The sequence below is a fragment of the Primulina huaijiensis genome, chromosome 15, assembly GCF_012295235.1.
Source record: "Primulina huaijiensis isolate GDHJ02 chromosome 15, ASM1229523v2, whole genome shotgun sequence".
NCBI classification, from domain to species: Eukaryota; Viridiplantae; Streptophyta; class Magnoliopsida; order Lamiales; family Gesneriaceae; genus Primulina; species Primulina huaijiensis.
Genome location: NC_133320.1, coordinates 25,075,001 through 25,132,935, shown reverse-complemented (window position 1 = coordinate 25,132,935; position 57,935 = coordinate 25,075,001). Strand labels below are relative to the sequence as shown.

The following is a 57,935-nucleotide window of genomic DNA, read 5'->3' as shown; positions in this document are numbered from 1 at the left end:
ATATTAACATCAGTTACTTGATTTCAAAATCAAAGTGACCTGAATAGAAAGTAATTGTGTAGAAAAGTAGATGAGGGCGGCGTACGTATAACAAGAGACAATGTGTGTATCCCTCCCTATACTATACGCCTTTCATTAAATGCTACAGACTGTGACCACCATTCCCTCTTTTTAATTCATATTAATTTTTTTTTTTTAAAAAAATAGATCAAAGTATACATCAGGGGGCTGTTATCTACCTTATTCAGTTATAGGATTGACGCATAAGTCATCATTCTGGACTTATTTAATCTCTCATTACAATTTTTTATTGTACTTGGAAATTTTACCACGATCAGTTCAACATCTTCGACTTAGTATCAATAAGCTTCAAATCCATACTTCAGTCGATCTGAATTTGAATACTGAATTAAAACAATCTGAACAAATATAAACGTATGGGGAAAAATGGGTCCAAATAAATGCTCAAAACTAACTAGGACAAGTGTAGGCTCACATCTTTAAATGTTCACATGCATCAAAACATGGCATGATATTAGATTTATACAAATATAGAACACCTCGTACGGCGGCCCACACTGGGCCAAAAAAAAATTACTACTATTTATAAATATGGGCCAAAAAATTAATAGTATTTATAAAAATGAGTGGGCCAAGCAGCCCACACTGAGCCAAAAAAATTACTACTATTTATAAATATGGGCCAAAAAAATTAATAGTATTTATAAAAATGAGTGGGCCAATTTTTTTTAAAAGCCCTCTAAACTTATTTGGGTCAAAGCATAAGGAGACTAGATTCTGTGGAACGGTGACAAATCTGTGTAAAATCGTGAGGTGCGAAAGGAGGGTTTTCTCTCTTTTTTTAGCATTAAGCTAACGGGATTGCTGATTGGATTTTCACAGTTGGTATCTTCTGCCTTTAAAAGATGCCGCCAGTTGCCAGTGCCCAGTTGGATTATATTTGCAGATTATCTGTTTTCCTCAAGCCCTAACCTCTTTCAATTCGAATCTCTAGGGGCAAAGACTGAAGAGGGCTTCAATAATTGATTAACTTTAATTACGTGGAGTGAGGTATAAATTCATAACTTTTAATTTTATGCTTTTATTTTCATTTTATTTTCTTGTAATTTCAAAAGTGGTGTTTGTTATTTTAATATTTGTTCGATGTTGTTTTCCCATATTTAGTGTGTTATATTTGTTCCTAATTTGCGCCTGTAATACTTTTATGTAATTTATTGATTGTTATTTAATACCGTGGTGATAGATATTGATTATGATTTATATGTTGATAGCTTTGTAATTGTTTCAACATTGTATTTTCCCATCATCTTGGCACATTTTGTGAAGTATTAAACTAGAAAAACATTACATAAAAAATATAACAACTTTTAAAAAAAATCAATGCGAGTTGTTTTATAAATATATATATAAAGCTAAACATATTTTTTTTTATCAGGAAATCAATATTTACAATGCATAGATTTTTTAAAAGAAAAGATCCAGAACCAGAAGTACAAAGCATTGGAGATGTTAGGGTTGAAGAATTTGATTTCTCACAACTACCGGCAGATCCTGGACTTAGGACTCCAATTTGTGAATATAATGTTAATATTAGGGATCAAGTTCGAAGGGCATATTTGCAAAAAGGTCCATGTCAACCTTCAGGCTATGAATTTCCAAAAAGAAAATTTGGAGTAAGCCAATGTAGACGGTTCAATCCTTCATGGTTTAATGAATTTGGTGATTGGTTGGAGTATAGTGTAGAAAAAGATGCCGCATATTGTTTGTATTGTTATCTCTTCAAGACAGCTAAGGGAAAACAAGCGGGAGGGGAGTCTTTTGTTAATGAAGGATTCACAAATTGGAAGTGTAAAGATAGGTTAAATATTCATGTTGGCCAGCATGACAGCGAACATCATAAAGCTCGAATGAATTGTGAAACTTTGATGAATCAAGATGAGCACATTCAATCAGTTTTGCACAAACAGTCAAAGCAAATGCGGAATGATTATCGTATCCGTCTCAATGCTTCAATTGATTGTATTAGAGTTTTGTTGCGACAAGGACATTCATTTCGAGGTCATGATGAAACTGAAAGTTCTCTTAATCCAGGTAACTTTCTTATCCAATTAGAATTTTTAGGTGCTCATAATAAAGAGATTAATGATGTGATATTGAAAAATGCTCCTAAAAATTGCAAGTTGACATCACCTGATATTCAGAAGGACATAGTGAGTGCTTGTGCCACTGAAACGATTAATGTTATTATCAGAGATGTTGGTGATTCATTGTTCTCTATTTTAGTTGATGAATCTTGTGATGTTTCAACAAAGGAGCAAATGTCAGTTGTTATCCGTTATGTGGATAGTAGTGGACATGTAAATGAACGCTTTATCGGGATTGAACATGTTACCAGTACTACATCACGCTCACTTAAAGCTGCTATTGATAAGATGTTTTCCAGATATAATTTGAGCATGTCTAAGTTGAGAGGACAAGGTTTTGATGGAGCAAGTAATATGCAGGGTAAATTTAATGGTTTAAAAGCACTCATTTTAAAGGAGAACCCATGTGCATTTTACATACATTGTTTTGCCCATCAGCTTCAACTAGCTCTTATAGCTGTGGCCAAGAAAAATCTTCCGATTTCTAATTTCTTTCGTGTTGTTGGTGATGTGTTAAATGTTGTTGGAGCATCTTGCAAACGTTCTGATCTTCTACGAGAGAAACATTCAGATTTTATTGTCGAGGCATTGGAGAGGGGTGAGATTTCAAGTGGCCGGGGACTTAATCAAGAAACTACCCTTCAACGTGCTGGGGATACACGTTGGGGGTCACATTACAATTCTTTGATAAGCTTGATTTCCATGTTCTCTGCTGTCATTGATGTGCTTGAAATAATTTCAGAAGATGATTCCAGTTCTCCTGATCAAAAAACTGAAGCATTTAACTTATTGGAGTCAGTACTTTTATTTGATTTTGCATTCAATCTACACTTGATGAAACATGTCTTAGGAATTTCGAGTGAATTGTCGACAGCCTTGCAAAAAAAAGATCAGGATATTGTGAATGCAATGGATTTGGTACAAATATGCAAACAACGACTCCAAAAAATGAGAGATGATGGTTGGGATTCATTTTTAGAAAAGGTTCACCGGTTTTGTGAGCAACATTACATTGATGTTCTCAAAATGGATGATATGTTCACACGTTGGGCACCACGTGGTCGTCCCCATCGTAATCCACCAGAAGTGACAAATTTGCATCATTATCGTGTGGATTTATTCTATGGTGTTATCGACATGCAACTTCAAGAGTTAAATGATCGTTTCTCAGAGGCAGGTACAAAGTTACTCCTTTGTGTAGCTTGTTTGTGTCCACAAAACTTGTTTTATGCTTTTGACAAGAAAAAATTGATGCAACTAGCTGAATTTTATCCACAAGATTTTTCAAGATTTGATCTCCCCACACTTGATGATCAACTTGAAACTTATATATGTGATATGCGTTCTAACAAAGCATTTCAAGGGTTGAAAGGACTTGGTGATCTTTCAGAGAAGTTAGTTATGTCAAAGAAAAATATGGTGTACCCATTGGTTTATAAGCTTTTGACATTGGCATTAATTCTACCGGTTGCAACGGCGACAGTAGAGAGGGTGTTTTCTGCCATGAGAATTGTGAAAGACAGGTTGCGCAATCGAATGAGTGATGATTGGATGAATGATAGTCTCATTGTCTATGTAGAGAAAGATATATTTCTGACCGTTGATAATGAATCTATTGTACAAAGGTTTCAAAATATGAAGACTCGAAAAGAACAATTGTAAGGTAGTTATTTTGTGATGTTTTATGATTAAAAGATTTTTTTTGTTTTATTACTTATAGCATATCATAGCCTACACTGAATCAAAATTCTAGCTCCGCCCCTGCTCGTACAGTCTCTTTAACGATTAAATTAGATGAAAGAATTGCGATTTTTAATTTAATAAGGTGATAGTACAAATTTTTTTTTTTTTTAAAAAAAATAATAGGATAAACTTTATATTTTACAGGCACTCACATTGAAAAAGACTCGAATGGTGGTGGTAGTTGTAGTTGTAGTTGTAGTACGTGGACTAAAGATGGGGAATCTTTCAATAGATATTTGTGTCATGCAAGAAATGGTAAAAATCAAATCTTGGATAAACCCATAAAAAAAATAATATAACAAAATTAAAATTATGTATACAAGCTCCAAATATTTTATGCAAATAATAATAACCATGAAAATAACCAATTTTTCTTTGTCAGAAGAAACAAACAACCAAAATGCCCAAAAAAACAAATTTAAATAAAAAAAGCCCTCTAAACATTAGCAGAAAAAGAGGAGTGAACCACTTTATTTTGCCGTCCCATAAGCCAAAGCAGAGTCCGCCGAGCAAAAGATGGTGCACTTGTTTCTGAATCCAAACTGTTACAACTTTGTATTTCATCTTCACCTCCATTTGCCCACCTACTTATACCAATTTCCGAAATAGTCCTCCCACATCCACCACCATTCTTGGCCTTAAATTCATTGGCACCCACTGGATTCCGATGCAATGGGAACCGGAACGACACCGCCCGTCTTGACGACTCCATTGCAACTCCATTGGGCCTATCTATCCTATCCCGCAGCCAAATTTTCGAGACCGAAAAACTTTCCCTCTTGCTTCTACCAATGGACTTGTCACCATTGCGATGACTATTACCACTTGCACCCTTCTCACCATCTTGCATTTCAAGAATCCGAAATGCCTCGAATCCATTAAATTCGACCCTGGAATCGAATCCACATTCGGACATAGCTTGCCTATGCCCCGGTGTCAAAGGGATATTAGGTTTCTTGCTACATTGTTTCTTCACGGGAGTGTTTCTTATAGGAACTTGCAAAGACAAATTCTCGTCCATTACATAAGCAAATGACCCCATGGAAAAGCACCGTCTTGCATCAGCATTAGTTTCACCACCACTACTACAACCACCTTCATGACTGATTTCATTATCAACATTCTTAAACTTTCCAAGCTTAACTGAAACAACTTTTTCCCCACCACCCAAAATTACTTTCTTTCCCTCGTGAGTCTCGCAAGAATCCTGCGTTAGATCTGCATGATGCATCTTAAAATCACCCCCACCTTCGCCATCACGTGGAGGACTCAACTGGGAATTCACTCTTGCAACCTCTCTATCAGAAACAATCTCCCTCGAACTTTCACCGCCAGATTCAAGAACAAGAACTATAGGGGAACGGTTTGTGTTACTAGTATTAAAATCAGGAAGCAAACTTGCTCTACAAAGGGGGCAAGTGGAGTGAGACAAAAGCCAAGTATCAATACAATCCATGTGAAAAGCATGGCTGCATTTAGGCAGTAGCCTGAGCTTATCTTCACCCTCAAATTCACACAAACACACCGCACAATCAAAGGGATCCTTCACTCCTATAATGGCTTTGTAGTTGAAAATGGGGAGGGTATCAATAAAAGACTGGTCAACACCAGAATCATGCAAATGAAAAAGCTGCTGCAACTGGCCCTGAAGGGCTGTCACATTTTCCATTTCATCAGGATCCCTGTTTGGAGGTCTTAATAGGAATCTAACAAGAAGGTGAAGTAGCCCGGATATGAAGAAAATAATAGCGATGATTATTATGATTAGAAGCACACTCGGGCTTACCTTATTATTCAGATTGAACCCAGAACCGGAATATTTTGAAGCGGCGATAGGGGGTGGGGGTGATTGGAAGAGAAAATATGGCTGTTGCTCTTTGATTTCAAGAACCGTATTCATATTTTTCTTGGAAAGTTTGAAACAAATACCAAGATTGGATCTTTATTCAAACATCATAAATGAGTAAACGTGGGAAAACATTGGCTAAATGGAGAAATAGTTTCTTCAAGTTTTGGATAAGAATTTGTGGAGGGATGAATATAGAGTTTGTGTTAAGGGCTAAAAGATTTATTTTCAGAATGAATTTTTAGCTCAAAGAAGAAACCTGCAAGGTCAAAATCACAGAGGAGGAGAGAGCTGGCTGGAGGGGGAAGTAAATGTGATGCACAGATGGTGAGATTTGAATTTGCAGCAATAAATTCATCAGCACAGCCACAGCAGCATCATTAATGGATCCAAGTAAATTACCTCCAATAATTACAATTAAATCTATATATATCTAATACATGCCTGTAAAATACTACTAGTAAAAAAAGTTTTCCCAGTGTGCATCTCATTAAATGCATGCCAAGATTGTATTTTTATGAATCTTCCCAATATTTTGCAAGTTTAAACGCATGATATTTAAAATCCTAGCATAATATATTACATTATTTAATGTAATAACATGAATTATACTGCCTAAAACTCGGTTAATATGGAATTATTTTGCGAGACATTTAAAAATCAGTTGACTTGGAAGAACCCCATTTCATTTTCATCAACCCCAATGAACATTAAAGTCTCGATTATCTTTTTTATAATATTATTCGAAGAAAAAGGTAAATCTTGAGCAGTTAATAATTGAATTTTCCTCGTGAATCCGAACGGCCTACTTTCCGCTGTATATTAATAATAATGTACATGGGGTTTGTGAATTAATAATATGTTTTTGCATCTGATCTCATTCTTATTTCAGTGCTTCTATTCTATTCCCTTTTTTTTCTTTAAAATATTTAATTCCCGTGCAATTCTTTTTGTGGGAAAAGAAAACAAATCATATAAACTGGAAGTCAAAGGTATAGGTAAGGGTGAAGTTTTTGGAGATGCAAAATGCATTACTTCAGTAGACCCCTTTTTCCTTATGAGTCATGGCCTTTCTACTTCAGTTTTTGGACCGTTCGAAGCATTTCTTCAATTATTTTATGATTTTTAGTCAATCTTATTTTTTGTATTTTTCCAAAAATATATATTATTTGCACACGCTTGGATTAAATTGAAGAAATGCAAAGGAGAAAATAGAATGATGGATCTAAAATTTGATAATGAAGCATTTGGAAGGGTAGCTGAGGTGTAGCATTTTGTCCCTACCAGTCTAGTAAGCCCCGTCCCCAATTCATGTGAAAAATGGAGACCCAAAGAAAACATCACGACATCACATTTTGTTTGTCAAAACTAAAATACAAAACGAGACATATACAACAAAAGCACACTGCTCAAGTGACACCCATGCAAATTGACCCACTTTTCTTTGTAAAATAATACTTGCTCGGCTAACCATACACGTACAATATTATGAACATAATAATTTAAATATTTCTTACTGCGATCAAGATCTTATATTCCGCTTCATGATGCAAATGTAGAATATGATTTGAATTTAAAGTCTAAAATCTGCTTCACCGTGATGGATTATATCCATCCATCAATCAAGAAATAATTGTCAAACTTAATTAATAAATCCCCCCCTAACCTCTTATTATATAATATTTAATTATAGGAGCGAATAGCGATTAAGAAGGTGACCTCTTCCATGTGCATGCGTTTAATTTCGGAGCCCCCATGTATCAAACAACAAGTCCACATTTTTTCGAACCAACTCTTGAAATCTTGACAACTCCGTCAACAACTATTTAAATAATTATAACATGTATCATATACATAATCCACACATTATAAATTTATTCGAGCCTCATAAATATATGTATGATTTAATTGTATCCAATTCGAAGAACCCATGCTGATACAGTGTTTCCAGAAAATCAAATAAATCTATCCACCAAAGATCACGAGGAATTAATTAGTATCTCATGACAAGGGGTTTCCCAAGAAGTCCTAGAATAGAAGTGAATGAAAAAAGAAAAATAGTGTAATGCATAATTTAAGGAACAAGTGTTTCGTAAAAAATGGTGAAAAATTGGAAATCAGATCAGATGACCTGTTCATTTATAACAGATGCGAAGTTAGTAGCCTTGGAGCGCATAAACAACAACCGATGACTGTAATTCTCGATCCACCTTGAAGTGAGCATGAAAGAATCGCCTTACCTGTCCGTCGAAAAACAATCCGAATCAGTTGCCATCTACCACAGGTCCACGATATATACATGTCATAGAGTGGTTATAAAACTAATCAAATATATATACCTCGCAGAAACCACGTGACAAAAAGAACTCCTTTACTAGCTTTTCTTGTGCATCAAACAGTACAATGTGGCTAGGTAAAGACCAGTTTCTGACCAACTCGGTCGCAAAACCAAGTGGATGCAGTAAAAATTGATCAGACTCATCCAACATTCCTTTGTCTTCGCTGATTGAACAACCAGTTGAAACAAAAACGAAGTCATATCCAGGAAAGATCTGAAATCTTCAAAAAACTGTATCAGGAAATTTGGTATTTTCACCTTGGTGTGCAATCCAAGAAACGCATAGGATGATCATGATGCAATGTTGAGTAGTATGGTGTGGCGTGGCATGGTGTCAAGAAGAGTATATTTTTCACTTTGTTCTCGCTAGCCTCCTTCGAGAGATAGTTCATTACATCCTCACTTCCTCTCTGTAAAGTAGCAGTCCAGTCAAATCAGATGGGTGAATTAGTAAAAAAGAACGAAACAGACACATGGTAACCACGTGTATCAGAAAACTCTTGGTCTTCTAATAAAAATAGAACATACTTCGATTGACATATTGATTAATTGAAGAATTGAAATCATGTACCTGGTGAACCATACTCATATATAATGCCATTGGGATATTGGTAAGGAGCAAGAAGAAGACCACCATTCGCAGCTTGGAAAGGCGCTTAACATACGAGCTTGAACTCTCTTTCAGTTTTGTCTTTGACAATTCAGATAAGCCTAACTTCGCTAACGAGTACCCAGAGAACATCAGTGCTAAAGGAAGTACAGGAAGAACAAACCTGATATTTGGATTCCGACAATAATGAGAAGCACTAATGTTTGAAAAATTAATTTAGTGCGCTAAGTAAAAGTATTGGGGAACAACAATTTCTTCGACTGTCTAAAGCACCTATGGTACTTGAACTATTGTACAGGTTTAAAAAGATCTAAACTGCACCGTTAGCAGTTCAGTATGGCTGTAGGCACTCAATCTTACAAATAGAACTGCAAATTACACAGTACCTGAATTCTTTGTGACCAAGGAGACTATATGTTCCTAAAACCCATGCAACCAGTCCACAAAGCTTCCACTGTTTAGACATGATAAAACCAGCGAAGGAAAATGGTAGATATGTAAATACCATGACAGTAAATCCTTGAGAAAAGTACCAGTGCCATGGATGAGTTCCATAATAGTCTCCACCAGAAGAAAGGAAATTGAATTTTACAAAGTTCAGAGGTACGATCACCCATGAACCATACATTAAACGATCCAATAATGTAGTGAGACCAAGCACCAGTGCCCTGGGAAAATTTGGAACACAAAGCAAGCATCTTTGTTAGTTAGTTCATACATAAATTATGAAGTAGAACATAATCAGGTATTTTCCACTGTAAATGTTGTGAATCCAAAATATATTATTAGTTAGTTCATATCAGAGTAAGGCAAGTGACAGGTGCTATACAATAGAGCTAACACAAAATATCCATAATGACTAAGATAAGAAAAATAAACATTGAAACAAAAGGAAGCATAAACAGGTATTTTGCATGGTCACGGACCGGGATAAAAAATTTAAAAATATAGGGGCATGTTAGCGGTGCCATGGGCAGAACAAACTTTATTGAACCAGAGGTAACTGGAATTGGAGATGCTCTAATACGAGGCCAATATCACAAATTTACAAGCGTGAGAACCAACTCTAAACATTTAGACAAAGTACAAATTAGTGAGCTCATATTGGAATAAGGACAAGGAGAGTTATTCTTCAATAGAGTTCACCCAACAAATGTCCACCGTGACTAAGGTAAGAAAAATAAAATAGAGACAGATGGAAGTAAACCAAAACTAAGAACTTGAACTACTCACCCAATTGGAAGGGCATCGAAAAGGACAAACTTTAGCTTATCACGAGTCAACAACAACTCCGAAGTACCAACATAAATCCATATGACAGCACTTGTCGGCCGAATGGCACATGCTAGTGCTGCCATGGCCAACGCAAACTTTCTTGAACTAGAGGAAACTGCATTGGGAGATACTCTAATGCAAGGCCAGTAGTACAAACTCACGAGTGTGAGAACCGACTCTAAACAATTAGATAACGTACGAGTGATACAGAAAAACATGAACCAGTTGGTCAGTTGTGCGAAGAGCTGTGGCATATGTTAAGTACTTCATCACCATCCATTAAGCAACATGTATTATCACCAAACCAAAGGAAGCAACATGAAAGAGTTTGAAAGCCATCAGTATGTAAATCACAAGAGTTGCAATAAAGTAGGAAAACAAAAAACAAGAGGAAAAAGGAAAGCATTCATCCCACGTGAGGATACTGCCCAATTTGCAGCACGGTCCCCAAACAAGATCTTGGATAATTTGTACAAGTATAGATCACCCAAAGCTGCGAATACAGACTGCAGCAATCGAGGGGTCCTTGTCTGCAAAAGGTTTCCAAACATCAACTTTGAGAAAAATGGGTATAGTACTGTGCTAACGGACTGAAGAAGATCACAGAGAGCTTTCAATGATAACCTTTGCAACGTGGTATTTCTTGTCGATTAAGATACGACGACAATACAACAAGATCAAATATAAAAATAAAGACAAGAAACCGAGTCTATGAGCAATAACAAGAAAAATTAAGCAGAAGTTACCATGAACCAAGGTGAATCAAGCCGGAGAAAGGCAAGGATTTTATAAAGAGCAGCAAAGAGAAGAGGATGCAAGTAACTCCTTAAACCTTTTCTCCATTCCCACGTCAAATGTCCATACCTGAATAGAAATTCGAAAACACATTACGCGATAAAAATGGGTTCATCAATCAACAACGTAGAAATTTGGCAGACCCAAAAGCGATTCTATGAGCAACTTCAAGAGATTGCCAGTGTTCATCTGCATTGAAATATGTCTGCACAAGCAATGAGTTAATTATTCGCAGAACCAAACAAAGCGTAAATATCTTGTTCACTGGCGAACAATATCTACTGAGCGTGGGTTTCTTGTTGATATCTTCATCCACGGGTGCTTGAATTGCTTGATCTTTTCTTCTCCTCATATTTTTTCTCTCGCACTATCGGAGCCGCCGTGAGTTGCCGGAGATTGGGGCTGCTGGTGGAGTGACAAATTTCCAGTTCCAAGTTGGAGGGGTTGTTTTAATTAAATACGAAAAATCAACTAAATTTTAATTAGGAGCCGAGATGTAAAGTGTATATAAAAAAGAATACTATTATTAAAAAATTTATAATTAACAATTTAAGTGAAAAATAAAAAAAAATAAAAACGAATTAAAATCGATTTATATCTGGGGAAAAAAATTTAGAATAGAAATTTTTTTATTTCTTATAAATGACAACTTAATATTTTTAATATAAACAATGATAATTTAAATTGAATAAGACATCCATCTCAAAAAAAATTGATCCGTAATTTATTTAATGCTGTATAACATAGATGATTGATAATAATTTGAAGTTCCAAATCAAATTCAGTTTTGAATAATAGAATGGGGAAATATTTAAATCACTGTAATAACAAAAACTTTGATTCTTATTCTCTCAATTGAAGGCATACAAGATTTGGTTTTAAAAGACACAGATTAAAACATTCAACACCTAGAATTTAATTTACTCCTAATAACTACTACATTGTTTATTTACATAATTTGGTGACAGTGACAGAAGAATATACACCTTAGGCTTCATTCCAACTATTTCATGAGGCACCCTGACGCACTGATTCAGATCTAGAGTTCCTACAACAACTCGATCTTCTTCGGGAGCTTGAATAGCTTGTTTATCATTGTTGGCCATGTAAAATGTACATGATTTAGATTTTCACGTTGGCTTCAAGATAGTATCAGTAGGCCACATTTCCACACAGGCCATGCGTAACTTCAGTTCCAAATTATGGATGAATCTAAATTGTTGGGTAACATGAGCTACAGCCTACAAATAGAAATGGAAAAACATAACATTCGAAGGAATCCAATTTTAAATACCTAAAATGATCAATTAATCTCCATTTCTATAATCAAACATATCAGCAATAAATCATGCTTAACAAGAACATTAATATCTCTGTATATAAGAAGCAACAAACAGAAGAGGATATGATTTTGTCAAAAAGCAACTTAAAGATATTGCCATGAACTTGATTTCGCTTGAACATAGCACTACAAAAAAAAAAAAAAGGGTTTGGCCGTCGCTAAAAGGTTTAAGCGACGGTTCTAGCGACGGTTTGAAAAACCGTAACAGGAGGCCTCGTCGCTATTTTGCAGCGACGGTTTTTGGAGCGACGGTTTTTCTTAACAAGACCATCGCTAATATAGCGACGGGGTAAATTTAACCGTCGCTAATATAGCGACGGTTTAAATTATACCGTCGCTATATTAAGCGACGGTTTTAAATAATCGTCGCTGAATGAAAGCGACGGTTTCTAAAACACCGTCGCTACACTAAGCGACGGTGTTTGAAAACTCGTCGCTGAATGAAAGCGACGGTTTCTAAAACACTGTCGCTACACTAAGCGACGGTGTTTGAAAACTCGTCGCTATATTAAGCGACGGTGTTTGAAAACCCGTCGCTATATTAAGCGACGGTTTATCGAAATACCGTCGCTATATAAAGTGAAGGTTTTTTAAAGAACCATAGCTTAATTAAGCTAGGTTTTCCGTTAAAAAAATTAAAAATCATCAAAAAAATACTAAGCAAAATTTCATAAATACATACACCACAAATATTAAATTTTCGATAAAAAAAAACTTTAAAAATCTTACTTGCGCGAAGATATGCAGATCCACGTAACGCTGAAAGATTACACCGACGAGCAAATCTATGAAATTAATACAAAAAAATGTTAATACAAGTAAAAAAACCAGAAAATACGAAAAAATTGATAGAGTCTCGTTGAAAGAAAAAAATCCGAATAGGCGAAATCGCTGTAAGGTGCTCGCGAACTTCGGTATATAAAAGAATTATAGCGACGGTAGTCGAAAAACTCGTCGATCGGCGACGGTTACGTAAACATGTCGCCATTGGCGACGGTTTAGAAATTCCGTCGCGTATGGCGACGGATTATATAAATCGTCGCAAAATAATTCCCAACTGACGTGAATTACATTATCTTAAAAACAATAACCATCCTGATTCCCCCAATCATATTAATCAGCATCATGCCCATAAAATGATGAAGAACATGCTAGCTGGGACTGCTTGCATTGCTAAAAGTGCACAAATGTACCAATTAACATCATGCACATAAAATGATGAGGATCATGGGCATGGCAGTGTGGAGAGCTTACTTTGCATAAAGTGCACAAATCATGGGAAATGCTAGAAACTAGAGATCTCGGCACTGTAGCATTGACACAAGAAACTTTTCTAATGCCCGTCTTTTTTCCTGCAACACGTTCTTTTAATGCTTCGAATTCAAGTTCAGCCAAGTACTTTTATGATCCTAATAGCACTCACTTCGATTCCGAAGGTCTGTTCATTGAATTCATAGAAAGTGCGTACGTGCAGATTAGCGGCGGCCCAGAGTTCCGCCTCGGAGCAGCTTTCCGCCACATTCAACAACGACTTGTCAGTTCTTCCAGTCCTCGACCCCGGCTGCAAAGGTGAGAGCGGTGGTGTTTGGTGGTCGGAAAGTTGACAATAACGAAGACACGAGCGAGAGACATTGTGATGGTGACCGGAGGAGGAAAGAAAACAACGGCGGCGGCGGCGGTTCGTGGGTGGGTGTAGGAGGTGTGCTGTAATGGTAATAGGATAGCCATATTCCTGCGTCCACTCGGTTGACCTCGGAACGATGGATTAACTAGAAACAAAGAATCTTCTTACATCGATTCTCTAATCTATCGACAAAGGCAATGGGCTAACGTGAGAGAGATCCAAGCGTTCAAACCAGAATCGATGGAGCTTGTGCAGGATAAAAAAAAAATGGATCTTGAATAATGGTTTAATTAGGAAAATGATATTGTTATACTTAATTATTTTAATTAAAACTTGAAAAATATATTAATTAGATCATATGTTCTTCAAACTTTTTTATGACTTTATTAATTATTATGAACTTAAAGTACGAAGATGTAGATATTATTACTAGTTTTTTTTTTTTTTTAATCAAAATTCAATTAAGTAAATATCAATTCTAATTTTTTATAATATAAATCAAACTTTTTTTTTAAAAAAAATAAAAAATTATATAAACACATAATACATGCAACAAACACTGATTTTTTTCGACAGATACTCTGATATTGGACATGAAATAGCCGTGAGACGATGTCATTGTCAATGCGAGAGGGAGAATAAATATGGGAGAAACATCCAACTCATATTTATTATTTTTGTAGGAGCAAAATTGTTATCTAGCTACTTTTCAACCAAAGGCTAGACGATATCAACCGACCACTGCATTGTTAATCACATCCATTTTTTTTTTAACGTTCGAATAATCATATATAATGCAGTTTCTTGAAATCTCCTACTTGATTGAATTGATTGGAGATGGCAATCAAATCTTACTTTTGCTTCACTACTGTTAGATTGCAGTATAAATGAATATATTGTCTGCTCATTATAATTATAATTATAAATGGATAAATATATATCTTGTACTTCAACAATATTTCATCTGGTGCTCGACACTGGCTTCAACCCATGCTTCAATGCTGCTTTCCATACTACCTCTATCCTGTCAACGTCCAATGCCCCGACTTCGTGATGAGTCCATCCTTCCAGTGAATGCACGACTCCCCCGGCATGGCAGGCGTGGACGACCCCTCGTTCCATTGTATACTGCAGCCAAAATGACCATAAAAAACGAGAATCTTGAGACTCAGTGCATGCTAGAATTGAATTGGTGACACATTTGGACACCGTTCATCATGGGATGAACTATGGACTTTGAGTAGGGGTGGTTTATGCATTGAAAATCGACAACTTGTGGCTTACCTCGCAAGATCCTAGTCCTTCAACGTCTTTGGGTAATTTCATAGCAGCCAGATCACCATAACTGCAGTCTCTTCTGAACTGAAGCACGGGTGGTACCACGAATTGATGGAAATGAGTTCCAGATGGGGCAAACCTTTGCTCTCTTGCTGTGATCCACTTTCCAACTATCCATGTCTGTCATAAACCAAGAAAATCACAAACACTCAGTCGAGCTTACAACATGTTCTTGTATCTCTGTTCTGAAGGTGTGGAAAAACTAATACCTTGCAATGTTGTGCTGCTTGGTACTTCGTCACTTGAACTAGATACTTCTGATAATCAGCTGGTGCTTCTTTCTGAATTTTTCGAAATCTTTCGGTTGATTGAGTCAGCATCTGCACAATCATACATCATTATAACATCTAAAAAAAATACAATCGAAATTTCACAGAGTATTCATATCTACTCACAAGAACTCGAACTCCTTTTCTGCAAAGATAAAGGGCAATAGCCCTTCCTAGCTTTGAAGTTGCTCCAGTCAAAAACACCTCAGTGACATCCTCAGGGATCTCATTTAGTATCACTGCAGCTGTTAAAGTATTACCGTGGACGACTCGAACCTTAAGATCTGGATGCTTGTCAACGAATAGTGTTCCACCTCCATTGAGAGCCTCATTCTGCATAGAGATTTTAAATACAGAAAATGTAAAAAACACGACAGATAATTTAATGAAATCCCAGTTTTTTTCCACATGCACACCTTATTTAAAGCAGCAAGACTAATAACTTTAACTCCCAATCTATTAGCCCTTAGTATTGCCTCTTCAATCTGCTGATTGATGCCTTTTGCAGCAAATGGCAAGAAATACTGCAAAATAAAAATTATATATAAAAAAACAGGGATTCTTCAATATTTCCTACCTTTTCAAGATCGATACTAAAATAAATTTCATTTACAAACCTGAAAACCAAATCTGGGAACAACCCATGATTGGTGCAACCGACCCCTAAGCTCGTAGAATGAGTACAAAAACGTCTTGGACTTAGCCCACATGATCAGCATAGCCAAAAAGGATAATGGCAAGAAGGGTATCAAGTAGAGTCTGGTGTAGTAAGGCAGAGCTGCAATATTTCGGTTGCAAAAGTGGGGGTGCATAGCCGATGACATGTCTACTACATGGGCTAGAAACACGAAATCAGGAATTCTCACATTTTTTCCTGCATTTTAAAAAACAAGGAGTTGAGTTTCTCGCTTGTCATGTTTCCTGACCAATATATTTCATCATGTCAATTAAATGTTCTTTTGTTCGACTTTTTTCTACGTTACTAATTACACAAAAAGCACAACTTAGGAATTAGGATTACAATATCCTACAATTAACAAATTAATAGCGATTTGTTAGTCATATATATTGAATCAGCCGACCTGACTCTACACGGTTTCTCTTGTGTGTCTCCCATGATTTTTTGTTCAAAGTATTTCCTAATGCATCAAAAAGAGGCATGAAAAGGCAAAAATTGGTGTGCATCTCTGCGTGATGCAGGCTGTGGTACCTGTGGTGAGAAAGAAAACATATCAGAATTACAACTGCAAATGAACCTTAAATTCATGTTGAAATATAGCATATATGATTTACCACAGTTAATCAAATTATTTAACGCTTACGTAGGCGTATAGACGACGTATTTGAGACAAGGGATAGCCTCAAAAATTTGATGAGGAATGATTTCCACATTTGAGTGACCCAAGCACCTCAGCAAATCGAAGATCAAGACATAGCCATAGATAGAGCTTAAAGATCCACAGCCCATCAAGAATGAACCGATTATCGGTATCCCGATCAAGATAGTCAATAGAAGATGTTCCAAAAAAGTGGCATGTGCAGCTGCAAGAAACACCAAACGTGAAACGAGACACTAAACTAAACATTAGTCCATCAAGTAACAAAGTTTGAGATATAAAGCTGCGTAATTTAAATGGTCTAACCTGTATAAGCTTGAGGCACAGGAGATGAATGATGGAGAGAATGGTAATTATTAAAAAGATAATCTCCATGGAAGCATTTGTGCATGGTATAATAAAGGGGCTCTGAAATGGCTATGTGAAGTGCTATGGCTGAAGTGATGCCTCTCTTGTTCCATAGAGGCATTTTTTCAAAGATTGGAAACATGTAAATAACCAAAGTAGCCACCATAGCTTGAAGTAAGATAAAATTATCCCTGATTCAACCAAGAAAATTTTTGTAAAATCAAACACAATATTGTTGGAACCAATATATATTCTTAGAAGTTTTGTGATCATAGTGATTGTCCTAGAAATATACGAATTTTCATACCAACAAGATATTTTTAAAAATATTACTCTAGGTTTCTTCCTGCTACACTTTATTATGTTCAGAAATACAAGCTCCAGTTCCTCTCTAAATATACAAAATAATCATCTATTAAAAAAAGATAAAAATTTTTACATATATGATATTCAAAATTCAACTCTGAAAACCAGAACAATTTTAAGGTTTGGATTCAGCCATGAAAGACGATTTCTTTTATCTTCTATATTTTTTTGAAAAAAAAAAAGAGAGTTGCTGCATGCAGAAATTTTTGGTAGCTTCTTCATCCTCTTTTAGAGAGCCGCTTGGGAGATGTACTCTATTGCTCGTGAAGAATAAAAAGAGAATGTTAAGAATCGAAAGAAGAGATTACCAATGCCATTCTTTATCAATCTGCTTAAAATCGACCCCTTTCTTCACAATCAAACGATTCCGAGTAAGAAAGAGCATATTGCTGTAAGATGTCCAACATTGGTACATTATAACTCTAAGCATACATAAAACGAAAATATGAAGGGACCAACAATCTTTCAAGGACTCCTCCTGATATCTTGAATACATGACTTTCCCAGCAAACAGCCCATACAACACATACTGTCAAAAACAAATATACAAAACACCAGAAAATAAATCCCCGAACATGTTTTAATTAGACAATAGGAAATTTCACATGGGTTTAGTCTAAAAATCCCAAAAAAAAAAAAAAAAAAAAAAAAAAAAAAATAAAAAAAAAAAAAAAAAAAAAAAAAAAAAAAAAAAAAGGATCGCAAATGGTTTCCTTTTGTTGCTAACATACCTTATATTTACCCAAGATTTCCCATGGCCAAGAAGAAAGGGGTGCAGCCATGTTTGATCAGTAGCTGCAGAAACCTTCCCCTCCGTTCAAACTGAAGAACTATTTTTCAATCGAAATTATGGGAAACTGAACTCCTTAAGAGGAAGAGGAGCAACAATATATTGTGGGAGGAGAAAGTATAAGCTTTATGATTTTTCTTCTTCCTCCAGTGCTATTTAATTTGGGAGACTGATTGAAACATTTATTTCCACACCAGTGCTGTTATTTATATACATTGATGGTTAAGATTCGAGCTCTTTAATCATTCTCCAAATGAACATAAAACAAGGTTTGGGTTTAAGTTAAAATTAGTTAAATACCATGTTCCATCCATTATTTCTGTCCCTTTCAACGTACATGCATTTTTGCACTGTTTGAAATTTAAATTTCATTAGAGTCAGACCGACTTGATGAGTTTTCTTTGAACAAAAGGTTTTGTGATATGGTACCACCGTTTTCATTAATTTTGGAAGCCAATATATTAAGACGCGTCTCTAAATAATTAATGTGCATCTCTTTGCCAACAGATTGACGGTCACCAATGTTTTCTGATAATCACAAAATAATAATATAATAATATTATTATTATTATGCTTTTTGCAATATTTCCTGAAACTATGCGTGTCCACATGCATGGATTTAATGTGTGGCCATATTGTATGTAATATGGGCTGGCGGCAGATGAAGAAATTAAAGGGCCTTCTCAGTATATATATAAAATAATGATATATAATAATACATTTTCAATTGACGATGCTCCATGCTAATTTTTATTACACTCGTAAATTTCATAACTGATGATTCTATATTATCCCAAACTACTCAACTCTTAGCCTATACATTTATGATCCAAAGTTCAATACGAGAGTTAATGAATATTGAATAAAAAGATTTTTTAGTTTCCCCACCATCGTTTTCACGATCTCCTATTCCAGCTGCTATTGTTTCTCAAAGNGGAAAACCCATTTGAAAAATGTAATATTTAAATATACAGTAATTAACTTGAGCACACAGTATATGTATATGTAACACGTTTAGTTTCATGCTGTTACGAATTTTTGAATTCCCTGGACTTACTGATCCTGTAAAAAGTTAAAATAATGTAAATTAAATATTTTAAAATTAAAATCTAATAAAATATTAATTTATAATCAAGTAACCACCACAAAAAAAAAGTTAAAACAGTCGATAATTCGACGGTTTTGAATTATATCCTTATATCAATAGTTGTTTAGCGACGTTAAATTAACACTTGCAAAACATTTAATGATAACTACAATACTAATATATTGCATATTGATATGAAAAAAATATATATTACTGAATTTATGATTTTTCTAATGAACTAATTAACTCGAAAAATACATGCATATAGCATTGGATGAATTTGAGGACATTGTATTAAGAATAAGAAATCATATGACAGATTAAGCGTCTTGTATATATATTATGATATGATTTATACAATACGAAGATGATCATTCATCCATAGGACAACTCCAGGTTCAACGTTAATAGCTGTCCGCATTTATGAGTATTTTTTTAAGCCAACAGAGTGATCAACTTCAAAATTCGATTATTCGATCATGTGAATAAGAAAAGTGAGACCATATATGTTTTCTTAAGCAAGCTAGTCTAATTAAGTAGGACGGAGCAAGTAGTATTCACATGCTCTCTCTCTTTTTAAAAAAAAAAGTATGCATAAATTATTCTCGATAGTTTTTTTTTTTTTTTCTAAATGACAAAAGATTTTTAAAATTTTTATTTTTTTGAATTATGGAAAATGTAAAGTGGATGATGATTCATTGAATTTAGTGATTGAGAGTTGCAAGAGCAGATTCACAGGTTTCTTGTTTACCCATAACTTAGCCACTTTCACCTCCTTATGATGTCATATATATGTATATCATCTGATTTAATTTTATACGTATTTTTTAGGAAATATATCTTCTTTTTATTATATATTTTTTTCCTCGACGGGGTACGTGCCCGTGCACATATTTAATGGGATTCACAACTTGAATATAACAATTTGTTCAACCTTCATTCAAGTTAATTTATGATAAAAAATATATATAATTTAAATGAATAAAATCTTTTAAACAAATGTATTTTATTTAAGTACGAAAGATCGTAATATTGTTCTGATCATTAATTAAGTAAATTATGTTTATGATGTTTTCCCGGATATGTAATGTATGTATCTCATTTTAATTAATTAAAGTTATTACCTCAGTAGGATAAAATTTTGGCATTTTCAAAATTGATATTTAATTATTTGGGTCAACTTGTGGAATTTGGATCATCTTAGTGCAGAGTATGGTGTGTTGTACATTGCATAACCGTTGGATCATGTGAACATCAAAACTCGACTGGTTTCCACTCACGGTGCTCAAGGGTCATGGTTTTAAGTCTAATTTTAATGAATATTAGTATTGCGACCCTGAAACACACAAAACAACAAAACTAGATTGTTTCCTATATGAATTTGAATACAATCGTAACTATAAAACATTTGGAACTGACTCTAAAATAATCCATTATTAATATCTCTTGAGGTCGTCTGTCGGAACACTTGAGCTAAGATGTAGAGATGACGAGTAGAAGATAAAATAGAAAAACCCACAAAACATCATTACGATTTACACATGAGCCGAGGAATGAATAGCCTCCTCTGGAGGAGAATGTGGAAAATGACTATGGAACATTTGAGAAAACTTATTACTAAGATAATGGGCGAGACGAGGAGGTTGAACAATGAGGCCATGCTAGCCAAACAAATTTTGTACGACATGCTTGTGAGTTGATAGATAGAATGAATTTTTTTATCATTTGTATAAACCATTNAAATTTAATGATTTTTTTAAAATAATAAATTTATGTGAAATTGATAGATAATTATAATTTTTTCACATATTTCTAGAGATGTTCATCGGTCGGTTCGGTTTGATTTTTTGGTTTTTTATTTCGGTTTTTTCGGTCATCGGTTTTACAAATATATAATCCGATATTCGAACCATTTTTTTCGGTTCGGTTTTCTACTGAAATGATTCGGTTATTTCGGTTTTTATACAATTATTTAAATTATTAAGATAAATATATTGTAAAATAAAATATGTTATCTTTTTACATGATTTCTTAATAAAACATTTAAATAAAAAGTCTAAATGAATTACAATAATTCATCATTCACTGATATCATCTCAAAAAATATATAATAAAAATAAAGCAAAAACTTGTGTGAGACGGTCTCACGGGTCGTATTTTGTGAGACAGATATCTTATTTGGGTCATCCATGAAAAAATATTAGTTTTATGTTAAGAGCATTACTTTTTATTATGAATATCGGTAGGATTGACCCGTCTCACAAATAAAAATTCTCACATATAAAAATTCGTGAGACGGTCTCACAAAAAACCTACTCTAAAAATAAAATTATTAATTTAATGAAATTTCGGTTTTTTCGGTCGTTTCAGTTTTGATATATATAATCCGAAATCGAACCAAATAAATTTCGGTTTTAATATTTATATACGAATTATAAAATTCAGTTTTCGGTTCAATTCAGTGTTCGGTTTTTTGGTTTTTTTTACCACTTTATTACATGGATGTTAGATATCTTTTGTTATATAATTTAATATTATAACTACCTATATAAAATATGTATTAAAATAATAAAATAATTTCCAAAATTCCAATTGATGAAATTTTCAAAAATATTTAAATATATTTCTTTTTGCTTTTGATTTCAAATTGTAAAAGTTAATCAACAATTTTGAAAATATTTCTACCTAAATCTGTTAAAAGCAGAAAAAAATTGAAGAGTAATAGAAAAATTTGTATGTAAGCAATGTGATTTGAAAGAGATAAAACAGAGATGTGCATGTATAATATTTGAATGGAAAAGAGAGAGAAGAAGAAATGAAAAGAAATAATTATTAGGAATTCATACAAACATTTGGTTTCAATGAAAACAAATTTTTACATCTTATTAATGTACTTTATACCTTGTACTTTAATTGCTTTCACAAAATTATTAAAAGCTTACCTATAATTTGAAATCTTTAGATTTTTATCGAGTTTTTAAAAGTCAATATTAAAGAATTTTTAAAACTTCAAAAAAGTTTATTGTCTATAAAAATCTTTCATAGTAAATCCACCATAATCTATGAAAGTCTGTTAAAACTACATATAATTAATAAAAATCAATAAAAATCTGTCAACTCTATATAAATCTATTTTTTATTTTTAAAAGTAGATAAATATATGCAATGAATACACTCCGTATATCACTAGATTTCTAGATTGTTTACCTGTTAAATTTTAAACTCTACAAAAGTCTTGGAAAGAAATTATTTTTCCCACTTTGATACACCCAATTAATATTGCTGTCGGCTCGAATCAAAACATTGAATTTCCCCGATTGAGATTGTCCAGCATCCAACGGCCAACAAGGAAATTGACTTTTTCTTTCAGTTATTGAAATTTAACGTTACATTATTGCTTTCTTTTGCATACGTGTTCATTGATTTATTATTTACATTAATTATTAATTAATATCAAAATTTAAAGTTGTACTTGTTTTTTGCCATATTCCTGGTAGAAATTATATAGACCCACGAATAATAATTTGTAAAACAAGTCAGATATTATTCTAAAAAAAAAAAACAAAAGAAGTAGACCAGCTGACTAAATTCTTTACCAGAAGATGTTGCATTCTTTGAACTCTGTCTTGTCTTGCTTTCATACCTCGGAGACGTGACCAGAATATATTCTTTTTTAAAAATAAAATAAAATAAAAACCAAAAGCAATCAATATTTGGAAAATATACCCACTAAGAATATTTTTCAGAAATCATAAAAATAGATTATCACAAAAGTATAATATAATATAATACTACACTTTAATNATGGTTCAAAATGTGATAAATTCAGCTTATTATAAGACGGAAGACGACGACCCCCGATATTAATTATCCAACAGATTATTTAAGTGCTTTATCAATAATAATATTTATTATTTGTCAATAATTCTATCACAACATTATCCAGCTATTCCAAGTTTTCAAATAAATATATAGAAATAAAAGCATTCATTCATAATTAGTAACACACAAGATAGATATGCATGCATGCAGGTTAAGGCATGTATCTGTATATGATAAATTTATCACAAAAATTATTGTGAGGATAAATCAATTTTGTACTGATACATATATTCTTTTTAAGTCATTTGTATTATATTTATAGGATCGAACATGATCTTTATGATTGGGTTAAGAGTCTAGCTATAAACTACATCGAGCGAGCTAGGCAAGACATTCAAAAAGAATAGAACGGAGTTCAATAATATCCAAACTAATTTCTCAACTGCCTAGCTAGCTGTTCTATATATGCATGGTCTACCTAACAACTGGTATGTATTATGTATTTTTATAGTGAAGCAAGTCACATGTCGTGTTTGGCAATTAAAGGATCATTGTGAGATATATGGCTTTTAGCTCTATTCCACCTACATTACCAAAATGTAGGTCTTTATAATTTCCCTAATTAATATCGAATTGTGTTATTAATTATTATCTTGACTTGAGTGCGTTGAATGTTGGACCGATCGTGACCTATTAAATTGACCATTAGCTTTACACATGACTTAATTAAACTAGAATCTAACTCGAGGAAGTATGAGCAACTAATGGTATGCTCATATACATACCTATAAACAATACAATGCTATGTATATATGGTAGTTGGCATGCCCATATACATACCTATAAATACTAGCCCAAGATCCACAATCAGAAAACAATACAATTTTTCTATTATGAATTTAATCATTAGTACAAACACTTTACTGTCTTAATAACAGTCCACATTCTATTTGGTAGGTATATACAGTATACTCAACCTGTTTGTGCAACTTTATTGGTATCTCTAAGATTTAGAAGCAATGATAACTTGGAACTGAGGCCAACACTGGACAATGAGGCCCAACAGTGGTGACTCGAATTGAAGCCCAATGATTGTATCAAATTGAAAAAATCTTAAATTTCTTTCCAATATGAGTCCCGTAGCATATCGACAGTTGGAAAATATGTCTGAACTCTGTATATTGAGAATAATGTAGAACGATCAAATCTTTTTATTTATTTATTTTTATCAAAAGAACAACGTTCTACAATTGTATTTGAAAACCCAATAGATAACAACATAAACAGAAACGGATAAAGCTCCACAAGTGGTCACTGACTCCGCCTTTAACCCTACCTCGAGCTTCTTGTTCGTCCAATCTAAGATTTGTCTCATCGATTGGGGTGTTCAAGATAATACAAAATACGTTAGTAACTAACACACAGTACGTAAAGTATGAGTATACAAATCGATATGTGCATGCAAATGAAGTGATTGTTAATATTAGGTCAACTAGAACAATATTGCTAAGACTAGGCGCCATGAGTTAGTAGTATCATATTGGGTCATATCTGTTGGGTAGCTCACACACCCGACTAGATCATAGTAGCATCGATCTCTATCATCACGGTGGCTCCCGATGTCATATCATATATCGAAAAGCATAGGGTTGAGCGACCCTACTAGCATTGATAAAGGCATGTAGATATCCATTCGTACAGATGCGTGATCATGGGATGAGTCATTGATCGACCCTTCATTGGACTTTCCGAGTGATTATTATTTATCGAGTGGAAAAGTCTGTTGCTATAGTTGTACATCATTAGTCCTTAGATCATGGACAACATGGATGTGTTACGTACTAGCACTGCATTTTGACTTGTTTACCAACTCCATGAGAGTCATCAAATGGCGCTATTGGGTGTAGCTCCGAAATACGTAGGAATCAATGCTTCGTAGTCGTGATTCACCACTTATCTACGAGTGAAGATGTCCTATGTGATCTGCTGCGTTACTAGTGCAAGGAGTCTCAGATCAGAACAAGATATGTACTTTAGGAAAATGTGTTTTCCTAGTTTCAAATACCGTATTAATATTATTACTCAAGGATAAATCACATCGTTATTGAATTCATATGCAACATTTGATATACTAATAGTTGTAGAATTGATCGTGATATATGAGTAGAAGATACTCTATTATATGCTAATCATAACATATTGGTTCTTGCAGGCACTATCAGTCATATCTAGGAGATTATGAGGTGATGCTACTAGACACTCTTACCATTCGACGGTGCAATCACACTTGAGTTCATATGTTCTTGATCAAGGTTTGATGAAAGAATGAGGTTAATTAGGGTAAGCTCGAATAAGGACAAATGTTGTCACGAATCACATGAAGTTGTGAACTCACTGCAAGATATATCTCTGAACCATTAAGGGTCAAACAAATATTAGATTATGTGTTCCCATTGAGATAGTCAAGTCCAAGAAGTTAAATTTGGCGACAGTAGTTTTATGGAGATCGAACATATTGCTTATTAAATGGTTTATAAGTAGTTTTCATATTTGAAAGTTGTTGTGGAAGTTAGCATGACTGTTAATTAAGTGATGAGAGTGTAATTGCCTAATTTAGAAGGAAAGTTTCAAAATAGGCAGATGTCAAAAATGAATCAGTGGAAAATTTTGTTCTTCAAAATTTTTGTTTTTCATTATATGAACGAGATTTGTACTATCGTCACATCGACTCTATCTGATCGTCAATCGGGATTATAATGAAGACGCAATTAAATAATTAGTGAATTTATAATTTATTAATTAAATATTGAATAATAATATTTAACTACTATGTAAAAATTGTCAAAGAGCATTCTAAATAGTCTAAGATACTTGAATTGATAATTAATTAATTATCACATCATGTAGTATTTTATTCAAAAGTTGAAAATATATACATATAAGTATTGACAGGATAAAATACATGATAAAAGAAAGAGTCCTGATATCATGATGATTCATTAACTGAGAAATAAATAATATGAGTTACATATAGTTGATAAAACAACACAAAAAATCAATGCAATCCAATTTGATTTTTATCTCTCCCTCGCCAAATTAGAAAATAGCCCCTCTTGTTCTTGGAGAAACAATTCACGACAGAGACTACCACCTCCTGCCGTCATGCGCTACTGCTGCCGTCCTCCACTGAATCCCACCGGAAGTTGAGAATTTCCGGCGACCACTCTCAACGTGCAATTTTCATATAGATTTTTAGTATGGTCTATACGAGTGACCCGTAGGCTGGATTAGATGATTGCAGAAAGAAGATTGAATTAGATGATTAAAGAAATAAAATTTTTAGTTGATTGTTCGTAAGAAAATACAAGAAGAACTATATCTGCTTACAATCTGAAATGGTTTGATGTACAATGTTTAGAACACAAAGATAAATATTCTAAACATATTATGATTGCGATTTGAACCACACGACGTCCAAAAATTTTTTATTGTCAAATTAAAATTTATTTAAAATTTTAAATATTTCATTAAGTCTTGGTTACGAGAAAACGATACGCCTATATTGTGGATGGGAATAGTCGGTTGTTTGTCCATGTGAAGGAGGTGCCTTAAAATCCGAGATCTAATAAACCACGTTGATTTATAGCATCATTGAAGTTGGACATAGATAGGGAGCATGCATGCGATTACCCAGGGAGTGAAGACATAGAATTGAGTCTCCTAAGCAATTCCCAAGATAGATGTCGTTGATGACGAACTGGATGGCCATAAAAACCATTGCTATCTCGGTTGAATCGTTCGGATTCTTCTCTTGTGGAAGTCCTCATTTTTTACCACCATATCCAGAGGCAAGCTCGAAGATGCACCTAGTGGTGGCCGGGTTCTGCAGATGGTGAGAAAGGGAAGTACTGTTAAATATTCCTTCCACAGGAGTTAATATCACTTTATCATCTTCTGCCCTCAGCCAAGAGCCATCGGATGTTTCAATTCATTCGTTTCTATGTCGTCGACTGATTTTGAACATTCTTTGATTTGGTGTCCGAAAAGACTACAGACATAGCAGAATACAGGTAATCGTTCGTATCGAAGAAGGATTCCCACCGAAGGTCCAGAGTGAGGTTGAGAATTCGTCGTAGAGGTTTAGATATATCGAATTTAACTCGAATTCTCATACAGAGTCCCACGCAGCAGCCCTTTTCATAATTTCCCCCCACTATTTTCTCAACTATCTCAATTATTCTATATACAACAAATCTTAACTTAATTATTTATAAAAATATATACGACCTATATACATATAATATTCATATATCTAAATTCATCACGTGCATAGCGACCCTAGTACTATTATATCAAAGTGTGTGCAACTTTGTTGGTAAGTATAAGATTTAGAACCAATGATAACTTGGAAACATGATCTTACTGAGGCCGACACTGGTCAACGAGGCTCAACAGTGGTGACTCGAATTGAAGCCCAAGACGGTTTGAAAAAAAAAATTGAACTTCTTTCCAAGTGAATCGTCATAGAAAATTGACAGTTTGAAAAGGAGTAATTATTCATGTTAATATGAATTCCAACGGGTTATTTCCACTAAAAAGAGAGAACATACAATCATGTTTGAAGGCTGATGTAAATAACTCAACATGGCTTTGGCATTTGCTATGTGCTCATTTGAATTCAAATGTTTACAGATTCTTTCTCAAAAGAAAATGGCGATAGACCTTCCTCAACTTATTCCTCCCTCCAAAATATATGAAGTGTGTTGTCGAAAGACAGCATCGTGAGCCATTTCCAAAGGGCATGGCATGGAGAGCACAAAAGCCATCGGAGTTGATCCATTTGAGACATATGCTGTCCACTAAATTGAATCCTTGAACATAGAGGGCTGCTCATATGCACCGCCTGATTGGCTGAGCGCAGCGCATGCAATGGTGAATACTACACCGAGTGCTGCGAGCATAGTTGATGGATGGACTTAAATCAATTAACGCTGGAGGCTTCTGCGGATACTGGCGAGAGGAGGCGAAATATACCATATATATACACTGGAAATGAACTTGATCCCCGTCAGAGCATCCGTTTCTATAATCCCTTGCAACCACCAACGAGTGATTTTGAGTAGCTACCAAAATGCCCTCTAGAACAACCACTAGTTCCGCAAAATGAGGCGAAAAAATACCCGCTATTCTTTAAGATAAAGCGAATTACACAACACCTGATTCTCCCAGATTACCACTCCAATACCAAAATGCTTGAAACAGGTTTTAACTGCCGCATGCATCCGCATTAATCTTCACCAAGCATGCTGGAGGAACGGCCGGTCCATAGAAACTCGACAGGCTTTGATGATTATAAAATAAGAGAAAGAAATCAACTAAAAAGAGATGGAAACTCTGCAAGAAATTCTGCTGATGAGCCAAAATGTGCACGAGTCAAACACAGGAATTAGTGGAATAAATATTTAACAAACATTAAATTCCAAACAAAATATTATTACAGCATAAATCTAACAAAAAAAAGTCTCTAAATCAAGGCCAAAACAAAAAATAAAAACAATTACTGCACATTATACATCCAAGAATCCAACTGAACACTCAGGCAGTGTTCAAGGGTATCATCACTTCCACGAGTTATCCTCCATGTTGTTTCGGAATGCACAGCACCCAACCGAGTACACGATGATGAGGAAAACGAGGAATATGATGTTTAAAACAGCCACCTTTTTCCATTCATTCTTGATGTTATCCAAGAGCCCAGCCTTGCACGATTGGCAACCGTAGCACAACTTACTCGAGTCGTTGCTCCAGGTAGCACAGTCAGGGTTGCCAGATGATGTGGAGTTGTTGTTGTTCCAGTTCGTTGGGCTAACATATTGGAAGTTACAATCGTTTGATGGCTTGTAGCAACCGGACTGTCAAAATGCAATATTACCATTTTGGCACACATGTATTTCCCAGAAGTAAAAATATTAAAATTTACATCAAATTTTCTAAAAAATGCAAATTTGGCTCCCTGGGTTCCGCTTCAATATAAGTCAACTTGATATCATATGCACAAAGAAGACAAAATCCATGGTATTAACACTAGTAGAAATAATGGTAACCATCCATTGAAAAGGTGGTGAGTTTGGTAGAAAAATGTAAAGACGGACGAAAGGTGAGTAAAGAAAGAAAGCTGATTCAAAAAAAATATATCTCTAATACATTGACATCAAATTTCTTGCATTCGAGATCCAATTATAATAATCGTCTCTCCAAACTAAAAAAAAGTATTTATATCCCTTTTAAAGTGTACGAATGTAGTTCTTTTAAAAAACGTGGCACAATTTTTTATTATTATTTTTGACTAAGGGATGGGGTTTGTGGGTTTAGAACCCTTGACCTCTCCCACACTTGGGAAAGGTAGTGCCATTATACTTATTTCGTCGGAGTCAAACTGGCTAATAGTGGGACCACAATCACCAATAATTGATATTTAAATCAAATAGTCACTCGCCAATTTCCCCATTTGATTTTTTTTATCCACCACCAGAAATACATCATATCTAAACCTATCATTTCAAAATTTACAGAACACCAGCTTATGTTAACCGAAATAATCGATGCCAGTTCACAAAAACAACCCAATATTCAATTTCGGAACAGAATGAATATCAAGATCTAAGCATATTACGCTCCTAGAATCAGTAAAAAAAGATCCCACACACCACAGAAAACAGCAAGATCCACCGAAAACAACCAAAATTAATCTTGGAACAATTATTTAAACATAATAAGCATTAAACAAAGGGAAAATAAATACCAAGATCTGAACTATGAAGTCAAAAACCCTCCCGTCCTCAAGAACAGATCCAAAATAGAAAGAAAGAGCAAACCCGGGTATAGAAATAAACTAGCAAACATGCACAACGTATATATCGGTTCTAGCAGGGTCTCGTGTAAAAAAAGTTTCCAGCTTTATTAAAAAAAATGATAATAATAGTTTCGGAGTGAAATCTTGAATACCTGAAGAGCAGAGAGGTGCTTTCTGTAAAAATCATCCACTGGAGTGGACACATCCTCAATAAGACTCTGGCAAATCTTACTATCAGCCAAGCAGCTGCTAATCTTTCCCCAATTCTTGTTAACCCTTTTCTGCAACCAATTTGAATAATCCCCAAGTCGATATTCTTTATACCCTTTCCCAGAAATAGCCTCTCCTGCGCCTTTATTCGTCACCACGAACGCGAAAATAGTGAAGCAAAACAAGAGAACAATCAGCAAGAACATGACCAATAGATAAACCCACATCAGCCAAGAGATTCGGCAGCAAGAGCCCACGATTCCCGCAATCGATACCAGGAGAATGAACACTCCTAATGCGATCACGGGCTTGTCAAGAAAGCGCTCGCACTCTGTGCTCCCTTGCTTCGAGAGCCATATTCCACCGGCTATGATTGGGATCGATAGAAAGAAGGTGACTATGTTTAATATTCCCACCAGATTGTTGCTGCAGCGCACCATTTTTCAAGAGAAACTTCAAAGCTTCGCTTCTTTCTAATTCAGTTGGGTTTGAAAAAGAAGTCCTTTTGTGTTTAGAAGAGAACAGTGAATGTATTGTGTATATAGGCGAGACGGATTGGTGGGTTAGATATTCTTGGTGAAATTTCAACGAAGCGATCGACCAGATTCGGACGAAGCAACATGAGATGGTCTGGTGTAGCGCGTGGCAGCGTAAGCGTGCTTGACAGCGAGAGGAAGAGAGCTGAGTACTTGTTGTTTGATTGGATAAGTTTTCCCGTTTTAGGGGAAATTAATAAAATGTTTTTTTTAAAAGCAAAAATCATATTATCTCAAAAAACAATAATTTATTTACAAGAAAACTATGTTTTTAGTTTTATAATTTTGTAATTTCGATTTATTATATTATCAAATTTGAATTTTATTTCTCAACATGAATGCTCTCTTATTNAAGAAATCAAGGGTCATTATTTACAGCCGAATCAATTACGCGTCTAGTATTTTCAACTGATATCCTATATAAATATGGTACGTAATAATAATACTAATATTTGAAAGGGAGATAAATAAAATATAAGACAAAAATCAAGCAATATATTTCTCAAGATCTCCAAATCAAAGACACTCTTGTGCCGAAGTCTGGATATTTGATTGCGTAATTTCCTTATTAATTTTATACTCTCCACCACCTCCACTAACATGCAGCTGCTCGAGAGTGGGGGGCCTTATGATGGGTATAAGACTAATTATTTGTTGGGTTAATAAATCAATTGGGTTTAGAATTATTGAAATCGAAAATATGGATTATGCTTGCAGAAGCCCAAGCCCAAGCCCATTAGATGCTCTTAAAAATCTATAAATAGAGGAGTTTCCGGATAAGTCAAGGTATGCTCTCATTTTTATAAAAGTTCTTTAGTTCTCTGAGTTTTCTTGGAACTGCTTACTGACTTGATCGTCGGAGTGTCTACGTCGGGAACCCTCCCGACGCCCACTTAACGAGTGTTCGTGACGCAGGTGACGCCCCGCAAGTTAACTGTGTCTTATCTACGTGGCCCCGTTTACCAGCCAGGTGAGCTCATTTACGGGCCAAGTGGTCCAGTTTTCTAACCAGTCAGATCTCGCGTCCGCAGTCTACGCGACCCATTTATTTTAGCTGCATCAGTTATATTTATGGAAGCGAACTCTGACTGAATATGAAGCTCATAGATACAAGTTATGTCTTATAATTTTTTTAATTTTTGATAATATTAATCTTTTTCATTATGAATATTGAATTGACCCTATATATCAGTACTACATCAATGTTACATTGGTTTCATGTAATGAAAACAATATTTTATTTAGTTTTTTTAAAAAATAAAAGATAGAGAAGAAGCAAAAATGCAAAAATCATTTTTTATGGCTCCTAATAATTTATAGCGTTCTTATATACACCATGAGTATGTTTGGTGTGAGTGATAAAAGGATGATTGATGGGTAATCACTACTCATCAAATGTTTGGTATAAGTATTGGTACTCCCAATTATTTTGTGGGCTATCACATGGCCCGTGTATGACCCGCACTATACATATTACATGGGAGATTAACTATCACATCTTGTCCAAGTGATTCTTTATACAACCCAAGGACAATAATATATAATTCTTGTTTTACCCTTTAATAACAAGTATGAACTAAATTTATACATATGATTTAATAATATTTATGATAAGAATTCGAGATAAATATTAAAATATAAAAGTTTATGCTATAAAATATAATTGTACAATCTTACAAATCGTCTTAATCCCAGCTTATGGATTTACTACTCATTATTTAATTTTTAATTATTTTTCAAATTATATAATTCAAATTAACAATAATAATAATAAATAAATAAATAATAAGATGTAAAATAATAATAATAATAAATGAGAAGATACAAATTAATATCAATAATAAAAAATTAAATAGTGATGAAAAAATTAATTAAATTAATAAGAAATTATTGAATAATANAAATCAACAAAATCATTATAAGTAATAAAAAATAATTATATAATAAATATTAACATGAAAAAAAGATAATAATGAATGATATTTAATGAATATGTAATAAAATAATAGTAAAAATAATAAGAATTAATCAAATATTTTTCAAAATTATTTATTTATTTATTTATTAATTATTATTATTATTAGTATTAGTATTATTATTTTATTTTCTATTATTTATTTATTTTTTGTTTATGTTTATTATATACACATACTGAGGATATTTTGGTCATTTTAAGATAATACATAAAATTAATCCATAATTTTAAAATCATACCAAACATCATATATTTTATCTCACTATATTATTTATCATCATCTCTAATTTTTTAATCATTCTAATTACTAATATTTTAATTATTATATCCTAGGCAACAAACATAACCCATATGATTTGAGATAAGCATTAAATTACAAACACAAGGTCTCTTTAGCTACTTATTTTGTCGTATTTATTTAATGTGTAGAAAATCAAACCGACACCATATCGTCATGTGTGAACATATGTTATTACACTTCTTAATTATTTATCGTTCTTCNCATTGCCCAAATAATATATATTATGTAAGTCCTGAAATTAGGTATTTACCTTTTGAACAGTGTCACGAGATTTGGTCATCCCGCGTACCATTTTTTTTCTTAGTTTTGACTTTAAAATATATATTTTAATATTTTTATGTGTGCGTTAAATTAGTATCATTAATTTGAAAAAGAAGTTGTGTACTCTGAGGCTTAATTAAAAGTAGATTAGCTTTATGTTTTCAGTTTATCTTATCCGGAAGTTTCAATTAACGTCGTCGACAATTAGGCATATTGCCACTTCTTGATTTGGCCAAATCCAACTGCTACGAAATGCTTTCGGAAAAGTATATATATCGTCTAATTAATCCCTAAAAATAAGGGCCATGGTAGGCCGGAGAAACAAGTTGAATTAAATAAATTTTTCATCAGATATAAAAAAAATATTGTACTTACAAGTATAAAAATTGCAACTTGTAAGGTCAATAATTAATTTAGCATATCATCGAGTCTCATAGACAATTAAGTCACGTTAGAGAAATTATCTTTAGTCCAATACTATGTGCTTCTATATATAAATATATAACCGGATAATTGAGAGATTCACTAAAAAAAAAGGCAATATATTTAGTACAAAAATTGATAAGACAAAATATAAAAGTATTGTGATCCGTCTTAGTATTTAATTTTATAAGACGAATATCTTACTAAATCATGAAAAAATATTACTTTTTATTTTATATATGAATCAGTTCTAATCGTTTCATATGTAAATATAATAGGATGAGACATACCCAAAATCAAAAGAGTTACTTAATTTATTGCAACAGATTATGTAAGAAATAGAATAAAAAGAACAAATCAATCTTTTTTTCTTGAAAGAGTCATTGCATTAATCAACAAGTCAAACAGATCGATTCACAAAGTCAAATGATAAATTAAATACGAATTGAAGACAAGCAAGGGTACGTAGTAGCCAATTGATAAGGAAAACGGATGTGTGTTTTCATAATGAAACTCAACAACATGACCATAGGGTATTGGCTCTCCACCATTAACCATGCAATCATCGTACTCTACTCGTTTGACAACTTAGGGTTTACTAAACGTGCCGACGAAAACCAACCGCAATGAAGATGAAGATCCGCGATCATGCAATGTGTACTGTTGTACATGTTTGTGATCATCACGGTATATTTTGGTATCCCGCTTGTTGATCTTAACCACTGGATCACTTGAATATCCGCCACGCCACACTGGGAACCCCGAGTCGCTATATTTTTCTCCGAGATATCAGTCTTGGAGGTTTTGTTGATTTGTGGTATGGAATCATGAATTTGATCATAACTATATATGCTGGAGGATTCTGGATTTGACCATCGACAACAAACATAAGACGAGAGTTAGAAACTTCATATATTTTGAGGTTAGGAGAAATGGTAATGGCCATTCTTGAATACATCAGGCATTCAGAGTTCAGACTAGGGTCGAAGATAAATGCTTAAGAAGACTATGGTGTCCATGTTAATAAGGTTAATTCCTTAAATAGTAGATTCTCTGTCGCCAGCCGGAACACAGTGTCGGATTTATTTGTTACCAATTTTCCATACATGCCGAGAATATTGATTTATTATTTTTTTAAAAAAATAAATCTTGATTTCTTGAAATGGCAAGAAAGTGATGAAATGTGTCGTTTGGAGATTTCGGCTTTCCATGAGTATCGACTTATTCTACAATTTTGTCACAACGAGAAAAAAATATTCCCACCTCATTAATCAGCCAAATTGATCGGATCGCGACTTTTAAAAGTAATATTTCTAGTCAAAATATTCTTACAATATGATGTATATTTGGTGTGCTATCGTTGAGCCACCAAACTTAAATTCCTACTCTCTAAGTAAAATTAGTGTAATGGTGAGCAGGGTCGAATCCACAGGGAACGAGAGATTATTTCTTTCGAGTAAAAATGCAAATAAAAGGGGGGATTTTTGAATATTAATTTAATAAAATACTAAACTAAATTTATCAAAGAAAAGAAAACAATAAATTTAAATGATAATTTATCTACTAGACTAAAATGAATAATTTAATCCGAGAAAGATCTGATTCAAGGGAGTTCTACTATTTAATTATATCACTGTTCATCGACAGACAGATAATTTATTCAAGTTGTTCCAAGCAATTAACCTTAGAATTATAGGGATAGCCGCTAAAATTCTTGTGATTTCCTAAATTAATTGACCAAACCCAGCATCCAGTCAAAACTTATTAATAATTAACTGAGCACGATAGCGTTTCATATTAATTAAAAATAGCATTTTTGTTTTGTGAAAACAGTTAATTCTAAATCAAACAATCGAGATAGCTGCAATTGATAGATCGAGTTTCATTGATTTATTTAGATTAAATATATTATGATAGCACAACACATCTAATCTATCGCTACTCATGTACCAATCGTTCATGACAATTACGGATCACTGAATTCATGGTTAGCAGTAGAAAATCATATATCGAATTAAATTGTCAGATTAATCGATATACAATATTCATATAATTAAATCATAAATCGACAAATACTCGGAATAAAAAGAATATTGAATTTAAGAACGAATACCTCACAGTGATAAATTAAACAGTAAAAACAACCCTTAAATCAGAAATAAAACTTAGCCTAAAGGTGTGGAGAAAATCTTTGCGCCTTTTTCTTCTCTTCACGTGTGTTGTTGGAGAAGAGGTTGGAGAGTTCTCTCTTGTTTGTGTGTGAATAGTGGTCAAGAAAATAAAAGAAGAGAGTGTCTTGTACGTGAGGTACGGTAGGAAAGAAAGAAAATTGGGTCCAACAAGTTTAATAGCCCAATAATCTAAAAAAATGACATAATCACTAAAATTAAAAAATACTTAAAAAATATCCTCCAAGAATATAGAGTTTTTTCCATAAAAAACTCTATCTTATATTTATTACTTGATATGAAAATTCCTCAACTCTCATTAGGCAGCAAAGGAGTAGTCATAAGACGTGATCACGCCTTATCCAAAAACCACTTCTGAATTTTTCTGTTTAAGTTTTCCACTAAGATCATATCGTCAACTTTAATTGTGATATAAAATCACCCCTTTTAGCCCAGATTTATCGCATTAACAGAAAACTTCATCCTACAATAAAATCATACAAAAATGTGTCAATTAAGCACGTTGGTAGTTGTAACAATGAGATATATGACAATAAAAATACAAACTATTATGAGCCTATCAAATCTCCCACACCTAAACCATGCTTGTCCTCAAGCATAAAAGGATTCAATTCATTATTTCAACTCATTATCCTTTTTCTGCTTCATTTACTTGTCCGTAAAATATTTTGTCATGCACCCAAGCAATTTAATTTTTAAGCATCTAACATACCAACATCATGAACAATTGCTTCCATCTGAATGTGTAGAAATAAAAAATGAATAGGGTCCAATTGCTCCTCACATGATTCGTTCAGTTACTCATAAGTGTCTAGGTATATATCAAGGAGCTCTCATGTCAAAACACTGGAAATTTTTACCATAAGCTTGCAAATATATCACATCCTCCACCAAATGAATGAATTCAAATGCACAAACAAGGGCTATAACTGGGTTGTACGGTGGCTAGAGGTAAGGTAGGAAAGAAGTAACAACGGTTTATGGAATTGAAGAACACATACACACTTTCCACAAAGACAATTGCATCCAGCTACCAATACATTTTCAATCTCATTATAACCCAAAAGTGCAAATTTTTTTTCTTCGTTGCTCTTATTTTCCTTCTCATTCTTTTTTCTTCTTTTTTTTCTCTTTTTTCCATATATATTTTTTTACATTTAAAATTTTTTTTGTGTATAAGAATTTTTTTTTTTGGAGACAACGACTACGCGCATGAATCACTCGATCTTAACAATTTGCACTTTCTTGGCTCCAAGCGATGCTAAATGTGAAAAGTTTGTATGATTCTCCAATTCAAGGTTCGAATAGAGGGATAACCAACAAAAAGGATTTATCATGGCTTGTAATGTGGTTATTTTCCAACGAATAGGCTCAGGCTCGAACTTGGCTCACTAAGGGTAAATGAATCAGGGTAGGCTCAAAAGAACGGCACTGATAATGCGAAAGAAAACGGTTTGAACCTAATGCCCTTTACTTTGTTTATGCCTCTAATTCATCACAAGGTGTCAACAAAGACATGTATAACAATGCAAGTTCTAGAAAAATTAACAATGCATGACCAACACACAATCAAATAAAATGAAGCATGATATAATGTTTGCTCATAGGCTCAAAGCTCACCAAAGAAAACGGTATGTGTGCTAGACCCCATACACTTATCATTTCAACATATCATCAAGAGCAAGTACCCATAAATGTAGTAGTAAGAATGCAAAATCAATTGCACACAAAGAAAACATCAGTTTTTTTTTCATAGACTCGCATCAGAGGCATTCAAGATTCAAATGAGAGAGATAACGAATAAACACTAAATGCTTTATGGATCAAACAAATTCACTCTACCGTGTTTATTTTTATTTTTTGTTTTGTTTTGTTTTGTTTTTTTTTTTACATGCAAAAAATGAGAAAAAAAATTGAAACCATAAATAAGGCTATATACCCCCTCCCACACTTATATGTGGCAATGTCCTCAATGACACAAAAAGTAGATGCACAACACAGACAGTAAAAGCAAGCAAGGGAAGTTAGATAACTCCCCTGAAAATTGTTGGGCATCGTAGAGCAAAGCTTCCTATTGCTGTGGCGAACGAGCGATGCTGCTGTGCGAAGTTGTGGCGGACCGAGAGATGGAGGTCGGTGCTAGGAAGAAGAAGCCTGCAATAAATTTGGGAGGGGGGAAGAAAAAAAATAGAGTTAGATTAAAAAACGTAAATTCGGTTTTTTTTAGAAGATGTTTTCTCATAAGACGTGGTCACGCCTTGTTAGAAAACATCTACTGTGTTTAGGGAAAAAATTTTTTTTTGGTGCAGAAGTGATATTCTTATAAGGCGTGATCACGCCTTGTTAGAAGACATCTTTTGCACAAAGGTAACAAAAATTTTACTGTTTGAAAAAAAAAATTAAAAGAAATTAAAACTAATAAGAACAAAAATTTGGGTTGCCTCCCAAAAGCGCTTGTTTTTTAGTCGTCGGCTTGACCCTCAAAAGCACTCATTCAAAGAGCGGCTGACGCCCAAAGTACGTGTCATATGACACCATATATGGGTCTTGGTTCCATGTGCCCTCAAGTTTGGCTTGATGTATGCAATGTAAGCTCGTCTCCTCAACAAAACGTGACTTTAAATAATAGGCATGTGATGAGAATATCATCGTTGGCTCTTGAAGAACAAAATCTGTTGAAATCGGCAATGGAGAAAGACAAGAATCTCCTATATGTATGTATGATAATATTATCGATGAGCTCAAATCGATAGTCTCGGGAGCTTGTCCATCTCTCAATTTCATTTGTGCCTCATCTTCGTTTGATATTTCTTCCAAAACTTCTTCAGACTGAGGCACAACAGTTTTCTCATTCAATGCCATACGCTTATTTACCATATCATTCAATCGACTTATGATTATTTCAAGACTATATCCCTCATCTTTTTGATGCTCGAAAAGTTGGTCTGTAAAATCAGATGGGCTAATTTCTGGAGTGTATTGGTGGTTCCAACTCTGCAGTGAAAGATCCCAATACTGATGGTAGTCAAAGTCGGCCATATCATTTAGCAAATATATCACACCGTCTTCATGTCGACTAAGTAATGGACTACCAGTTGTCAGTGCTCCATTAAATACCCATCTTCTTGTAACTACATCCAAACCTTTAAGGAAAAGTGAATAAGAACATAGTTAGAAAAATCATGATTCCTAAATGTTGTTGTTAAATAATTGAATCTCTCCCATGCTGCGTAGAACGGCTCTTCGGTTTGTTAGGCAAAACTTGTGAATACTTGTCGATGAAACATCTCGAAGTATTTCACAACAAAAAATTCTCAAATTCTTCTTTTCTCGATGAATGAATCACCTATAAGAGAAGAACAAAGCGTAAAAAAATAAAAAAAACTCGAAAAAAATTAACCTTGCACCGTTCCCTGGCAACGGCGCCAAAATTTGGTGTGCTATCGTTGAGCCACCAAACTTAAATTCCTACTCTCTAAGTAAAATTAGTGTAATGGTGAGCAGGGTCGAATCCACAGGGAACGAGAGATTATTTCTTTCGAGTAAAAATACAAATAAAAGGGAGGATTTTTGAATATTAATTTAATAAAATACTAAACTAAATTTATCAAAGAAAAGAAAACAATAAATTTAAATGATAATTTATCTACTAGACTAAAATGAATAATTTAATCCGAGAAAGATCTGATTCAAGGGAGTTCTACTATTTAATTATATCACTGTTCATCGACAGACAAATAATTTATTCAAGTTGTTCCAAGCAATTAACCTTAGAATTATAGGGATAGCCGCTAAAATTCTTGTGTTTTCCTAAATTAATTGACCAAACCCAGCATCCAGTCAAAACTTATTAATAATTAACTGAGCACGATAGCGTTTCATATTAATTAAAAATAGCATTTTCGTTTTGTGAAAACAGTTAATTCTAAATCAAACAATCGAGATAGCTGCAATTGATAGATCGAGTTTCATTGATTTATTTAGATTAAATATATTATGATAGCACAACACATCTAATCTATCGCTACTCATGTACCAATCGTTCATGACAATTACGGATCACTGAATTCATGGTTAGCAGTAGAAAATCATATATCGAATTAAATTGTCAGATTAATCGATATACAATATTCATATAATTAAATCATAAATCGACAAATACTCGGAATAAAAAGAATATTGAATTTAAGAACGAATACCTCACAGTGATAAATTAAACAGTAAAAACAACCCTTAAATCAGAAATAAAACTTAGCCTAAAGGTGTGGAGAAAATCTTTGCACCTTTTTCTTCTCTTCACGTGTGTTGTTGGAGAAGAGGTTGGAGAGTTCTCTCTTGTTTGTGTGTGAATAGTGGTCAAGAAAATAAAAGAAGAGAGTGTCTTGTACGTGAGGTACGGTAGGAAAGAAAGAAAATTGGGTCCAACAAGTTTAATAGTCCAATAATCTAAAAAAATGACATAATCACTAAAATTAAAAAATACTTAAAAAATATCCTCCAAGAATATAGAGTTTTTTCCATAAAAAACTCTATCTTATATTTATTACTTGATATGAAAATTCCTCAACTCTCATTAGGCAGCAAAGGAGTAGTCATAAGGCGTGATCACGCCTTATCCAAAAACCACTTCTGAATTTTTCTGTTTAAGTTTTCCACTAAGATCATATCGTCAACTTTAATTGTGATATAAAATCACCCCTTTTAGCCCAGATTTATCGCATTAACAGAAAACTTCATCCTACAATAAAATCATACAAAAATGTGTCAATTAAGCACGTTGGTAGTTGTAACAATGAGAGATATGACAATAAAAATACAAACTATTATGAGCCTATCAATATTAAATTAGTTCAATATTTGTATACTTTTATATAATATGTAATATGTAGAATGAATTCAAGTTTTCATACATCGTGTAAGGAAATTACAAATTGGTCCACATTATGCACAGATTTTCATAAACCATGTACGAACGACTGAATCTCTCTGGACTAAGTACCTGAAGGCCAAGTCCAAACAAATTTGAAGTAATAAAAATACATACATGATTATCGCATAGCTGAATATAAGGTTAACAACCATGGAATATTTTCAAAAATACTTCGGTTTTCTGCTGATTAGCAAAAGTTCCATCCAACTTCTTTCAAAAAATACAAAGTTGATAGCTTTAGTTACCACAATTTCCCTACTGGCATATATCTTCAATCTTTTTCCTCTTCTTCGACTTCTTGTGGCTCACATTGACTTGCGACATGCTCGCCTAGGAATCCTTGATCCCAATCACCAACGCAAATAGCTCAGGATTCGATAACCGAGTGCTCAGCACAATCAGAAATTTCCCACTACTCTTCTCTGTATATATCACCTTCATTTTTTCGTATTCTTTCATCACGATTTTGCCTATGATCGCCACTGTCGTAGTAACATTTGAATCTTGTAATAACAAGACTTTATCCTTGAAAGAATTGACGTCAAGAATCTTGAAATCTTTGACTAGGACGATTGCTACGGGGTTTACACCACCATATTCGTGATAGGCTATGTTTTCTCGGCTGTTTATTTGGCTGGCCCTCTACTTTCAAATTCGTCTTCTAATCCGCTTGCTTTCCTCGGATATGGTTTATGGTGCTCTGTATTTGCGTATATTATATATCTTTATGTATCAAGTGTTTGGATTCTTGGATTGGTTGTTTCAGTGCTAGATGAAGAAAGTTGTGGCTCGTGGCACTGGGAAAATCTTCAGCTATGATTAAAATCTACAGGTTTAATGGGTTTATCCTGAACATTTTCTTGAATTTGATAACTTTGGCTTGATTTATGGGTTTAAAGATTATCAGGGGTGGGAATAATTGGTTAGCAGATGACCCAAGTATTGTTTCAGGGTTGTATTTGGTGAATTGTTCTCGTTTGATGAAGATTTTCAGTTTTGAGCTTACACGGCTTTGTATTTCAAGTGTAAAGAAAACCGTGATGAGGTGATTGAATTGGGTGGCGGGTATGGGAAACTATCTACTACTGCACCAGTTTTCAATGGTGTCCCTCGAAGGTTTTAGTTATAATAGGTAATATTGTACTTCATGGATTATTTCGTCTTTACATTTGTAATGTTGTATAAATTAATCATTCATCTTTTCGTTCTTTCATATGTTTGGGATGCACGATCTGTTTCACGCAAGATACTTCTTTTTCCAAAAAAGTAGACTTTATAACTCAGAAACTTCATGTTACAGAGGTTCAGGAATCAGGATAGAACCAAAATGGTGCAACAAACTTCAGAAAATAACTACTTGCCTTCGTTGGCAACTTTTCTTGCTTAGCAGCGTCATGTTTACTACACATTTGATGACCAGACAACAAAACTAACTCAGAGTGACTCGAATCCTTGATCTGGATCTTTATAAACAATTGCTCCAGTGTAAACAGATATATGCAAATTAAAAGCAAGGAATACGCAATGTGTGGTGTGTATTAAAATATTGGTTAGAGTCATTTGCATTTAAGAGAGAGATTTCTGAATAAACTTCTCATTCCTCCATTTTGAGGCGATCTGAAATCCATTATATTGCTTCATACAACATACAAATACATAAAATGGTAGGTGAAAAAATAAAATCTATAAAATTTTAGAACACCTAAACAAGCCAATGCAAATGAATCCTGAGACTATGTTTGTATAGATTGATTTGAATTTACCGAAAAAAATTTAGTAGAAGGATTTGAATAGGGGTTTCAGATGGCCAAAACATGGACGTAAAATTATTGAATTAGTTTACTTTTCTGCAAATGAAAGGATTTCAAAATTAATGAATTTGAGATAACATGTTATGATAGGGATTTCAAATGTCCTAAAGATATACCAAACATAAATTAAATTTGAAAATGAGTTTAATTCTCTCGATTTGGTTTTTTTTGGCAAACATATATGGGATTTAGATAACGGACTCTAAATCCATGCAGCTCAAATGTGTGAATCCAAACTCAGCCTAAAATGATTGCGAAACAATTTAAAATGATTGCTAATATCCAAAAAAACTCCGAAAAAATTATAATCCATGATTTAGAATCATTTACTCAAAAATCTTTCCACCAGAACACTTCGGACAATACCTCTTATCTATCCTAAAGGTGATAGCTCGTGATATCAAGTAAAGACCATGAAGAAAAACTACTTTACAATCAACAAGAAAACAAGAGCCTTTTTAGTAATGGAAGATTAGATGAGTGTGACTAAGAGACCATACGAAAAATCATTACAAACGTGGAAAGCTCACTATACTTACCGTAATCTTTTATGTTCTTGTCTCAAACTATCAAGTTCAGAATGCATTTCTGGAAGCTTTTTAACATCTGCACGAACGGTATCCAATTCATTTGTAGCACGTTGGATTTGAGCAGTCAACTGTAGCTTAGCTTCCACCAAGCTTTGTGCTTTGACACGAGTCTCTTGAAGTTCCTTACTAATATTATCTCCAGCTCTAATGTTTGCTTCCATTTTTCCAGTCTTGTCCAATAAAATCCGAATCTGAATGTCACCTTCTGTTAGGATGCTTCTAATATGTTCTCTAAGTTTCTCCACTTCCCGATGTGCAGCGACAAGGTCCTGCCACAAGGAAATATGACTACATGCCAATTTATGATTATCTTCAGAGAGCTGTTCTATTTCTGCAACCTGGTCGGCCAATTTTTTTTATCTAAAAGAACATGAGAAAGTGACTCCACAGAGTGAGAGACAGCAGGCAACAGACCACGACGAGTCATTTCTGGAGCTGGTGTAATATGCCTGTCATGCGGAGGTGGTATATTTCTTCTCGAAGCCATGAGTAAGACAATATACTGAAGATGGAAAGGATCAAATTTAGAAGAATTTCATGTATTTCGTCACAAAGCACAGAGGAAGGCCACAGATAAAACTTCCAAATAAGCTAACAACAAAGAGATGATATTGTCCTATCCTTCGAGAAATAAAGATGTTGACCCTCAAGTTTTCCAGGTCAGTGTCCAGCAAACAATCCACACTTCAAAAGAACGAATACCCAATTTTTTTAACCATAAGAAGGTAAAGATTTCCGAATACAAACATGAGGCTAAAATATTTTCAATTCCTTTCTTGAACTTTTCCTTTGAATGGGCACATTTCTTTCACTAATGCTCATTTATCCAATATTTTAATTTACGGTAAGTACATTGATGACGAAACAACAATCCACCATCAATATGAGATTATCTACCGCACAGCATATAAACCACAGAGCAACACCACAGTGTTCCTTGTGTACAAGATGTGAGAAGCTTTGCTTTGAAATGTACACATTACACAAGACAGAACTCATCAGTTAAGATTTATAGGGCCCAGATTACCATATTTGAATTGATTGCGAACATTATGAATTTATCTAGTGGTTCATGGAAATAGTAATCTTTCTAAATGAGCTCATCCCACTTTGTTAATTTCTCAATAAAATTTTCTTCAGAATTACTTAATAAACCAATGTCATTGATGCAAGCCTAAAAGAAGAAAAACACTCTTTGCTACATAACCAATTTGAAAGTACATCCATTAACAAAAGGAATGACATAAAAAATTTCTTAAAACAAAACATCCAAATAAATGAACGCATCTTGATAGGAATAAAGCCACAGAAATCTAACAAATCAAAACAAAATGATCATAACCAAGCCCCACAAGTCAACTTTTTCAATCACCGACGCCTTCGACCGTCTCCTCCTAGTATACAAATACTCATCTCCTGCATTTGAATCAGTACCTAAAAATTTTTACTTTAACAACGGCGATGCACCCAGTGCCCCTAAATCGACCCCAAGTATAACAATAAAAACTACTATAACAACAAATTGTAAATGCATATGCAGATAGCATGCTAGAATGTACTATTTTGAAAGAATTATAATAGAATACTCATCAGATTTCTGTCATACAGCATGTTGACCGTATAGAAACAAGAGATGACTCACATATATAGTTGTACATAGCACTTTGACCCCAAGAACCAAGAGATGCTCAGGTCATAGTTGTCAAAAGTGCACTAGAAGCATGCTTAAGCACACTCCAAAGTGTCCTTTTCTGCTCTTTGAGATCACAAAACAGTCTTCCAAAAAAATCTGACAGAGGAGAAATCGCCCTTTCAAAACGTGATTTCCACTTTATTTATTTATTTCTTTTTTGAAAAAAAAAAGAGCAGAAAAAACCCTAACATATAGAGAATCCAGACATGCAGAATCTTAACGAATATGAATCTAAATGCATAATTATGGAGTCTTTGCCAAATAACGTGGAATAGAAAAAGTACGTTCATTAAGTCTTGCTTGATTTTTTTTTTAAAATCATAATCTAAAGACGAGAAGGACTCGAACTCGAGTCTATACACGGAAAAAACTTAGGTGAACCACCGGGCCAAGTGTCCGGTCTCAAGTCTTTTGCTTGATTTGATTGTACAACTCTGGTGAAACTCTCAAAATCTCAAAAAACATATACATATAAGTTTTAAAATTCCATGATAAATAGGTAACTATATTCTAAATCCAAAAAAATAATAATAACAACACTCACTAGATAATCAAATAAAATTGATGACATCAGATCAAACTCATATTTCATAAAGTGAGATCGAATATGGGTTTTTAAGCTATTGAAATAAATTATTCAATCACATATCAAGAATCCAACAATAAAACTTTTTTTTTAATTTTTTATTTCAAGACTTGTATAAAAACTGAAATCCAAAATTGGATGTAAATATGAAACACCAAATTCAAATGGTTTTCAATGCAAAGCATCATACTGTCGTATTTAAACTTGAATATAAATATAATTTAAAATCCATAACCAAAAAATTAACGGAAGATTACAATTCTCCATCTCTCAATAAATTATTTCCTAATGCTTATAATATCGTTTGATGCGAAAATGAAAAACCTCAACTAGGTTAAATTTCATACCTCACTGCGAAAAAATGTAGAAACCTCCGGTTTCCGATAACTGATTCGAAAGCTTGGTCCGATGGAATGTGAGAACGAGACATAAAGTTGGGGCTTTTGGGTCGGGTCTATTATGTAGGCCCAGTCCAGATCTAATAAGTTTATTTTCAGAATCTAGACCATCTAGAAGGGAGGCGGCTTTGGCAACTAATCGAGGCTGGACATATAAAGCCAATAATTGTTAAAAAGATTTCCGATCCAAGAAAAGGCAAGAATTTGATATGCAAGTGCTTGTGCTTCCGTTGAAGAATGGGAAGCAGTACTCCTTTCTTCCATTTCTTGACAATCCCGACAAGGGAGCTCAAATTCCCACTTCGCTGTTCAACACTTTCTGCATATCAACTCCACAATAGTGCCCGTGCCTTCACCTGGGACGACGTCGTTCGATTCTCCCCACCGCACCAGACAACTGATTCTTCTCATCTCCAAGGTTTCTTCCAGAAAGTTAACCTCTGCAACCGCGATGCTGTTCGTTCTCAAACCCTACATCTTTTCATCTTCTATGTATCGTTGTATATTCTAATGTTTTTGTGGGATGCGTTTCAGGAAAAGCAAAGTGAATTCGTCCCTTTTGTTGTAGAACAACAGACTGTCGGTTATGTTCACAACAGGTAACAATGTCTTTTTTCTCAATTTGTATCTTCAATTGAGTTATCAATTTTTGTGTTGGTTCAGAAAATCTCTTATACACCCGCACTCACGTGTCCCCAGAATTTATGTAGCTTCAAGAATTCATATTGATAATGTTCGGTTCATAAAATATCTGGCATGTCCATTAATTACCCCAATAGCATAGTAGATGATTTACCATTTACGGCATTAGCTTAAAGATTTAATTTTGTTAGGATTTCACAACCTTTTATGTTTGAATTCGTGATTTCCTTAATGTTCAAGCGCTCAATTTTCGTTTCATGGGACATAGCCATGATTTGGTGATAATCTGATATACGGCATGTGCAATGTGTCCCTTTAGTCCTCACATGTATAGTGTGATCTAGAATCCTCCTGAAAATAGCTGTTTCCGGTTCAGCTATAAACTAATGATAGATAATGTACGAAAAAGGGGTATTTACACTGCCTTCTCACACAGTCTGTTCGTTGTTGTGCTGATTAATTCAGGTCACAGTTTCAAGTGATAACTCCTTGTGCTTATAGCTTTGTTGGTGTTGAAATTAGATTATCATGTTGCCTTTGATGGATTGAGTTATAAATGATTAATCATTTGAATTTGGCCTAAAGCAGTGAACTAAAAATTTAGAATTCGTCTCTTCTAAATTTTAATCACATGTTTGCAGAAACTATGGTAGACTATGAGCTTTTGTTGTCATGGGGAATTGTTCAAGTGCTGAATATTTTAATTTTCTATGACACGGTTGCTTCCAATGTCATATACAGATTTGCTCACTATTTGAGGAGATTTGAAGAAACATTTATATTTCCAGAGGACACCTCTTATGGCCTTAATTTTGGATACTATGTGTCATTACATACTAGGTTGAGCACATATGAGGATAGGACAATAGCTGTGGGCAACACAATCAAGTGTTTGGGTGAAGAGCTTATACCAGGAATTCGGAATGAGGTATTTAGAATGTGCTATCACTGTACGGATATGCAGAAACATATATGATATATCTTCATTTTGTTGTATGTTTTTGCCTTATTCTAATATTTGCAGCTGTATCCTGTCATGTCTTCTTTTGGGACTCCAGAATTTTTCTCATTAGAGCGTGCGGCAGCGCCATACTTTGGAATAAAGGTGGTATAATATCCTATATTTAATTTTTGTTATTGCAAGCTTGAGTTTCATTTAGGTTACTTCATTTTTGTATTCAATGAATATCTCATCTTCCAAAATTTAAACCCAGCAATCTCCGTTTATTACCCAAAAAATTTGTGTTCGTCATTTTCTGAGTACTGTTTTTTTTAAATGTCATTAAGTAGACCTCAGCTCCTGATGCTCTTTTCTTTGGGTAATGTATTTTTATTCTAGGCTTATGGAGTGCATATGAATGGCTATGTTGAAAGAGATGGTGAGAAATACCTATGGATAGCAAAGAGAAGTAAAGCTAAATCCACTTTTCCGGGGAAGCTGGACCATATGGTTGCTGGAGGGCAGGTACATATTGGCCTCTCTATTTCATGGTTAAAAATTATATTTTAAAATTACTTTGGGATCTGTACAATTTAACACACCAGCTGGATATACAGTTATTGGAAATTTTCATTCATTTAATATTTGTATTTTTGTGTTACGAAACTATGCTTACCCACCGATCACTTATAAAAAACCGAAAACTTGAAAGGGGTCGGAGTAGAGAAAATGCAAGAAGAAAGAGTAAAACAACTAAGGAAAAAGGGAAGGTAATGGAATAAAGAATTTGAAAAGGATAAAGAGAACGTAAAATTTCTTAAAAATTTGCATTTTCAATTGAAACATATAATTAATTAAATTTTTTTACTTGAACACACATTTTCTTTTATTTATATGTTTATCAATATGTGTAAGTATATGTGAACTTTATGTATGTGTGGCAACAAAATTTTAGAAAACAATAACCAGATAAAAGATCACCAAGAAAAGAATATGTAAAGAAATATCATAAAAATTTATGCCAAGAAAAAATTGATATGGTAATACAACAATTTAGTCAAAGTATAGATGACCACTCAAATTTCAATGAGATCTTTTCAGTAATAATGGGTTAAGAAACAGCAAGTAAAAATTGGCAATTGATTTTTCGATCCATTATAGTTACACCTTGACGAAGTACTTTTCTCCAAAACAAGAATTCCGTTTTGTTTTCTTTTTCTGGATGCTTTTGTTGTAATCTAGTTGGCTATAAGGATAATGCTTAATAATTTTAGAGAATATGAAAATAATTATGATTTTCAATTGCAAGGTTTTGCAACTTGCATACACAAGAAAATGTGATTTACCAAACTGTTATTTTCCATATTGTCACACACATTCGTACAAATGCAGCCACATGGAATCTCCTGTGAGGAGAATCTAGTAAAGGAATGTAAAGAAGAAGCGGGGATACCAAGATCCATCTCCAGCACGTAAGCTTTTCATTTCATTTTCTTGCTGTACAAAGGAATCAAAAACTTACATTTGAATCATTATTATAATCATCTTCTGTGAATAAATTAATGAATTGTGTCTGATTTGCTGAACTCAGAGCTAGAGCAGTTGGAGCTGTATCTTATGTGGACATCGATGGATATAGATTCAAGAGAGACGTTCTTTTCTGTTATGATTTAAAGCTTCCAGGGGACTTTATTCCTACAAATGAAGGTGAGGCAATTGAAATTCTCTAGCCCCCACTCAAAAAAAACAGAGAGCCAACTAAGAAGCTTTTTTATCATCCCATTTCCTCTTGTAACGGTAGATGAAGAAGTGGAAAGCTTTAAGCTAGTTCCTGTGACACAAGTTGCAAACATCATAAGGAGTACGGATTTTTTCAAAGCAAATTGCAATCTCGTGATTATTGATTTCCTGTTTCGCCATGGGTATGATATCTTTCATTTCATATGACGCAATCTTTTTTGTGTTATGCCTAGGTTCAAGTAGAAATATAATGCTAAATTTCATTAAGCAAGCAGCAATGTTGTTCTTCATGCTTCCACTTGACTGTGATATCTTTCTATCCCCTAATGGATGCCCTGATTGACACTGGGGTTGATAATGCTTGTACTATGTTCTCCAACACAAATCCGCATGTCATTATGTACAAGTTGTATTTGATCATGTATTGACAATTATTAATTTTGACCATCTTATATTTATTCGTAATGTAAATGAAATATAAAAATTTTCCATACCAGATGGAAGTCACTACCTCATCCATTCCCTGGTGGATAAAAGATGAGGCTCTATTGATTATTATGACCCCAAAATCTGTATTAATTTGTGAGTATTTTGCCTTGGCAAATTTGTCATAAGTGCAGGTATATTAAGCCTGAAGATGTAGGATATCTGAAGCTATTACAGAGTCTGAGAAGTGGAGATTGCACCTAAATATTTACTGTTCATTCAAATGTTTATTCCTTTCACCTTGGTGTCATGCAAGAATAGCGACGTTCAAGGACCCACCCAAAATTTTGTTTTTCATATTCTACACTATTGTCTGATACAATGTTTTTTTTTCCAACCGTTTGTGGGATTACACCCATTTTGGTCTTTTTGTTTGTCGGTTTTCCCAAAAGAGTCTCTTCTTTTCGGGCCATCAAATTGTTCCCTAATGTTTTGTATTGTTTTTCCAAATTCGTCTCTCTTGTCATCTCAACGTTAAAAACTAATTGATAAAAAACTCATATCTAAATAAATATATATATTTTGGTGTCTCTTGTTTATCGTTTTTTCCAAAAATAATCCTTATTTTTGGGCCGGAAAAATTATCCCATATGATAGTGATTATTACCAATTCGGTCTCTACCGTATGGTGACATTTTATACTCAGCCATCGAGTGAAACTATCTCAGATATTGGAAGGTGTGTGTCTAATTAAACTAATTAATCAATACACATCAATATGAAAAAATATTTTTACAAAATCACATAGACAAAGATGAAACGTTAACCAAATGCAAACAATAATTTCAGCTTCTTATTCACTAAATATATGAAAACAAATTTCATGGATTTTCATTATTAAAATCCCAAGTTTTAACATTTCATTTGAAAACATATTTGGTATAACACAATATTAATTTTTTTAATTAAATAACTCTTGAGTTTAAGAAATAACTGGCTTCCATGCAAAGGAGTTCAAAAATATTATTCAGAGAGAATGATTGTGTAATTTAACAGTAACACGCAAATGCAAGAATCAAATTACCATGCTACATGGTAGATCAGTGTTTCGACTATAAAATGAATAAATTAATGTCAAGGACATTTGACTTACCTTACATGAAAGGAAGATGGGTTGAATCTCCTGCAGATTTTTACGATTTGGTGTGTCCGTCAATTTGATTGCCAATTATTCGAAAGTTCAATTTTTTAGAGAAAAATATTAATAAAGTGCTGAATTATATTTGAAATAGTAAATACAAGAGAATATATCACTTTTGAAGATTTGCTTATAAAACTTCATTAGTTTGCCTCTTATTCCCTTTGGCCTCATGTAGTAATTTCGTCGTATTGCATTTTTCGATTTGAAACTTAAATTGATATGTAAATTTTTGTCACATTGGTACATCCCTTTCATGTGAATGTACCTCATGATCGTTTGTCTTTGATGAAGAGTCCCTGGTTTGTTTACTAATCTCTTATCTAATGCATTTGATCCACACATTGAACCAACTCAATTATGCATTAGTTCAGGCGTGTCACCTTATCGTGGTTATGGAATGACTAATTGAGAATTTTTTATATTGTTAATGTAATGCAACTTTGTACACCGACTATATTGCTGGTCAATCTATCAAGTATGTTGTAGAACTTCATACTACTGTGCTTCCCATTGAGGCAATAATGGTCTTTTCAGGAAGATGACACATTGGTATAAACATTAGTTTGAAAGGATACCAGCATACTTATGCATCCAAATGATTTTTAATCCTTTTTGGTCGACCATGTATTGACCACAATAACATCTTTACATAAAAAAAATAAAACCCAAACAAGTAGAGTTTGGTTTCTGGACTAGTGATTACCAAAATTCTAAAACAAATTTGATGGTGTTTGTTATTTTCAAATTCAGGCAGAGACGATTCATACTTGTCAAAAGTTCACGAGATGCATGCTTAGGCATTGGTGAAACGTGCAAATTGTTGCAGCTCAGAGGCTTGGGGCCTGCTTTTTTTGCTAGTTGCATTGCCAATATGACTAATTATTGTAGACATCCAGATATATTCTAAATTATTATGCCTTAGTGCATCTCACTTGGCTATGGATTCCGCAGGCTTTGCCTCAGTACCCCTTGTTTCCATGTACCTCGTGTCATTACTAACTATGAGCTTGTTCTTCTCCCTGAAAGGCAGTGAGTCTTAATAGTCGAGTATTCAAGTTGACTTTGCACCTTATGGTAAATATGAGGAGATGAACTTAAAGTGTAGTTCGGGTAGAGAAATTTTTTTTATCGAAGTTGAGATCTTACGAGATTTCAGGAGCATATTTTTAAATATTTATAGATCCTTTCTAAAAACCTATAGCAAATAATTGTAGTTATCTTATAAACACGTAAAATGTCACGCCCCGAAATCGAGACGTGTCATCGGCGTTGTTTAACAATTTAAAACCGTATAACAACAAGCCACGTAGTACATCAAATAGCCAAAAGCCAGTCTATTACATAAATCAATAATCGTCTTTACAATGCGATTAAAACGAAATGCGGAAGCGTATAACACGATAATATAACTAAGAGACAATGATAAGACTGGTCTTGAATTGGATTGACTTCATCACCATCCCCAAAAGTATTCTTGTTCTTTATCTTCGATTTGTTTCTCGTTCTTATCTGGAGGTGGGAATGTAAGGGGTGAGTACTTGGGAAATACTCAGTAAATGGGGGCCGATCGGGCATAACGAATATCAAGGTTATAATTATACGAATACATTATTATAATCTCAATCTTAAGCATGTTGAATCGAATATGAACAAGATACAAACATAGCACTGAAAATCATCTCCTTTTTCATGGTTTACTGATCAGTCCCCTATATGTTACTCCTCTAAGGGGCGAGGCCAAAAGAACGGTTATTATAACCCACCGCATCAGGGCCTTAAACAAAACATATCAAATATCGGAATTTCCTTGCCATTTCTAATTCGAATCATTACAGTGCATTTCAAAGATTTCAAACATGCTTTCAAATATTATAACGAATATCAATCAACAAATTGTTCAAAGATTTTCATAACAAATAGGAACGAATATATCATGCCGATCGAATTTCAAGAAACATACTTAATTTATTTTTTGAGCAAATGTGGACATACTTACGAAGAACAAGTATGTCGATATATATATCAAGTAGTACACTCATGAAATGCAAGTGTACGTAAAAGTATAACAAAAACCCACTTACAAAGAAATATATATAGCAAAAGCCCACTTACTTGATGATAATCTTCAAAGATTTGAGGGAAAGACAACTAAAATTCGAACACGAAAGCTGCTGGACTGCGTCGAACCGGACAAGAATTATGCTACTGCGATGCTTCGAAAATGGACAAGAATGAGTTGCTGAAATTTTCAGAATGTTGTGAATGTTTTGTGCCTTCTTTTTGGTCATCATGCATGGTATTTATAGGCTCATGGAAGGGAGGTGAAAAAGCTCTCATTCAAGGCCATTACATCCATGTTTATGGCCTTCTTGATGGCCTTAAACACCATTAACATGTTGTTATGTCTCTTCAAATTCCTCCTTGAATTCATGGCTTGAAAATGTGGTTTAAAGGCTTGGCTTTGTGGCTCTTCAAATGTGGCTCTTCAAATTCTTAATGTGGCTCTTCAAATTCTTTGGTCTTCACATCCTTCCCACCTTATGAGGAGTTTCGTCCTCGAAACTTGGCTATACTCGATCTTCAAAGAGATTCGGATATTGTTCTCGCATCATTCCTTCCAACTCCCAAGTAGCTTCTTTTTCGGTGTGATTGGACCATTGTACTTTGACATATGGAATAGTTCGTCGTCTCAATACTTGTTCTTTGTTACCCACAATTCGGATTGGAATTTCTTCGTACTTCAGCTCCTCATTTAGCTTGCCCTCAACCAGAAGTGGTCCAGCCTCCAGAATATGACTTGGATCGGAAATATATTTCCTTAGCTGCGAAACGTGGAAAACATTGTGGATTCTTGACATATCAGGTGGAAGTGCTATTTTATAAGCAAGTGTTCCCACTTTCTCTAAGATTTCAAAAGGTCCGACGTATCTAGGATTCAATTTCCCAGTTTTATTGAACCGCATCACACCCTTCATGGGTGACACTTTCACATATGCTTTTTCACCCACTTCAAATTCCACGGGTCTTCTTTTCAGGTCAGCCCAGCTTTTCTGTCGATCCTGTGCAGTTTTCAGTCTCTCTTTGATCATAGCAACTTTATCCACTGTTTCTTGGATCAGTTCGGGTCCAACCATGGCTTTTTCCCCTACTTCATCCCAATATAGTGGCGATCGACACTTTCGTCCATACAGAGCTTCGTACGGTGCCATTCCAATACTGCTGTGATAACTATTATTGTATGCGAACTCGATTAAGGACAGATGTTCGCTCCAATTACCATTGAAGTCTAGAGCACACGCTCTCAGCATGTCCTCCAAAGTTTGTATTGTCCTCTCAGTTTGGCCGTCCGTTTGAGGGTGATATGCCGTACTAAGAGTAACTTTTGTCCCCATAGCTTTTTGAAAGCTCTTCCAAAAACGGGATGCAAACCTCGGATCTCTGTCTGATAGTATGCTAACTGGAACTCCGTGTAACCGTACGATATTATTCATGTACAAGGTGGCCAGTTTATCCAGATTATAGTTCATGCAGACAGGTAAGAAATGCGCAGATTTTGTGAGTCTATCTACGATTACCCATATACCATCATAGCTTTGTCTAGACCTTGGTAAACCGACTACAAAGTCCATGGAAATATGTTCCCATTTCCATTCCGGGATTTCCAAAGGTTGAAGAAGTCCACCAGGTCTCTGGTGTTCTGCCTTGACTTGTTGGCACACGTGACACTTGGAGACAAACATTGCAACGTCCTTTTTCATTCCACTCCACCAGAAGTTTTTCTTCAAATCTTTATACATTTTGGTACTGCCGGGGTGGACTGAAAATTTTGACTTGTGTGCTTCAGACATTACTTCCTGTCGAAGATTTTCAATGTCAGGTACACACAATCGTCCTTTCATCCACACAACTCCTTTGTCATCTGTCTGAATATCTGGTGATTTTCCTTCTTCAGCTTGTTGTTTCAGTTTCATCAAAGTGGGGTCTCGATCTTGACTTATTTTGATTGTTTCCCGGAGGCACGGTTGTGCTGAAAGTGACGCTAGTATTACCTTGCCCATATTCTTCCGACTCAAAGCGTCAGCTACCTTGTTTGCCTTGCCCGGATGATAGCTTATTGTCAAATCGTAATCCTTCAGGAGTTCAATCCATCGTCTCTGCCGCATATTTAGTTCTTTTTGAGTGAACAAATACTTGAGACTTTGGTGATCAGTGAAAATCTCACACTTGGCTCCATAGAGATAATGTCTCCATATTTTTAGTGCGAACACCACTGCAGCTAGTTCGAGGTCATGCGTCGGATAGTTGTGCTCATATGGTTTCAGTTGCCTTGAAGCGTAGGCGATCACCCTTCCATCTTGCATGAGCACACATCCTAAACCTCCTTTAGAAGCATCACTGTAGATGGTGAAGTTTTTTCCTTCAGATGGCAATACCAATACCGGAGTAGAGGCAAGTTTCTTCTTCAAGGTCTCGAAACTTTGCTCACATTCTTCACTCCATTGAAACTTAGAGTTCTTTTGTGTGAGTTTAGTGAGGGGTATGGCTATTGAAGAGAATCCTTCAACAAATTTTCGATAATAGCCCGCTAATCCCAAGAAGCTTCGAATTTCTGCCACATTCTTTGGTCTCGACCAATCCATGATTGCTTCTACCTTCTTAGGGTCCACAGACACTCCTGCTGCTGATATTATGTGTCCCAAGAATGTGACGCTCTTTAGCCAGAATTCGCATTTCCTGAACTTGGCGTACAGTTCCTTTTCTCTAAGCGTCTGGAGGGTGAGACGAAGATGTTCTTTGTGGTCCTCCTCACTTGACGAATATACAAGAATATCGTCGATGAATACCACAACGAACTTGTCAAGAAACGGTTTGAACACCCTATTCATGAGATCCATGAATGCTGCCGGAGCGTTTGTCAACCCGAACGGCATTACGATGAACTCATAGTGCCCATACCTTGTTCTGAAGGCTGTCTTCGGAATATCGTCTGTTTTGACCTTTAGTTGGTGGTAGCCTGACCTTAAGTCAAGCTTGGAAAAGACTGTAGCTCCTTTGAGTTGGTCAAACAAGTCATCTATCCTTGGAAGCGGGTACTTATTCTTGATTGTGATCTTATTCAGTTCCCTGTAATCAATACACAATCTCATGCTTCCGTCTTTTTTCTTCACAAATAGGACAGGAGCTCCCCATGGTGATGCGCTTGGTCGGATTTGCTTCTTATCCAACAATTCTTGAAGTTGTTTTTTGAGTTCTTTCAACTCTGCTGGAGCCATTCGGTACGGTGCTTTTGAGATTGGTGTAGCATTGGGTACTAAATTAATCTCAAATTCCACTTCGCGGTCAGGGATTGTGCCAGGGAGTTCTTCAGGAAAGACATCCGGAAACTCTTGTACTACCGGAATCTTTTCTAGTGCAAGTGTGGTTCCTTCCTTTACCTCGCTTAACATAGCCAGGTAAACTTCTTCTCCACTTTTCATGGCTTTCCAAGTCTGGGAAGCAGATAGTAAGGATTCATGTTTCTTGACTTTGCCATAGTAAACGATTTCTTCTTGGTTCGGAGCCCTTAGTTTGACGTTCTTCAGGCGGCAGTCTACAATTGCGTGATTCTTTGATAGCCAATTCATTCCCAGAATGGCGTCGAACTCCACCATGTTTAGTTGAATCAATTCAGCTTGAAATATGTTCTCATTGATACCGATATTACAATCTTTGTGCACCCTATGAGTTTCAATTGTCTTACTTGTGGGAGTTGCTACTCTAAATGGTTCAACAAGTACCTCAGGTATAAGCCTTAATTTCTTAGTGAACCTCTTAGATATGAACGAATGAGTGGCACCACAATCAAACAATACGTAAGCTGGCATTTCATTGATTAGAATGGTACCTGCCACGACATCGTTTGAGTCATCTGCCTCTTTATGAGTCATTGCAAACACACGAGCGTAGGGCTTATTTTCCTTCGGCTTGTTGGAGGTAGTATCACTATTTGACCATGTCCCTTTCTTCGGCTCGGGACAATCAGCAATTCGATGTCCCAATTTCCCACAATTGAAGCATGCACCAGTTTTTCTACGGCATTCCCCAGAATGGCGGTTATTGCAGATAGGACACATCTTGGCCTCTTGATATGTTGGACTGGACGAAGCGCCCTTGAAAGTCCCACTGGACTGATTTGGTCTTTTGAACGGTTGTTTCCCTTGAAAAGATTGTCCAGAATGAGGTCGCTTATTCTTGTTCTCATCCTCCCGGCGTTTGATGTCTGTCTCTGCTCTTATTGCTGCGCCCATTAGATCAGCAAAGCTCGTAGGTTGATAAACTGCTAAAGCTGACTGAATACGGCTGCTCAAACCACGCTTGAACCGATGCATTTTCAAAGTATCATCAGCCATGATAGTGGGTGCATAGGTTCCAAGGGAGTTGAACTTTGAAGTATACTCCATCACAGACATATCCATAGTTTGAGCGAAATTTTCAAATTCACTCAACTTCTGTAATCTCACTTCAGCCGGATAGTACTGTTTCAGGAATACCTCTCGGAATTGTTGCCATGTGATTGGTCCATTTGCTGTCACAGCTGGTGAGACTGTCTCCCACCATTTGGCTGCTTTTTCTTCTAAAAATGGTGTCACCACATCCACCTTGAACTCGTTGGGAATCTCGAGTAGGCGGAGTTGGGTCTCAATATTTTTGATCCAGTTTTGGGCAACTTCAGGGTCCGGGTCTCCTTTGAATGTTTGAGCTCGATTCTTTCGGAGAGACTCGTAGTGGTACTTGACCCCCTGTGCTGGAGGTCCTGGTGGTGGCGGATTGCCATTGGCGTTTGTGTTTCCCAACCCTTGGATGGTGGTGGCCACAATAGTTGCTATGGCCATTAAATCAGCTTGACTTAGGCCCAATCCTGGTGGTGGTGGCGGAGGTAGGTTCTCTTCATTGTCGGTGTTATTACGGTTGTTATTGCGATTTCCGTAGCGTGGGTTGCGGTTGTTTCGTACTGGTCTCCCGTCCATGTCCTACAAGTGTACAAGTTTCTAAGATATTCGTTTGCTAACATATATCAATGAGTCAAACATGAAATGAAATCGACCACTGATAAAACCAAATAAACTCTTTATTGATTCAAATGAAAAGGGAAAAC

General features: G+C 34.7%; 7 protein-coding genes and 1 long non-coding RNA gene across 10 annotated transcripts; 3 read left to right on the top strand and 5 right to left on the bottom strand.

Annotated features, from left to right (window-relative positions):
* The first annotated feature begins 1,448 nt into the window (after positions 1–1,448).
* On the top strand, positions 1,449–3,930 carry LOC140958669 (uncharacterized). The gene has a single exon (XM_073416201.1). It carries the CDS (start codon positions 1,473–1,475, stop codon positions 3,825–3,827), a length of 2,355 nt encoding a protein of 784 aa, XP_073272302.1. The 5' UTR covers positions 1,449–1,472; the 3' UTR covers positions 3,828–3,930.
* A 280-nt stretch (positions 3,931–4,210) lies between these two features.
* Positions 4,211–6,182, bottom strand: LOC140958367 (RING-H2 finger protein ATL13-like). Its single transcript, XM_073415782.1, has one exon. It carries the CDS (start codon positions 5,806–5,808, stop codon positions 4,345–4,347), a length of 1,464 nt encoding a protein of 487 aa, XP_073271883.1. The 5' UTR covers positions 5,809–6,182; the 3' UTR covers positions 4,211–4,344.
* Positions 6,183–7,863: 1,681 nt separating this feature from the next.
* LOC140959537 (mannosyltransferase APTG1-like) lies at positions 7,864–11,245 on the bottom strand. 2 transcript variants are annotated; one of them, XM_073417423.1, is made up of 10 exons: positions 11,055–11,240; positions 10,916–10,977; positions 10,724–10,841; positions 10,403–10,507; positions 9,936–10,222; positions 9,089–9,370; positions 8,664–8,865; positions 8,351–8,502; positions 8,094–8,256; positions 7,864–7,994 (listed from the first exon to the last, which is right to left on the bottom strand). In XM_073417423.1, exons 1-10 carry the CDS (start codon positions 11,082–11,084, stop codon positions 7,911–7,913), a joined length of 1,485 nt encoding a protein of 494 aa, XP_073273524.1. In that variant the 5' UTR covers positions 11,085–11,240; the 3' UTR covers positions 7,864–7,910. The 2 variants fall into 2 exon arrangements, with proteins under 2 accessions (XP_073273524.1, XP_073273523.1); XM_073417422.1 differs by having other exon boundaries at positions 10,916–11,245.
* Positions 11,246–14,622: 3,377 nt separating this feature from the next.
* LOC140960212 (very-long-chain aldehyde decarbonylase CER3-like) lies at positions 14,623–18,375 on the bottom strand. The gene is made up of 11 exons (XM_073418384.1): positions 18,128–18,375; positions 17,705–17,925; positions 16,989–17,221; positions 16,668–16,887; positions 16,428–16,555; positions 15,963–16,219; positions 15,762–15,869; positions 15,472–15,678; positions 15,286–15,396; positions 15,023–15,196; positions 14,623–14,866 (listed from the first exon to the last, which is right to left on the bottom strand). Exons 1-11 carry the CDS (start codon positions 18,176–18,178, stop codon positions 14,699–14,701), a joined length of 1,878 nt encoding a protein of 625 aa, XP_073274485.1. The 5' UTR covers positions 18,179–18,375; the 3' UTR covers positions 14,623–14,698.
* Positions 18,376–26,632: 8,257 nt separating this feature from the next.
* On the top strand, positions 26,633–28,124 carry LOC140959051 (uncharacterized). The gene is made up of 2 exons (XR_012171888.1): positions 26,633–27,132; positions 27,542–28,124. It is a non-coding gene; the product is annotated as an uncharacterized lncRNA (long non-coding RNA).
* Positions 28,125–28,523: 399 nt separating this feature from the next.
* LOC140959050 (tetraspanin-8) lies at positions 28,524–30,718 on the bottom strand. The gene is made up of 2 exons (XM_073416770.1): positions 30,101–30,718; positions 28,524–29,007 (listed from the first exon to the last, which is right to left on the bottom strand). The coding sequence occupies exons 1-2, from the start codon at positions 30,596–30,598 to the stop codon at positions 28,714–28,716; spliced, it is 792 nt and encodes a 263-aa protein (XP_073272871.1). The 5' UTR covers positions 30,599–30,718; the 3' UTR covers positions 28,524–28,713.
* An 11,605-nt stretch (positions 30,719–42,323) lies between these two features.
* On the bottom strand, positions 42,324–43,668 carry LOC140959264 (protein FLX-like 4). Its single transcript, XM_073417140.1, is given in 2 exon segments — positions 42,324–43,530; positions 43,533–43,668. Coding segments are annotated over 2 exon segments (540 nt in total). The 5' UTR covers positions 43,662–43,668; the 3' UTR covers positions 42,324–43,119.
* Positions 43,669–43,691: 23 nt separating this feature from the next.
* LOC140959263 (nudix hydrolase 20, chloroplastic-like) lies at positions 43,692–50,135 on the top strand. Of its 2 annotated transcripts, XM_073417138.1 has the most exons (10): positions 43,692–43,833; positions 46,029–46,307; positions 46,386–46,450; positions 47,235–47,421; positions 47,518–47,598; positions 47,833–47,958; positions 48,826–48,905; positions 49,025–49,140; positions 49,235–49,355; positions 49,794–50,121. In XM_073417138.1, exons 2-10 carry the CDS (start codon positions 46,089–46,091, stop codon positions 49,861–49,863), a joined length of 1,065 nt encoding a protein of 354 aa, XP_073273239.1. In that variant the 5' UTR covers positions 43,692–43,833; positions 46,029–46,088; the 3' UTR covers positions 49,864–50,121. The 2 variants fall into 2 exon arrangements, with proteins under 2 accessions (XP_073273239.1, XP_073273240.1); XM_073417139.1 differs by lacking the exon at positions 43,692–43,833 and having other exon boundaries at positions 45,866–46,283; positions 49,794–50,135.
* The last annotated feature ends 7,800 nt before the right edge of the window (positions 50,136–57,935 follow it).

Coding starts and splice junctions, on each gene's coding strand:
- LOC140958669 (XM_073416201.1), top strand. CDS start 1,473: ATGCATAGATTTTTTAAAAGAAAAGATCCAGAACCAGAAGTACAAAGC.
- LOC140958367 (XM_073415782.1), bottom strand. CDS start 5,808: ATGAATACGGTTCTTGAAATCAAAGAGCAACAGCCATATTTTCTCTTC.
- LOC140959537 (XM_073417422.1), bottom strand. CDS start 11,124: ATGAGGAGAAGAAAAGATCAAGCAATTCAAGCACCCGTGGATGAAGAT. Junction 10,508..10,723: donor TTGATTCACCTTGGTTCATG/GTAACTTCTGCT, acceptor AACCTTTTGCAG/ACAAGGACCCCTCGATTGCT. Junction 8,503..8,663: donor ATATGAGTATGGTTCACCAG/GTACATGATTTC, acceptor GCTACTTTACAG/AGAGGAAGTGAGGATGTAAT.
- LOC140960212 (XM_073418384.1), bottom strand. CDS start 18,178: ATGGCTGCACCCCTTTCTTCTTGGCCATGGGAAATCTTGGGTAAATAT. Junction 17,926..18,127: donor AAATCTTGGGTAAATATAAG/GTATGTTAGCAA, acceptor TGTTTTTGACAG/TATGTGTTGTATGGGCTGTT. Junction 17,222..17,704: donor ATTGATAAAGAATGGCATTG/GTAATCTCTTCT, acceptor TGGTTGAATCAG/GGATAATTTTATCTTACTTC.
- LOC140959050 (XM_073416770.1), bottom strand. CDS start 30,598: ATGGTGCGCTGCAGCAACAATCTGGTGGGAATATTAAACATAGTCACC. Junction 29,008..30,100: donor AGCACCTCTCTGCTCTTCAG/GTATTCAAGATT, acceptor GCATTTTGACAG/TCCGGTTGCTACAAGCCATC.
- LOC140959263 (XM_073417138.1), top strand. CDS start 46,089: ATGGGAAGCAGTACTCCTTTCTTCCATTTCTTGACAATCCCGACAAGG. Junction 47,422..47,517: donor TACCAGGAATTCGGAATGAG/GTATTTAGAATG, acceptor TAATATTTGCAG/CTGTATCCTGTCATGTCTTC. Junction 49,356..49,793: donor GATTTCCTGTTTCGCCATGG/GTATGATATCTT, acceptor TCATAAGTGCAG/GTATATTAAGCCTGAAGATG.